We start from the raw sequence: 69,745 nt of genomic DNA, 5'->3' as shown, positions 1-69,745 counted from the left end.
CGACGCTCGATCTTCATCGCAATACTATACGCGATTTGCGAAAGGGCACCTTCGCCGAGTTGACGGCTCTGAAGGAGCTGAATCTCGCTCACAACAACATCGCGGAAGCTAAATTCGCCGATCTTCCGTCGTCCGTGAACTCCTTGCATCTCGATTATAACGAGATCGACGTGCTCGAGGAAGGCAGTTTTGTTCAAGCCCCGATATTCACTCTGTCATTGACCGGAAACAGAATCTCTAGCATAACGCGCGGCGCTTTCAATCTGCCCACTCTTCGGGATCTGTATTTGAACAAGAATCTCTTGACGACCATAGAAGGCGATAGCTACGAGGGTCTGAGTCGTTTAAGGCGTCTCTGGCTTTCGGAAAATAAAATATCCGAGATTCGCAAGGGCGCCTGCAAAAATCTGGGCAGTCTTTACATCCTGGATATATCCAAGAATCCGTTCCAAAAGTTGGAAAACGGCGCTTTTCACGGTCTCAATACCGGCTTTGGAACCAGCTTATATATTTACGAGAATAATTTGAGAGAGATGCAAGGCGGTGTTTTTGATGATATTTAATAAAACTGATATCCTTTAAGCCACAGGACTCCTACACATATCCACTAATGTTCTCGAAAAATATATATATCGAAAATTAATCGGCATACGTTATTTTTAATTTGCAAACATTTATAAGAAATTGTATCGCACATATGAAATAAAATATATATTCACACTGAATTTATCAATATGCATTTTTATTTCCTTTGGAAACAGTGGACGTTGTAAAATTGCCAATAAAAAATACGAAATTTGTAAGAGATGTTATTTAAATATATTAAAATGTAGATTCGTCAAATTTTATCTCAAAAAACATCTTTCGATTTTTTACGCAAATCATTAAATGAGTGAAAGCGTTTTATCACGATATTTTAACACACCTTCTTCATGCACATAATTTTCAGGCCAAGGATTTTATATTCCGCAAGAACAAATTTCAAATAAATTTTTGACACATCATTACTTTCACCCATATTTATCCTCAACTTGTAATTATTTTATTATACGATTTCCGCGCTCTCTTTCGAGAAATTGAAATGATCACGAAGAGGAATTATAAATTATCAAGCCGAGTTAACACCGAGTTATTACGGACGATCGTATGCCATTTTTTTTTTTAATTTTATTTTCTTTTAATCAATTGAGCGGCAGCTTCTTCGTGCGATCGGTCGACGAAATCTTAAACCGCATCTAATATCTACCCGAGAACGGACGGACGGAGAGCAATTTTCGCAAAAGTGCCTGACAATTCGCTTTCACCGAACGTGCCCATAAATCCGCGCAAAATCACACAGTAATAGTAATAATAATAATAATAATAATACAACCCGTCCGGTGTACAAGATGAAACCTGCAGCTTGCAACCAGCTGGCCTTGACTTTCACGCTAGAACCTTTCGACTTCCAACTCCATCGGGTTTCTGAGACCCGTTTGAAGGTCGGCACATTGTTTAGAAATTTTCCCGATTATTTTTTTTTTCTATCTCTCCGATCGAGACTATAACGGTAAACTCTGTAACGGTCGTAGTGTTGTGTAAGCAAATTGAGTAATCGAACGTCGTCATCTTTGTGACGGAGAAGCGAGGACCGGAAAGCGATTTTATTTCATTTACATCGTGATCGATATCGACCAACGGTTGATGCATCATGCGCGTATGACGTGTATAAAATATCAATCAGTCGTCTTATAAAATAATTGGATAAGCATCTCAAACATAATATAAAAAAAAAAATTGGATCAAAGATGATCATCGCGTATAATATAATGATTTCCGTTATTTCGATATTGAATCAGAGGGAATTGAAATCGAATAATTTCAATGAGTTGAGATTACGACTAGCTAATTTCACTGGAATAATCTCATTTCATACCGCGTCGATTATGACAGTGTGACAAAACAAACCGCGTTTCCGCTACGGAAACCGGAAAACGCTAGTCGGCGCAATTACGTAACACACTTACTCCCTTATCGTTAATCTAATTAATTCGAGTTGAGACTTGTGTACATTAGATGCGCTCGTAGTGCACAGCGAGAGAGATCTTCCCTTTCTTAAATAGGCAAGCTCTTTTTCAGGATAGCGGCGGCACGATCTGACGAGTCGATTTGTTTAATTAAATCTTGTATGGGGGAGTTTAAATTAGACCTTCTCGAGCAGATAGAGCTCGCGTCCTTATTACTTGCCAGCTATCGCGCCTCTCTCCCTGATAACCGCGCGAAGCTAATTGGCGGGAGTTTAATGACTCTCCGCGGCTTTCATTCTCGTCAATTTCATCGGCTTGAAAATTCATGGAATAATAAGTAAAAATTATATATATATATATATATATGTGTTTAATGATAATATTAAAAATTAGATATATACGGAGAGACTACGTCATAACGGAAAACTTGGCTAAATTGAAATCAAATTTTAAATTCACTGGAGAGAGATATGTGGTAAGCGCGTGATGCCAGGTACGCCCTATATATATATCGCGTCCGAGCTTTCTGCTCGAAAGAACCGCCGGTCAAGAAACACGGTCTTGCACCAAGTCACGCGCAGTAAACAACGAGGCGGATCATGTATAATATCTATACACGATTGAGGGTACCTTGGATTATTGAATCCCACTAAAGCGTGAAATGATCGAGTTTCTAGCTTAATCGGTATAGCTTCAATTCGTATAATAAAACGAAATAATTTGCATTTTATTCATTTACTCAAAATTAACTCAGCATTTATCTTCTCAATCGATTTATGGAAGAGTCTTATATTCCTAACTCTAATCACATAAAATATATTAAACAGTGACAATCTATCTATTAAAGAATAATAATTAAATCTTTGTACAATTTTTAAGCAGTATGATTTTACAGCGAACGAGATCTGCGGAAGAAGCAAGGTTCTCATACATACCAGGTGCTTCTCGTTCCGTAGCGAAGGTCCCGAGCAATTTCGTGGCATTGACACTGAATACTGAGTGTCTGCCACTTCCGGTTTCGCCAACGGTATCTCGTAGGGTTATCGAACGAACGCCTGCTAGAATCATTATAAGTCGGAATATCAAGCGTTATTCCGTTTTTGCAGCTTACTGAATTTTATAATCGAAGTTGCCGACTTTCGGTTGTCAATTTAAGGGTAATAGCTTTTTGACACGGGGATTGATTTTTAGATAAAATATTGTTAAGTAATACGAATATATCGTTATGTCTAATTATACAGTTCTCTATCCAAATACGAGAATGAAAATGGTTTTACTAATAAAGTTTTACGAATTCCGCTGAATAAATATCTGCGCTACAATTTGTATAGAATATGCAATGTGTAAAGATAATTTAAAAAAAATTAAAGATAACGTTTTTTTTCTATAACAAATTAATGTTATTTTTGAAAATTTCATTGCTTCATAAGTTCTATTAATATTTCTTCATTTTTGCCAGTCCATTAATCTCATCAAAATTCCTGATTAAATTAAAGTTCAATAATGAGAATATCGCGCAAAGATGCTAAAATTCTACGACCTTCAATAGCACGGTTCTGCAAAGCAGAAACCGTAGAGGCAGAAATTCCAAGGTGAATGTCGGCCAATGGATACTGTATCGAAGAGAAAAAGGGGTTGCCACCGGATCTCTTAAGTATGCCTTAAGTAGAGCAAAGGTACCTTGACTCACGCGAGAGAAAGGTCTCGATGTCCAGGGTTCGTTGGCCTTTGCAATCGCTAATGGACAATAATATGTAACAGTCAGAAAGCAGTGCGCTCGTTAAATGCATTAAATTTGTATTGATCATTTTAAATCTTACGCGTATGCAACGCATCCTGGAATCAACGATGTAACACGTTGTACTCGCTTCTCGTTTTATCTACTGTTCCGTAAAATCTGTTTTGATAGTAATAATTTTGAAGAATTTAACTCTCTACAAAATGATATTGAAATATAGATAATTTTAATTTGTTTTCTTAATATAGATAAATTATTTTAATTTTTTATTGCCAATCAAATAAATAGGTTAATTAATTATTAATTTAAGTATAACGAATGCACTTTATAAAGAGAAAAAATTTGGTCAAATAATAATAATCATAAATATCGGCGTTTTACGATATTGAATATGGCTAGTTATTTAATATTCAATTAATATACTTTCTAATCTTCAGTGAAAAGAGACGATCTCCCAAATAGGCGACGATGTCGCGTGCTATTAATTATATAATATATAGCATACCTAGATCTTCTATTATGTAAAGCGGAGATAAGCAACGCAATATGATATATGATGCTCTTATCTTGATATATTAATTTAATTTGAAAATGGAAAGGCTAAAGATTTAAACGACAATTTCTGTCAAGGCAGACTCTCGATACTTGATTTTTTCGAACTACTCATACGTTTCGTAACAGTTGCTTTTAAACCGGTTGATCCGTTGCAGCAGAGTATCTGCATAAATTCATCTTTCCTCCCCGTTCATTTTTCGCACGAAACCCATAACTGCTCGCGGAATATTTCGCTCATAGAAAGCGATCATTAAATGCTGAAAGAAATTGTACATAATTTCCTTCGAGAATCGCTTCGATATTTTTAATTGCCGCCGGCAAAGAGAGTCATTTCGCTCAACTGATACGAGATCAAAAAATTTTTAAGCTGCGTTTAATTGCTTCTTCTGCCTTCATTTAATCCCCAGTCAGCTGATTATACAATGTTGCTATGAAAATAAACTTGAATTAATCTCTCCGCGATATATCAGATATCTTATATTAAACTTATTACACAATCATTGCTACTTTATTAACTTATATGTATCATCGTATCATCGTAATGATATTTTTCCTGATTTCTTGGTTTAACAATAATACGTCAATGTATAGCAATGAAAGAAAATAGGAGGCTAAAACACTTATTCTGCGCTTACGAAATATTAACAGGACGGAACTAATCTTCAGCTTTTAATGCATTTTATGCGCATATTTCGGGTCAGTATACCAATTCGATAATTACCAAGACGTAGGTGTTCGCGCGTGACAATATAAATTGAGCGAATAACCTGACCGCAAAAAATATTCCGGCTTCATACTGGTATAACTTTAACGCTGTGATATACGACGATAATTTTCGAAAATATTTCTAATGTTAAAAATGTTTGCCAAAAAAAAAAAATAAAAAATATTGCGATTAGTCGTTCTAAGAAATAAAGCATTAAATTAGAAAGTAAATATTGAAATCAAAATTTATTGAGGAAATGATAGCTAAAAATCGATCACGTTAAATCGTGATGCTAAAGGTTATCGAAACCGTACTTTCGGATTTAATTGTCAATTAATCATGTTTTCGTGACAAGAGATTTCGCAATCCCGTACGAAGAACCGCGAAAGTGATACGGACGACCACAAAACTCGATTTCCGTCGAGAATGTATGCAAATATGTACGTTCGCTGGCGCTTAGCGGAAAAATGAATCCAACAGCGGCGCATAATCCCCGCATACATACATATGTATAAGTCTCCGGCGGCAAGTATGTACCTTCTTTAATTGGCGATGTGAATCGGTTCTCTGGCCTGATAATCATCTGGCCGCACGAGGAACATCTCGTGCGTGACACCGGCGAGTTGAACCGAAGCAACCGACCTAATCGCGAAAATTAATAGACGAAGAAACGCGATTTAACCGCTCGCGATGATCCAATTACATTGTCATGCGTGGCCCGCTTTCCAAGATGATTGTTTAATAATATACTCGCGAAGGATAATCACATTCGTATGTAATGTGTGCAAGCATCGAACGTCTTGCCTTGCGTTTTGCGTACGATGTAATTTAATTTAATCAAACGCGCGCTCTTATATAATTTTCTCGATGAATCCTGACAAGAAAATCTCGCTGATCGCGCGGGCGGTCTCGCGTTCTACGTTCGATTTTTCGCCAACATTATGTCAATTCATATGTCTGTGCCGCGAATTGATTATTCGGCTTCAAGGATTTGATTTAAACATCCTGAGACGCGTATTCCGTTACGCAGCAAGTAATGCACTTTAATCAGTGCATCATGATGCGCATGGAGAATTTCAGAATTGCATATTTTTTCGAATACGGTCAAGATACCAACATCTCCAATTATTTTATTAATATCGAGCCGTGAAAATCTAAGAGATATAAAAAAACGGGAATATAAGTTTCTATACATATATTCTTCTTAAAAAAATATCCGACTAATTCTTTAAATTCTTTCTTATATTAATAATTTTTATTTTTAAAGAATATATTATGTCTCACAAATACATCAAGGTATTATTAATATAAAATAAAGTATAGTCTTAAAACTATATATTTTAATATAAAATTACTTTTTATTAAACAAATATGTTATAAAATCAACTTGGAATGTACAATATGCTATCAAACTTGCTGAGTTTGTGCTGTGTGTGTGTGTGTTTAATTAGCTTGCTTAGTTTTACTTGTTTCATTTTTCTGTTAATACGGCTTTTACAAAATTATTTGGCGTTATTTTGCAATAATTTCTTTATCGCGAGAAAGAATTAATTAAAATAAAAAATTGATAAATTTAATACGAGAATAGAAAATAAACGACATACTTTTAGTTATAATTATAGGAAGAAGTGTATGTGTGTGTAATTAGTATTTTCAGCGATTTATCGGAATATATTACGCGACTTGTAACCTGTGGATTTTTATTCGGCATTGACCTGCAAGATGTAGAGAAAAAAGATAATGATAATATATGTAATTATACTAAATTGCATATACATGCATCTCTTTGCTTTCTCGAGTTAAGGACGTCAAGAAATATCGCAATGATTTCCGCATTCTGCGTAGATGCTCGCAAAACACAAGGTTTTCGAGGAACATTTTAATGCAAGAAACGCGGGAATGTTGCAAATGTGTTTCTTTGGAAATTAGGACATTATATTTATGACGCAAAGCGTCATGCTACATTGACAAAAATTGGAAAAAATTTACTGCGTAAAGGAAGAAAACACGCTCATAATAGATACCTATTTAAAGAAAAAAAAATATAAGAATCGCAAAAAGAGAATATAATAAATTCTATAATGATATTACGCAGAATTCATGTTTTTTTTTCTTTTTTCCAAAAAATATTTTTCTCTTTTTTAAGTCGGATTGTTATGATTTATCATATTCTGTTGTCTCAAGATTGTAGGAGTCTGTCGCGCTTTCTTCCTTCCTATGATGCCTATCGGAATCTTCTGCGACCATTTGTCTTCAGGCATTTTGAAAAAAACATTCAGACGACTAAAACTTTCTTTTCTCTATTCTCTCAATTATTGCTTTTTTCACACTTTTATTTTATTTAAAAATATTAATATAATAAATATAATACTTTATGGCAATCTATGGTATCTATCTTAGTCTGACTTTTTCCCCTCGACCTATCCGGCATAGATGACCCTACCGGTAACTACATTACCGCCAGCATAGCTCTTTAGGTTCATCAGAGTACTCAAATCTTCTCACCTAGCAAAAGCCTTCGTTAAAGTGGAGATACTTCCCATCGAGGAGATATATAAAATTTTTATTATAATTATTTTATTTAAATACACAGGTTATATCATTTTATAAAATATGATATAATTACAAAACGTAATATAATAAAAAATACGTAATAAACAATATAATATAATAAAGAATACAATTTATACAACAACAATATAGATTTTTATAAAATATAATAACACAAAAAATATAATGATAAAAATAACATTATAAAAAATAAAGATTATAGCTTTTATATAAAAATTTTTTGTCTCTAATTCTCTCCTGTTTAAATTATATAAATAAAAAATCAAATTACGCGATTAATTGTTTAATTCAAATTATACGTACACAATTAATAAATAATTAATATATAAATAACAAATTACTTACCATAGGGTTGCTTCACCGGTGCCCGATGCCTCTCCTAAGCCTCCTCCTCCTCTCAGGTTGATTCACACGCGCGATATTTTAAACGGCACTCCCGCACTTTTATTAAAGAATATTACTCCTGCATTTGTACACGCAATATTTTGAACGACACTCTCGCACTTTCGAATTTTGGCACGATTGAACCCCGTTTCATACGAGAATCACACTTCAAGTCGACAAGTCGGGAATTCACCGAGAAGCGGAAAAAGACGAAATCGATTGATGGGATCGATGCAAATGAGATTCGCTCAACTCTTATCCGTCTATGTCCACATCGAAGACCGACTCGAACTTTAATAGGAACGATTTCAAACAAACCATCAAATTTCTAACATCAGTCAGAAAGAGAATCAAATTCAAAGAGAATAAAAAGAACTCAGTTCTTAGATGCTAAAAATCTAAACAATTTAGGAAATGGGGTCAACTTCTTTTCTAGCGAGCGAAAATCGGACCTAATTAACCTAGTCAGATGTCCTTAATGCGATACACTAATGCTAATTGCTGGTAGACGGTACAAGAAAAGGGACCCATGAACGACGATTCCAAAACAATCGACCGAACTCTAACCGATTCGGGCCGAACTGTTCGTCGGAGCAGAGCGTGCCTCAACAACTGTTATTGAATCAAAACTCAATACAATAACAATAATAACAAATAACAAGGACACGTAGAAATGTAAACAATAGCGCGCTATGTTGTGTATAGTTCACACTCACAGTCGTCACGAAATATTTTATGTATTACAAGATAAATATCTGCGGAATAATTTGATTCTTAAGTATCGAATTAATCATTCTAGTAAACGATTAATTATTACTTTTCCTTAAACTGTATTTAGCCGATTATTGTGTCTATTACTTGTGTGTGTGTGTGTGTATGCGTGCTTTTAATCCGAAAATAACGAGCAATTATAAAGAGAATAAATTTAGAATAAATGTCTACGCGCACGCGAGGAATACCTTAGAAAAATATTTATCGTTTCAAAAGATTTACGAAACAACAATCGCAGAAAATAATGAATCGCACGAATTATTAAAGCATCACATAATTATAATCGAAAATGATTGCGTTGAATGCATATAATGGTCTGTTAAATACAGCAAAAAACGTGCGCCGAACAATGTTTGTCAACTGCGAAATATTTGATGTATTATATTTAAAAGATCTTTAAAAAAATATTAAATAAAATATATTTAAAATATAATAAATTTTTTTTCTTTTGTTCCTTCTGTTGCGACATGTTTAATCTTTTATTATCTTAGAATGTGCAAAAGATTCGTATACGTTCAGATGTACTATAAGGTATCAATTGAATCAATATTGTATCACTTTATTATTTGTCATGAAAAAGAAAAAAACATAGTACATAAAGAACATAATTCAATAAAACACTCAAAGCTTAAAATTAATTTGTCGATAAACGCAAACAATCTATAGGAATGTATTTTCGTAAGTAATTTAATCAAAACTAAAGTACATAATACACAGTGCCTTTTTTTGGGGTAGCTTTTACATTAAAAAAAAAATTGATCTTTATTTTTCTCTACCGTTTGGAAGGGTGAGATGGGGATATGAAGAAAATAAAGAAAAATGCAAAATTAATAACGAAACATAAAGACGAGATTATTGTACAGAAAAATGTCTAATAATTAATCATTCTTTAAAATAAAACCATGCTTGTTTACATAGAGTTTTCACAAGGAGATTTATATAGGAGAATCACAGATCACTAAACTATCTTTCTACTTTTCTCTCTCTATGAAAGAATATAACGATATAATCAATCGAGTCGATTTGGAAACTATTATTTATTGTCTGATCAACAGTTCGCGAGTTAAAATATATCTTAACATTTATATATAACAGTTATATCTTTATAAATGGTTTTTTATCTCATACTCTTAGCCAATAGAGAAGGCTAAATATACTGAAATCAATTACGCGTTGTCATTGAAATCGGATATTACTCCTCGATCATATAATCGTCAACTATCGAAATTATCGTCAATCGAAAACCTCGGAATCCGGGATAACTTAAAAAAAAAATTATTCGAACATTATTGTTATAATGATATACTTTGGATCAGGAAAATTTGATACAAGAAGATTGCAACATTAATGAGTATATATGCAACTATTTTCCTTGCATTTGTTTTATTCCTTAAAACCGCAACGATTGCAATCGTTTGACCAAAGTGTGCGTCGATGACGCGATTTTAGAATTCTTTTCTTCTTAATCTCTTATCTTAGACGGAATTTAAAATCTTGTTCCGTCCAACACACGCACGGAAGTGCAGTCGGCTGCATCCTTTAGCACGCGCAGTCACAGGCGCAACGACGCACGCGTTTCTCGCGACGATGAAGGAAGACTTCGTCTGGCACGGAGCGCACAGAACGTGGTTGCACATCTGTGAATAATTGGATATTCTTTTATTATTAATTTTGGAGTTTAGTTATTGTAATATGTACATCCGTTTATAATTCTCTCTCTCTCTCTTTAACACGTATTTTACACTTTCTAATCAAATTGTTCATAATAAATTTTCTCCAAAATAGATTTTTGCGATTATTAATGGATTAATAATAGTAATCAAAAATCCAAATCTAAATAAATTTTTACTTACAATGCGGGCGAGTTTCCTCCTCCTGCATTGGCTGTTGTTGTGGTTGTTGTTGTTGTTGCGGCTGCTGTTGTTGTTCCTGCTGCTGCTGCTGCTGAATCATCATATGTACCTCCTGGTGGGGCTCTTGTTGCCGTTGCTCGGATTGTTGGTCCGTAGACTGGCCATCGGATACTTCAGCACGTGCTTCTACCGGTACCTCCATGGATTCGACTGGTCTTAACGCAAATCTCGAAACCGGAAAAGCACGACCCTCTACGACCTATGATTCCAGAAATTGTTTTCTCTTAATTGCTTATTTTTGTCAAGTTCTTATTAAGAATGATTGTATAAAATTATCCAATGCTTCGGTAAAGAAACAAGAAAAAGATTCCAGTTTAGTTTTAAATATATAATAGTCAAATAATTCTCATATGTATTATTAATTATATTAATTATTTAAAATTTATTATCTTTATACTTTAGAAATTAATTAAAACACATAATTTTATTTTTTAATAAAGAATGTCTTAAAATTGAATAAATATATTCTGGTGATCGTGTAATCGATTTTTTAAAATAAGAAGTATAATATATATAGATTAATAAAATTCATATAGAATTGTATTAAATAGTCGAAGAATCCGGTACCATATGCAGTTATTTGATAATTAAACAATAAAATATATATATACTTGTATACTGTGTCGTTAATGTGTTTATTATTTTACCTGGTGAATTATATTGCGAATCTCCACAGGTACGGGGAAGTTTCTTTCGACTTCGTCACCCTCATCCTCTGGGCCTGGGAAAGGTTTCGCTTCCTGCTGCTCGTCGCCGCCATCCGGGCGTTGGCGACCTTCAATGTTTCCATGCTCGATCAAATTTCTCACTTCCATCGGAAGTGGGAACGGTCCTAATGGTATTGGTCTCGCGTTTTCGGGGAACGGCTTGAGTTCCTATTAGCATTACAATGTAAGTTTATATATGTAATGAACACGTTCTAACGTTTACTTGTCATACAATTTTCCAGAGAATTTACTGTAAAGATTTTATATCGCTAATTTTATATCCAAATTCTTGCATAACTTTATCGTTACCTAAGACGTATGTGAAATTATGATTTTTACGTTCTTTCGAAACGTTTTACGATTTAACATAAACAAATAAGCAAACTTACCTCACGACGTGCTCCATCTGGCACCTGGACCGGGAACGGTCTGGCTTCTCCAGTGATGTGCTGGATGATATTCTTGATCTCCAACGGTACCTGTTGAATTATTCTTCTGATTTCGAAGGGAATGCCTTGGAATGGTGAGCGTGGCTTCTCAGGCGCGACCTGAGGCGGGGCGGGTGGTCTCTGTTCGGTCTGCGGGATCATCACGGGCGACGTTTGATGTATCCTGTTATCTTGGACCTGTGCCTCGGCTTGCGGAGGAGGCGGGGGCATCATAACCGGACCTTGCTGCTCCTGGTTGTAAGTATTGGGAATTTGCTCGGGCTGCTGCTGATACATCACCGAGATCTGCGGTTCCTGACGAGGCTCCGGAGCAATTGGTCGCATTCCTCTCAGCGGATCCATCGGGAAGTGACGCAGTTCGATAGGGATCTGACGCATCTCGACCTGCATCATCAATATAAAATAATTGATCATTGCGCTGAATAAATTATTAATAAATGAATTATATCTATGACAGCGCCAAGTTTATTTATATCGCTCGACGGGCAAAACTCACCTGTGGTCCCATCGGATTGTTTTGAGGTGCCATCATGGGCATCTGCGGACCCATTCGAGGCGGTCTCATCTCCATTGTCAGTTGAGGAAGATTACGGAGCTCAGGTGGAAGTACACCCGGTGGGATGTGATTTAATCCTCGTGGGTCGCTGAGTGGCAATTGCTGCATATCGGGAACTTGATACTGGGTGTGTATCTGATACTGATGGTAACCCGGATTCGGTTCCTGGGACTGAAGAGGAATTTGCACGGTGCCTAGAGGCACGATGATCGGAGTGAGCATTTCCTGCTCCTGTTGTCTGCAAAAACAGAAACATTAATAATAAAGACGTTATCGCTGCGCTCTATTATTTATATTATTTACAGTAACTCATATAAAAATATTTAATTCTTCGTTTCCGTTGTTTCTTTATTATTTTTTTTTTTTGTTATTTGATAAGTGTAAAAATGCTTTTTTGCAATGCAAAGTTATTCCATCTACCTACCAATTTTGCGACGAATAATATTGTCTCTTGGTACTTTATTATTAATTAGATCATGACTTAATATCATTCACTCATTTAACACCTCGACTTATATATTCTCCTCTACTTTTACTTACTCGTGGTGTGGACTGCCTGATTCGCAAAGAATAGCAACCCGTTCGCCGCTCAGTCTTTGGAAACGTTGCGGATCAGTACTGTTATTTAAACCGTTGTCGTTAGTTCCGTCCGTCACCTCATCGGCCCGTCGTCTTTCAACCACGCATGAAACTCTGCTGCGAGCTTGCTGAATTAGCGTCTGGAAGATCACAATCACAATTCAAGGAACGGCTCGAATGTCAGTATCTTTGCAAAAAAAAATGGATGCTACAAAAATTTTTATAGAACTATAATGTAAAATTTTTATTATATGATAATTATTATTAATATATTTGTGAAGCACGTGTGTGAAAAATATGGCTAAATTTGTGTAAGAATTATAAGATGATATATTTACGCCTGCAATATCGTCGAGATCCAACTGAAGAGGAAGCTTAATGTGCACGGGAGGGAATTCATCGTCATCGTAATCGTCATCATCATCGCTGCTGTCGCTGTCAGATTTTGAACTGTTCTCTCCATCTCCTTGGACTTTCATGTCCTTAGTATCGGAATCAACTTCCTTCTTCGTTGGTGCAGCGAGATTTTGCAGAGAATCCTTCGATTCGACAGACTCCTGTAAAAAAAAGTAATCTTCTTTAAATCCTTTGAAGCTTTCGTAAAAAATAATTTTTTGGAGAGTACAACTTGTACCGTTTATTTGAATGCACATTATCGCATGTCTTTGCTATAAAAAAAATTAATTTCACAAATAAATATATTATTTTATATTTAATTAAATTATATTTATAAATTAAATTATAATTCTTTTTATATTTATATCGACAACATATCTGTGTTTAGATATCTGTATTTAAATATATAATGCCAATAATTAAATCTAATTACAAAATACATGGAAGACAATATATATATAAGTATCACAGACGTTGAAAAAGTTTGTATTTATATCGGCGATGTATCAATACACTCCAGATTATAACTCTAATATTAGTAATCTATTAAAAGTCAAACAAAATTATTCTCCTTCGATAAAAGAAAATAGATCACTCTGCAACTTTTTATTTTTTGTGAGAGAAACTTAAAAAATACTGATGAAAAAAGATGAGTATTCCTCGAGGCTTCGAAAGCTGGACAAATATCGCCGCGGCAATCATCATTCGTTGATGCAACCCGTCTTCCTGGTCGCGACATCGGGTCACCAGTGAAAGTAAATTCGCTTTATATTATTGTACTGTGACTTCACCAACGATGGAAATCGCACGCAAAGAGGAAAACGTTTGAATATAAACGAAACAGTAAAGTCTTATTTTGATTTCGTATGTTTCTTTTCACGAGAGATATCATACATACATTTGAATAAAAATTAATATTATATATATAAAATTAGAAAAATATATATTTTTTAAAAATCACAAACTGATTAAAATAATAATAAATATTGTGGTAGAGAAACGGGATACTCTTTGTACAAATAAACTCAGAGCTATCGTAGTTAGAGATACGCTGACTTTCTCCGATAATAATTTCATGCAAACCACTTCTCTTGTTTAAATCTTATAATATCTTTCACGATAATAAGATTATAATAACTGCAATAATGTAAATTAATATCTATTTTGTAAAAACGCATTTTTCTTCTTGTCGACTGCGTTTCTGGGTCTTGTGCAATTACTGGATTTTGTGCAAGAGACTTGCCAATCCAAGCGTGCCATTTCGTCCTGTGTTCTCATCGCATCCGGTAAAATGTCTGCTAAATTAGGGATTACCGCGAACGCGGCGTTAATATGTTGAAATGCTTCTCCCCACGAATATCACGGCTGTTAGGTGTCTTTCCTTCCTAACGCATAGGCCGATTGGTAATGAATGATTATAGTTCTGTGCAAGAAACGCGCATTGCAACAACTGTACAATTGTGGATCATAACTAACATTTGGTATGTCTGCCAACGCAATGAAATGTATCGCAACAATGCAGCGGTTATTTTTATGACACAATCTTCTTACTACGATCTTTCCGGAAATCTTATGGAATTGTAAACAGCTAAAAGTATCATTTTTAATATAATTAAAATTAATTTTTAATTTAATTCTCTTCTGATTATCATTTTTAAATAATATTATTTTAAAAGTTGTTATCAAATATATCGAAGAATTGTAAGAATATTGAAACAAATAATATAATCTCTTTTATATGCACGTATACGTTTTTTATGTTCAATATAATAATTGCTAAAGTCATCAAGTCATCACACGCCAGTATACTTAAAAGATTTAACCGGCAATAATCTGGACGCGAAGAAACGGGAACACGACTAAGCACTTTCCACTCGGGGAAATTGTGCCCAGGATGTAGAAAGGATTCCACGACCGGACGAGAGCGACAGACAACCCAATCGTCTAGTTAGAATGGGAATAAAACTCGATAAACTGCGGGAACGTGCGTTATACATAACTTGGGCAAAGAGATAGCGCCTCGTGTATGCATGTCCTGCGAAATAAATTGCGATACTAATTTCGCGTATAACGATGAGAACGCGATGAAGGAGGCTGACGCACCGTTCATCTCACAGCTTTATTAGAGAACGTATCGCCTCTTAGTAAGTAATTACAATTTCCCGGGCATGCTTTAACAACCTCAAACAAGACGAGAAAGACGTTCTATAAATCTCTACAAGATGTCTGAAAAGTTTCTAGAAAATATAATAAAGAAAAAATGATTAAAATTTATCAGATAGACAATTAAAATATTATCATACACGAAACTCGTTAATTTATTTCCAATTAAATATAATACTTTCTCGTTTCATAATAATTAATTTTCCATTTAAATTCAGTTTAGTTCAATTTTAGAGAGAGAAAAGATCTGCTGATCTACATCGCTTCTCGCACGTTGTGCTCAAAGCGCATAAAATTTCATGTCGAAGTAGATACGATACATATCTTCACATATTGCTAGCTGCAACCTCTCGTTTAAAGCGAATATTTCTCTATAACATGTACAATAATAATTATTTGGTCAATTAAATCGACAATTGTGATTATTAACCGTATCCGTTAATCGTCAGAGATATGCTAAATTTCTTCCATAGCTTTTCACACACATACGCGTGTATGAAATGCAACACGTTGCATTTACAACACGCGATACGTGTCACTCTTTTCTAGGCTTGCTGTATTACAGAATAATTATCCTGTGTATATCGCGATGTGCAACCATCGTGGCACGAAATCCCGCAGAAAAAGGGAAACGAGAACTATGTTTCCACCCGTTCAGGATTCACGAAGCGTGCGACATGGAAGAAATTGCCATTGTAATTTGCCGCAGCGATGACTCCATCGTAAGGCGAATGGCTTTCTTTAGAAAACGCACCGGCTACCTTCGATCTATCAATTAGCGAAACATTATAGTTACTTTATCGTCTTTAAGACACGGTGCTGGATGCGTGTAGTGGTATTGCGAAACGATGCGACGCGAATTGTTGCAATTTTCAATCGCGACGTCTCATCAAGAGAGACATTTGTAAACTAAATTTATTATTATTGATGTATTTTGTAAATTGATTTATTATTGATACGGAAAGATAGGCAGAAATATGAGATAGCTTTGTCTGTTCATTAATAAAATTATAGACAATTTATATATTATCTTTATTAGTTTTATTAACTTTATTAATATTTATTGTTATCTGTATCATGTTTATGCATCTTTAATTTTATATTTATTATTTATAGAGTAAAATATATTTAAAATTAATTTAAGGAGACTAGATCGTCTATTCTTGGCTTGAGAGAAATTTTTATTAATTAAGACACTTGGATTTTCAAAATTAAACAGCTCCTTGACTGTTTTAAAATTAAAATTAAAAATTTTGTCCTTCATTAAAAGAAATGCGTACATTGATTCTATAATAATATACATATAAAAATATATGTGTGATATATATATATGAAATTGTAACTCTTATACATGGAGTAAATAGCGTAACCACTTGAATTCACTTAGCATAAAAGATATTGTACAAGAAGTCTTGCGTGCGAGCTAAATATATTCAAGTGTCCGTGCCATTTCCTTCACAAGTTAATAATCATAATGCGCAGCGTTCTGTCTGAGACGCAGAACAGAATCTATTCAATGGACAGAAAAAAAAAACTCGTCTAGATACATTCGTTTATATCACCGATCGACGATTCTCACGTATAAAAAAGGAAGAGTCGGCCACGAGGGCAGAGCATTACATATAAGTAGATGAGTGAGTCAGAATTCTATTTTCTACCGATGACGATGACGATGAGTATCTTGAGTTGACTTGAAGAAAGAAACTGACAAACGAAATAATATTATAATAACAGTCAATTCGACGAGAGAAAATCTGTTCAGAGAGCGTTCACCTCGCGCAACTGGCAACCCACTTTCGTCGCAATACGTTTTCCAAGTCTCGTTGCTCTCGTCGAGATGGTAAAACTGAGCAGCATCCTGAAGATACGGCAACCATGTCGTCCATGAATTCAACAAAAAAAAAAAAAATTATAATTTTCTCGAGTTGTGTCATTTTTATTTCTAATTTTGAATCGTACGTTTTCATGTATAATTAATGGCATTTGAAAATATGATTCTCACTTTACTGATATATAAGTATTAAATAAAGATATCTTTATTTAACAAAGAATTGATTTATATAATAATTATACTTGTGTAATTTACTGGTTTTCATACTATTGTATATGTTAGATAAATATGCATTTAAAATTCTAAGTCTTCTTAAAAATTCTTAAGTAGAATTTTTCAATAAAAATTGAAAAAATCATAGAATTAAACTGGAAATATTAATTTACGTTTTTGAAGACAAATGATCTTTGTGGAGATATTGTGCATTACGATCCAACATCATAGTCAACTTAACTTCCGTTTATAGCAAAACAGAAAATGGTTATAAAATCCGGGAATAATTTGCGAGGAACATGCACATGCAATTATTAATTTGCACTTATGATTCACCGCAAATTAAGAGGATCGTGTTCAAGGATGATCCTTGAAACCACGTTGCTTCTAAAATATGGACAAAACATCTATTTAAAGCCTCGAGGAAGTTTCTTTTTCGTTGTCAGTATGAAATTGTCGGTGATTAATGTCAAGGTGATTAAGGCAATGAGAGAACACAATTATATTCTTTAAATGAATTCTCATAAAATTCTCGATAAGCAATTGTATGCTTGATAATAAGTTGGTTTTCTCAGAATTGACATCTTTTAGATGCGGTAGTAAATTTTGAGATAATAATTTTTACCTCAATAAAATCAGTTTCAATAATAAATAATTTTAATTATTATATTTTGCAAATCTTTATATTCTAATTTTGTAAAACTTTCTTTTGCCCTTTTTATCGAAAAATTCTCTGGTCCTCCGGATCTCTAGATCTTGACGTCGATGAAACGATGTTCACGGGAGCTATGGTTCGTCTGTAACCGATCTCGCCGGATTTCATCGACCCCACGATGACCGATTTTCACCTTTGCACGACCGTTACACGAGTACAAAGTGCTTTTACATTCTCGCGGTGTACTTATACCGATCTTACTTTCTATCGGTCGCCATAAGGGGACCGGAAACGGCCGCCATGTAATAACGAGCGATCATACACGACGACATTCATCGACACGGGAAATAATCGATCTATCGGATTTCACTATTGAACATAGAAACAGCGCGCCCTATTTTTCGTTCGTGCTATTTCAATTCAATTAAGATGAAATAACTCCCTCGCGCAATGATTTATTATCGAGAATTACAGAGATACTCCGAGTTGGCATTATCGCGAAAACATTGATTATCTAGGCACTGGCAAGGCTCGTGAAAAAAATCTAATTTGAGAGAGTCGGTTTCTCGCGAACGAGAGAAATTGATTAACGACAAAGGAGAAAATACGTTGCGCGATTGAGCGCGCCGCTTCCGCAATTGTTTAATGAGCACTCGAGTCTTGTCTAACGAAAGCCAAATGATGGGCGACAGAATGTGCTGCGAGTTTACTTCAAAAGAAAATGACGCGAGTACAAGTTTGATTTATATTTGTATGTAATAAATATGTAATAAAATAAATAACATGTTTCTTGTAAAGCAGAGATAAACGAAATATTCGTGAATTAAAAATTCTTATAACAAGAAAAACAAGTCGAATATTTAACGAGAGAATTACTTACTTAAGCTGCAATTAACTATCTAATATTTATAGATTTACAAATACAAAAATCAAGAAGAAATTAATCGAGTTTTATCAATAAATGAAAAGAGAATGCTGATCTACACTTCGTCATCGATTAATCGAAGTTGTAAAAGCGAACGATCGCGATGATCGATTACGAATTTGCAAACCCAAGTGGCTCGCTCCTCGATCTACGATCGCAATCGCATACGAGGAACGCAAGAAGCCGAATTACGTAATTCCTCGGTTGCGGTTCTCCTTGAACGCGCCTGGCTCCTGGCACCGCTTCGCACCAGTTTCATCGCATTTCGTTTTCTTTGCGCTTTAACTCACGGACGAGATCGGAACGTGTCTCTTCAAAAGTCCGTCCTTTTTTACACGACGAACGTGCCTCTACGAAAGTCCATCCTTTTTTTACACTTTACCGCCAGAATTAATCGCCGTTGTCTACGTGCCGGCACGTTCCCACCGCTTTTTTCCGCGCTCGCGGCGATGAGAGATCGCGTCGCGAATTTATGATGGGAATGATGGTGCGTGAAAAAAAAAATCGCAATTTTTATATGCGCGTCATGCGTCAAACGTCAGTCAACTAGACACTAGGAAGAGATACGTGTATAATCTTATTTGGATCTACGCGCCTATTATACTCTCGCGACGCGATCATGAGCGAAAGTACGGTTGCGATTTAGGAAGAATACCAGATAGAGCGCTCGTCGAGATAAACGAGAGATTCGAAGTAAAAGTTACCTGCGAATCGTGTGTATCTATCTGAGATATCTGAACTTTCATATTCGTTAATATGTATTTATAAACTTGAATTTTAGAAACACTATAAAAAAAAATCATAAATATTATCTTCTTAATAGTATTAAATCTAATAGCACACGCACACAACGATCTAACGGGATCTAATGATCCCAATATCGTATTTGATGAATAAATCTCAAGACTTTAAACTCTCTCAGGAATCTCTCAGGAATCGGGAAACAAGCTTAATTAATATACGCATAAGTCTTTAGATGTTCCAGCTGTTGAATATATTAACATTGCTTTAGCATGAATAATCTTTTCTGAACGATTCGTCAATACCATTATTGTCACGTGCGGTTACGATAATCGCTTTGTCTTCTATTAAACCTTGAATCTCGGTTTAAGCAGAAACCAATCAAGCGAAACATGAATTCGAGAGATTCGGTTTATTGAGATTTCGTTTTATAGTGTTTGCTATAATATACGCGAGTATGTGTACGTGTATACTTCAATCAGATGTTTAAATTAGCATTTTTAATGTTTAAATAGATTTGACATTTGTGAATTATATGAAAATTACATCTCTTATGTACCAATTTTCGCAATTCTGTTGTTAATGAATACAGCGAGATCGTGGCATCGTAATCGCCGAAATGAATGCTGTGCTATTATCTTCTAAGCTTCCATCATTTCCCTACTTTAGTAGACAGTAAGATACAAATTGAGTAGCATACATGAACGTTGCGGGAGTCAATTAGATGTCTCTTGTAAAATTTCGAACTCTTAACCGACAGAAAGAGAAAGAGAGAGACATATTCCAATTTCCTGGTTTCGATTGCATTTCCATTCTATTGCATTCTTGTTTTACGTAAGGTGCTCGTTCTCAATTTCTCCGTGCTCGAGACGAGCGAGTCAATGCGACATCGTGTCATCGCGTGCAGATATAATAAAAGTCAAGCGATAATAATGCAATGCGTTTCCCATCGAAGCCTCGCTATTTCCGTCGATTTAATGAACGTGCATAACGTTGCCCAATCGATCGAGAAGTATTTTGCGACTTTTTCACAAATTTCGACGCACGGCAATATAAAAATATTTTTATTATCTGGTACAATCCGTTCAATAAGCAATTCGCATGCCAATTCAAGCATATATCTACAAGACTCTCGTGCACCTCTTTCTCTCTCTCTTGCTCTCTCGCTCTTTTGACAAGATGCATAAAAAAATACGCTTGTAAATCGCTCTACGCTTTCTAAATTTGTGATATTTTATGCTTAATTCACTCATTAGCATCTGACCGTTTGTAAATTTCAGCGGACATCTCGGCGAAACGCATGCAACTTTCGACTCGTTGGACGAGTCGATTGCTAAATGTGAAATTTGGCAAGTGTTCGTATAAATGCAATAAAGAGTCAAACAAAAGCATTCGGAAAAAAAAACAGGAATATTGACAAGAAACAATTATTGAGTAATTCTCCGAAAAATATATTTTGCCATTATGCAATAACTAAAAAGAAACAAGAAAATTTATATTGTGTTTAGAATTTAATTTTTTACGTTAAATTGTTCCATATGCAGAGGTACGAAAATTGCCACTTATAGATATATGTATATTGACATCAATATTAAAATAAATATAAGTGTTAACATCAAATATAAAATATTAATTAAAATCAATATATTATTATATTGATATAAATTGAAAATATTAAATATATTAATTAAAATAAATGTGTGTATAATTTACAGTAAACGCAACATTAACAAAATATTATGCATAGTATATATAAGTCGCAATTGATAATTATTTCACGTAATTGTTACTCGCAAGTCATGCACGCGATATCGTGGATAATTTTGCAATTATGTACTTCCTGAAAAAAAATCGTACACCGCAATTATTCGTTACACTTACTTACTTTGTTTTTGTGATATAAACTAACAATTTATCTTTATTAACTTTTCGGAGATATTTTTTCTTGACAGATAAAATTTCTTTACGGACTCTTACTGCAATAATCGATTTGTCGATTCATTCTAATTGTCGATTCTAAATATTTACAAAGTTGTAAAGTCGTATTTTGCGGTCGGAGCGGCTGAAAGAATCTTTGACTAATCTTGGCAGATCTCAGTAATCATTATGCTGGTACTAAAAATAAGCAAATACCACAAAGATGGGCGTGACCCACGATAAATCGGACACGATCCTTTCTTTCCAACGAGCGCCATGAAGCGATGCCACTCGGTGATATATAACGGTGAATATCCTTCGACCTTTAGCACAATTATTCAAAAAGCGCGATTAATCAATACTTCACCTTAGCAAGGAAATTCAAAGCTTAACTGTCAAGACATCCAAATTCCGAATATTGTGTGTGTTAAAAAAAAATTGAAAGGGAAGGTAGAATCTGTGAATGAACATTTGTTGGTTCGTTATGTACAGACTCATTATATCCCCGAAATGTCAGATCCCATGTGTCACATTTTATTTGTTCCAACGTATTAGTTATCGCATCAGTTAAAGTTTTGCGCGCATTGAACGCGTATTCTGCGTCGCAACTTACGAAAGCAAATTTACGTTTTTTTTTTTTTTTACCAGGCGCGAAAACGGGCGTTAATTGCATTAACGGCATCGTACTAACGTTTCTCACTTTCAATCGTAAAGAACGCACTTGGCAACTCCTCCGTCGATCAATTCCTTTTACGATTCGTCAAACGCCGTCGCGTTCGACGTGAAAATTTAGAGAAATCTCCGCGAAAATCACTACCGTGAATGTAACGAGTTGAAAGCTGCGACGTCGGCTGCGTTTTTGCACCGAACGGAGAGTTTAATAATTAAATGAGAAATCTGCAGCCATCACGATCAAATCCATAACGACTCTAAGCAAATTATGATCGTTGGACGCTCGATAATCGCGTTTACAGCTGTATTTTCAAAATAAATGCCGATAACGACGTTCAGAAAATTTCGATGAAAATTTTGTTTTACTCTGTTCTTTCTTCATAATTACATTCGTTTGAACACACTTACCTTGGGCTCCATGCAATCAAATCACTGTGATCGCCACGAGTCAAATTGACCGATCAAATCTACATAACAAAATCAGTGCTAATTTTCGTTATCATTACGAGAAATTTCAAGCGTTGTGGAAAGAAGTATTTGATGTATAAGATGTGGAATTACATTTATCTTTTTGCATCAAATATATACCTCTGAGTGTCCTTTTTTTCGCATATAACAACGTTATATAAAAACAATTACATTTACATTTGTATCTCATTTTTTTCTCGTAGACAAATCAAATATTTAACGATAATTTAATTGACTCCTGCGTTAATCTTTTGTATTCTTACCTGCACCAAAGCTTCCGGCTGCAGATGTTTGAGGAATTCGCCTTGTGGCTGATACGTGCCGAAAGTCTGTTGTTGTTGCTTCAGCTCGGCCTGCATCGCCGCGATCGATTCTGGCGTGCAGGAGGCTCTAGCCTGAACCCAGGATGCCGCCAGGATAAAGCTACCAAGCACCACGGACATCGTGATCAGGGTAACGGCGGCGATCCTGGCGATCTGAACCGCCGTGCTCTTCATCGGCGGTCTCATGTACGCCTGTAAAAAAATGTAACATTTTACGAAAAAGGGTTTAATCTCTTTTTTTATTATTAAAGAATCAGCGGCAAATAAATCCACTGCTTTTAACGTTAACGTTTTAAAAGCGACAATCGCGAAGAGAACGTCAAAGGAGAGTGCGAAACGACAAAAGGCCTCGACTCGGTTGGTTAACCAGCGTGAAGTCCCATGTACTATTGTATGTGTGCGCATTGAGAAGAATATACCAGCATCGTTCTGTGACAAAAGTACGATAGAAACGTATGCATTCGTACGCATACGTTTGTACGTATATATGTACATACAGGCAGTTTCGAGAACGTGAACACGAACATATCGCGCTTTACCGCGATTTCCCGCGCCTAGTTACAACGATAGAGGGAGGGAGAAAGGTGATTATGTAAATTCTTGTATGTGTGTTTATTCATTTTCAGCCGATTCAATTAGATATCGTGGAAATGCAAACCTCGATTTTCCTTGGCGAGTTCTCCAAGTTACGTCAGATTTTACACGGGAAATATATATCGTATTATATATAGATTCTCTTTAATTTACGTACTGCACATTTTAAGAATATTATTTATATATTTTCACACCTCATTAAAAATTCTATCGATTTATCTCTGTTGATTTCTATATCTATCATAATCCTATCCATCAGAATATAAATTAAATATTTTATACAATAAATACGCATATATCCATATATTTAAATAATAACATCCGTTACCAGTCATTAAACGAATCCGCGCCTCGCAATCGAGTGGGTTAACGACAGCTGGGTTAACGACAAAATAAATTACTACGTCGTCATTTAACTCCTTTGAGAGAAGGAATAAACCCGATAAAATACATCTAACGCGTGATAACTGTACCTTGACATTATTATAGTGTGGTGCGAACCCCGTTTTGACGCCTGACGCCTTTGTAGATCATGTTCGCCGCTATTTTACGCGAAACTCGTCGATTATATGTGTGACTTGTGTGATCTCTATTTTATTATAATTATATGCTATATCATATATTTGTCGAGATGTCGATCGAGATGAACGTCGCGTCTCCCATATTGATTTCGAAATAAAAAGCACACTTCTAACAATCCATCCGCTTTTTTAGAGTAAGATGGATCAAATATCTTTACGTTAATTCATCACACCGGCATAATTTTTGGATATTTTTCTGTATGAAAATTTCTCTACGGAAGATGTGTGTGAGACTTGCATCACGGACTGTACTTGTACATACAATTCGTAATGACCTCGATGCGGATGGACGACTCGGGTGAGAGGCTTCCAAGAGATAGTAGGCCATCCGAGGCTGGCTTTATGCCGTGCTATCTATCTGACGAAAGTAAACAGATACTGTTGCCAGGCATTGGAGGCGAAAAAACTTTATTATTTATTCTTCGAGACGAATATCTCGGTTTGTCCTCCGCTCGTAAGTCATTGACACTCGTTGAGTTCGTGAAGAACGTTCCGGAACAATGGTTAATCGCGTCGCGAACTGATTCGAATTGCGGTAGAGAAAACGATCGTGATTTTATACTATTTAAGCGAAATCACTCATAAACCATAATTTATAGAAATTGTATTGTATGATACGGTCAATCAAATTTTGTATATTTAATTAATAGAAAATGTGGTTTGTCGATGCTCTGATAAATTGTGAAACACGCGTTTGAAGATGACAATCAACCTTAAAGACTGTAATTCCTACGTCATGTGATCGACATAGTATAATTTTATGAGACAACGTTTTGCACTTTCTCTCTAATATATATACCTGTGCACGATGCAGGCTGCATGCTTGAAATTAACGAATGGAAGTAATGTTTTTAGTCATTTATTAACCTCCTTAAATTGTTGAGCGCGTGCTCGTAAATGTGCCTTTTGTTTCGATAAATATGATATGTATTTTGCATGAACAACACGAGTATGAAAAAAACTACATATTGCATTGTACCATATATTCTGACACACATTTCTAAACTATATTAATTAAATATTACACATATTTTAATGTCCAACTTTCTTTGCAAGATTATTCTTTTTCATTTTTCTCAATATCTTTATCTATAATGTATGCGCGCTAATTTCTTAAAAAAATATATTATCATTGTCATTTAAAAAAAAATTTTTATATTTTATAATTTAACAAGAAATTCTGATTTTTCACATATCCTGTTGCTTAATTTGGGAAACATAATTGAATTATTAAAACTCGCGAATAAACGAAAGTCGATAAACTCTTATCGAAAGAAACGATTAAGAATCACGGAAAAGAATTCGATTTGTATCTCATATACTTTCCTGAAATTCCTGTTCAAGTTCGTCTTACGTAAGCGCAGACTGCTTCCATTATATGTACACGCGCGAATAAATGAACGCCAATAATGCGTGAAAGAGAGAGAGAGAGAGAAACGAAAATGCGGAGGCGTTCAGGGACAAATATCTTTTTGTTCAAACACTTTACAAGCTAAACCGAGAAGTGCGAAAAACATTATAAAATGTATAACCATTACGTTGCATTGCAAAATATTATATAATATGTGCACAGCTATCTTGTCCATCTATGCATCTTAAAAGATAAGACGTAAAACTTGAGTACGCCGTATGATTAAAAAGAATTTCTTACGCGCGATCGAGACTTATCTTAGCATGTATAATATTATTTAATAAAAAAATATAATATCGCCAGGAGCCGGTAATACGCATGGCAGAGCAATCATTGTTGCTGATGGCATAGGCGGAAATGGTCTTCTGGTTTGTGGAGGTGAAGGGGCTTGAACTCATAAAAAATAAGATAATACGATTTCCTTATAGCGAATTAGTGCATATTACTAATGATAATTATTGTACGCTTATGTTGGCTTTTGTCGATATTGTTGTAGGTCCGCTTCGCGCGTTGAAATCTCCGGAAAGTTCGACGCGCAAGTTAAACCTCAGTAAATGAATGGTTGATTACTCAATAGTGAAACGAAACGCGAAACGTGTTATTTGGACCCTGTGATATAATAATCCTGCGCTTGATGCAAAAAACAACTAAAAAATTATTCAAGAAGATAGTTATTCACGCGAAAACGTTATAAGAGAAACGTCTCATATAAATGTTTTTGATCTTTCTTTAGTATTTATTATATATATGTATAGTTCCGATTTTATTTTCATAATGTTTGCATTTATTTAAGTCACATACGATTTTTTATAAGAATTGACACATTAATAATATTATTAAATTATTTCTTATATAATAATCAAAGTTCAAAACAACTCTTGTCAAACATCGATTTTTTGTGCTTACAATTTTGCAAAATTCGCCGGCGAGTATTACATATTTGCATGCATATGCGTGTATATATTTTAGAGAAAGACAGAAAGAGAATGGAATGGCCAACAAATTCGGCATTCAAGGACCCTGCGAGTCGATAAACATAGCACACGATGTCATCGCGACGATGGAACGAGTTTCGAAAGCTTTGTTTCCCTTTCACATATTTTCAAGGTTTAATTTTCCTCCTTTTATGTATTCAAGCGGTGTTTTATATTGTAAACGACCGTTTTTTTTCTTAGCACGAATATGTAACTCTTTCGGACGGAAAAGACTTCTCTCTTTACCCGATTAAAAAATTGACAGAAAGCAAACTGTCTTTTTACATTCTTTATTCCATCGCCTATTATTTTGTACTGTAATTTTCTATTTTGTAACAGTAGATTTTTTATCATCGTGCAATAATGTGACTATTAGTAAGTAAAAATCCGTGATACAATTGTATAATTAATTGTTTGAGATACGATAGCAAAAATCATTCATATTAAATAAAAAAATATTGGACAAAAATATTTCTTTCGCGTAGAATAAAGTAAAATTCAATTTTGTGTAAAACATCTTTCAAAAAAACACACTGCTGAAATTATTAAACTCTTTTACTATCTGGAATAAAATGTTAATCTGATCATTGAAATTGTAATTTTTCATAATTTTTGTAACATGCACATATATTCGTTCAAGTACGATGAAAAATAGAAAGTTAGATATTTTTAGGAAGGAAATATACGCTGCATTTAATGTTTTTTTCTCAAACTTTTTCGTTGGTCAATTAAGCGTTAATTTTTAACGACGAAGCACATTAATGTTTTTTTCCATGGCAGAAGTGCACGCGGTCTCTCGGAGTGTAATACATATTTAAGTCTTTTCGTCGTAAAATTAAGATTCGCACGTTGTTTTGCTTACTATAATAACCGTAATTAAATCTTCTTTATTTTTCTGGTATAACGCGTGCTATTCATTTCGAGTATCATTTCTGTTTAATAACTGCATTCCTCTCTCAATTTTCTTGAAGAAAAAAATGTATGCGTTTTTCGATATTATACACGTTAAAATATATTTCGCAGAAATATAAAATAATAAAGAAATAAAACAAAATTTTCTCTTGTGTCGGCGAATAAAAAAGGATATTCGTTTTAAACGCGTGGATTTCGACTGCTAATGAAGTGTATTTGATATATTCTAGACTGTGTTTCTCTTAATTCTCTCACCATTAATTATCGTCGGCTATTTTTAATCTGTCTTAATCTAAAAGATAGATGATCGAATGAACAAACAATAATAATGAACAATCGCGCAAATGTACAATCGCTGTTGTGATTGCGAGTTCCGCGCACACATAATTATGTTACAAAACAACTTTCGCGGAAGTGGTGTATAACTTATCTGCGCGCTTTTTGCGAATACATTTTGGTAATTAAAAAAAGCTTATGATTTCAATAGATTAACTTAAGATCATTAAACTAATGTTCTCCGATTATGTAATTACACGTGCAGATCATTTTGCATCAAAACTTGCAACTGCAAAAGCTGCGGTATAAATTATCGAGAAATAAAAAGAAGACTGATAATACATTACAAGAAAATATTAGAATTAGTTAAGCAAAGAAATTACAAGGAAAATATTCGATGTCTATCGATGTTGCCTTAGACGTTATTTTTCTAAGCAATGATAATTTCTAAAGTTGCACGCCATTTGTTATGCTTCATGCTGTATTATATGTAAGCTGTGTCCAATATGTCATTAATGCATTTTCAAGGAAAAATCACGTAACTCGTTGAATATCCTTTTTTTCTGTACCGGCTGTACGTCCTTCGGAGATCCTTCAATACGTCTCTATATGTTACGTCTCTATGTTTTATCGTCCCGATCAATTGAGCCTCGCATGTAATCTTTGCAGAGACACAGTTGAGCGCGCAATGACAATTGTACGATCGTACTATCCGATATTAACCTTTGATTTGCAAACAATTAAATTTCACTCGACCATCTGAAGCGCGAGTCGAACAGCGTTTGCAAGTGCGTTACAATATGCGATATCGCAACGTCAGCGATAACAATGGATGAGACATTATGTTTACATTATTAATTGTTCACATTCAACTCATCGATTTGAATGAAGCTAAATTTATAGATGTCACACGACGTGCCCTCTTATGACGTCTCGCTTCGAGTTTAATGACGCGGATATACTTCGTTAACATATTCATTTTCAGAGAAGCAACGATAATGACGACAATAGTGAATGTTTCATAAATATTCATTCTTGACATGGAATATTCCTATTTTCCGATAACATGGTAGATTCGCATAAAAATTGTCAAAATAAAAAATATACTACTTTCTACCCGTTAAATTTCTAATATCATTTCGAATTTGCTATATGAAACCGTTCCTTTCGCATCCAAGGAAATTAATGACATCCGCGAGAATACGGACCTCAAACGAGAAATCGATTGATTGCCATTATTATCAGTAACGACAGAGACGTAATTATGTAAAGGCAAGTCGCGTGGATCGTTCGAGCTGACAAACAAAGAGTATATCATGAGAAGTACTGCAATTTCTTCGTTGTAATTCTCTTTCTCATTATAGCGGCAATGTTCAATTATACCATATAGTGCCAATTTTCGAACTGCTATTATCTCCACATTACAGTCGCTATTACTTGCCATTTTTCTATTCAGGGAAATAACCGCACGTGTACAAAATTATTTGCCGTTCTAGACGTCGTAATTGCAACTTGATGATTTCATATGAAGGCCATCAGGTTTTGCTTTATTATATATTTTGTATCTATACGTAGCAAGCCACATTAGTAAACTATCTTTTTAATTGCAGTTATATTTAATCGAAATTCTATAGTAGAGATAAAAAAAGATAGAGATGAATGTCGCCTATTATTACTGTATCTAAATGTGCTGAAAAATTATATATATATATATAATTTTGTGTATGCGTATGTGTATAGTTTTAAATGCAAAAAATTAAACAATTTGTGACTTTAAATGTTTTGTTCTTTTTTTTACTCAAGCTACATTTTCATATTTACTTTTGCTTTTTTATAAGATACCAATGGGAGCAATAAAATTTGCACAAGTGTAAAAATGTGATAATCATTTTCGTCATTCATAAAGTTTCAGCTTCGTAAGTTTTCGTAGACTGTTTAAAAATCCGTTTATAAAGTTCACAAAAAATATAGAAGATAACATATGGTTTTAATTCAAATGAAACTTCATTTAAGTTCTCGTTGACTTTAAGATTTTTTTTTAGATTTCTAATTTGAGAATTATAAAATAAAATTTTTTAGAGATATTGTGAAAATTGGGAATAATGAACTCGTTTCTTTTGCTAAAGAAAAATTGATTCTAAATTGGCCGAAGAATAAACGGATGAGAAGTGATTTCTAATCCGTGGACGAAAGCTTACCGGTGGCGGTTCGGCGGAGGAATAGACCTCGCTGGGAGCATAGTGGCTATGAGTCTGCGGCATCTTCTCCGAGACGACGGCGACGGTCGCCAAGGAGTCCGGTTGATCCTTCTCCATTGTATTTTCGGTTCGACTTAATCCACGTAGCACAAAACGACCGGTCAGACGATCCGGAACGTCAATATCTCTCTTTTTTCTTCCTCTTCTTGAACCGATTGACTATCCTTTTTTCTCTCTCTCCCGGTGATGGACAATTATTTAAAAACTCTCTACGCTCCGATCTGTCACCCGGTGTCGATGGCTCGACGGGTCGACGAGCAGTGAGCGTCGAGGAAGCGCTGACACCGCTAGCTTAGAGATGCCCCCACCTCTAAACCGGCGTGCACTACCTTCGGCTACCACGTTACCTTTTGGTACCAAGGTGTACCTCCTCCGCGCTTGTCGGTCGTCGATGGTAGTGTTCTTGTTGCCGGACTTTCTAAACACCATGTGTGTGCGAGCACACGAGCGTGAGTGAACGTGAACGGTTCGCTGCTATACACTTGCGGCACGCTACGCTGCTGTGGATAGCAACACCGCGATGGTTTTGCATTCTTTTGCCTCGTTGTTTCTTGAGATTTACAATAAAAATTGAAGAATCAGTAATTGAACGTACATACATTTTTCAATTTCTTATTTCTACGTTTATTTACATTTTTTTATTCGATATTTATTCGGATATCATAATCGGTGCGCATGTAATATGAATTTTTTACAAATAATTGATTGGCACAAATGCTGTTGGGACGAGCGCTTTTTAACGAGGGACACAGCAACCGATCGCGTGCGATGTATAGAAATGACGTTATCGGCTCCCCTGCAGTTCGCAGGAAGTGACAGCCGGAGAAGGCAAAGAAGTTTATATTACAACGGTAATATATGGTAGATGATCGTATGTCTATGTGGCAGTGAACAGAGAGTTGGCGGGGGTAACATCGAGAAAGCACCTTCGTTCATAATAATATTTAATTGCGGTGGGAGCAACGTTTTTACAGAAGATATGAATATTTATTAGTACAAAATAACAAATATTCACATTTTTTGAAAAAAGGATACTAGACAAATAATGCTCGCGACATAGAATGGCTTTGATGAACATAATTTAGATTATTGCAGAACTTGTTTAACAGTATCTCTTAACCGGATTAAAATGTTAGATATATTCTTAAGAGAAAATAGTATATAAAAGAATATAAATGGCATATTAATTTAAAAAAAACAAAGTTTTGTATCTCAAAAATATATAATGAGAGCTATATTTTCTTGAATTAATTTCAAGTAGACTCTAATCACAAACAGATATCAAACATCTAAATTTAACAATCAAAAATTCAATGACAAAATCTTTTTAACATATCGCGGTATTCTTTGTGAGATTAGTTTCAGATTACTTTTTGATTGCACAAACAAATCGATTGCGTTTTCGTGGATAAATCTTCCTCGTAAACGAGCGTTCATTATTGAAGAAAAGAGAGAAGCGCGCGCGAGACATTTGTAAGTAGATTGGTAAATATTCGTACGAGCTGTGTGTGACGAACGGATCGCGGAGAAAGTAGGAAATGTACGTCCTCCCGAGTAGACATGAGGCCGCAGATAGTAAATCGTCGCTTGTTCGTCGCATATGGTAAAGCGCGAAAAAAAAACATGTGTTGTTATGCGTTATGTAGATAGATATACAACAGATATGTATTCGAAGGGTGTGGTCCCGCTGTAGTTGAAAAACCGGAGGTAGATTCCAGCACATTGTAACAAATTTAAATACATGCATTGATTGCGTGATGTGTGTGGAATAGTTTATCTTTACAGATTAATTTTTTTCCGATTCGATTATATTTGCTTCGAAATTCACTACACTCGGCTAATTATCCATTTTAACCGGGACGGTCGTGTAATTAGGCGCATGGAAAAGCGATGAATTTAATTACAATCTTGCCGCTTATATTCTCGCCAATTATGTACACGCAACAATTATCGTTTATCAGCGGTAGAAGACATTTTAGTCGTACCAACATTTTGCACGCGAATTTAAAAACAATGTTGCGCGCAGATTTTATTCCCAGAAAGAAAATTTGCGATGCAAATAAGTACGGTTAGTTCGATAAACCTCTTGCATCTCTCTCAGATATACAAGCTTTCACTTAATATTTTCAAACAAAAACATTATTTCTATAACTAGATCGTTACTGTGCTAAATCACACACACATACACATGTACACACGTTTTCAAATTGCAACATTATATACAGTACATCATTTTCCAATTACTTTTACAGTATTACAAATATATATACAGGGTGTCTGTCCATAAATGTCCAAAAAAATACATTGTAGTTAATTACGTACTTTTTCTTAAAGACAACTATTTTTTTTTATACCAACTGATTTATCTCATTATTCTGTACATAAAAGTATCACGATAAGATTATCGAAAACAATAACTCGAAAAATACTTAATAAAAAAATACTTTATTATAGTGTTTTACAAAGGTCTAGACAAGGGGTTTAAAAATATGCAACAAAAAATAGGGAATTCCGTTTAAAAAAAACGATGGTGACCTTTATAACTTGAAAAGGTTACGAGCCAAAAAAATTTTTTTACATGTGCTTCATTACGAACTAAAAACTGTGCTAATTTCTCTTATTAAACTTTCTTGTAACTTCAATCAGTTGTGAGATATTTGCTCGGACATTTAGGGACGGACACCCGATATATATAAAATATGTACAATAAAATCTTCCTCTCTTAATCATTTCTCGTGAATGCGAAAAATTACTTATTTATTAAATAATTAAAAAAAAAATAGATTCGTTATATCGGATACATGATTTCTTTTCGCTAGCTAAACAATATAATGTATCAACGGCATTTCATGGCCGTTTATAACAACGCTAAATGAATGCCTTCTCGCGCGCAATCTTTCCTACATTCGTTGTCGCCATCATGGAGAAAATAGACGTTCCCACGCAACGGTCGTCTTTCTCGGTGATAAAAGGCGAGATAAGCCACCGGTAGACGCATCGCGAGAGAGAGAAGAGCCGCAGAAAAATATGTTTTCTCCGTGCGCGCGTGGGGAATCGTGTATGTTAGTGCATAAACCGCATAATCATACTCGTTTAGGATCTTTTGATCCTCTTCGTGTAATGTATCACGAATAGATGGTCGCGCGACAACCATTCGCGGAGACTCGCTTTCTCTGACAGTAATGTAAACACCATGCCATTTTCAGTGCACTATGCGCCCTGCATGTCTTGTATCAAAATTTATGGAATAAATCTTTCAAAATGTATATTTTTTTCCATATAAAAAATTTCGATGACTAAAATTGCAAGTTAGTTGTTCAACAAAATAATTCTATCACCAATGTTTTCTCGATTTTTTGCGAAAATTGAGAATGCAAATTTCTTCATATTCTATTATCTCATAAACACAATAAGAATTTTATATAAATTTTCGTATAAATAACTTTAAAGAATGCATAAAATATTCTAAACTTGAATGAAATGATAAAAAATACATTTTTGCTTGAATTGAAATAGTAAATTCAGATTGGCATTTTTTATTTGTTTTTAAATAAAAATTTAAAAAATTAAATTAAAAATATTTTTGTTAATTGTTTTGAACAAAAATTACTAGACCGAGGAGTGACTAAGATAAATCGTATTTTATAACTACACTCCTGAATAGAGAAAACTGCTTCTATATATCTCTTACAACACAACATCTTTGACGATCGATCTACATATGTTGTAAATACTCCTAATTCTTTATAAATTTTTATTGTTCATCAACTTCGATCATAAAGTGCAGTATGTATAATATTTTAACACTTAACTTGTTTTCCTATAAAAGCAATATCAGAAAATTGTATAGCACAGTATAAAAAAACCGCCTGGATTTATAATTAAAAAAATTATATTATGCATTAACATGCATTTGCAATTTTCATATATTGGAATAAATCATCGCTTTATTATAACCGCATAACGCAATTTTTTCTCCTGTGGGATGCCAATATGCATCCACGATTGTCATATTTTTAGACATCGGCAGAGATTGTACACCGTTTTGGGTCCATTCATAAACACATGTACATTCAGAGAACACGAGCAATTGTGGATGCACAGGGTTCCATTTGATAGCTAAAGATAATAAAATGCATCAATACATCGTTTTCAAAAGGATTAACTTGGCTTTTAATTTTACATACCTGTAATGGGGTTTTCGAGTAACAGGTAATCAAGATAGTCCGTACAGATATTCCATATCCACAATGTGGTAGGATAAAGCTCATGCTTCAGGGCCAAGTATTGTCCACATGTGCTAAATTCAAATAGTTTTACTTTTGCTATTGAGAAATTGTCATTATCATCTTTCTTCCCAATTTCTATAAATATTGGCCTTTCGTGTATTTCACATACTGAAATTACAATAAAATCAGATTCCTTTAAAATATTTCTTGTAATAGCATGTATCTCTTTGATTTAATAAACATTGATTCGTTGATATCTTTCATTTACCAATGCATTCCTCGCATGAAGCAAAGCGTTTATTAGAAGTTTTTTCCAAATCAGTGCATTCCTTGTACACTCTTGTTAAGTAATTAGATTCCCTGATCACAGGATCCAGATATAATTGCGACAATGGTTTCCATGTGATATAGTTAAGAAGGATAATCTGTGTATACGAATTTCAATTAGCTGTAAATATTAATGTAACAGAAACGAGCTAATAAAATACAACGTGAGAGAAATTACCATTTCGTTAAATCCGATTACAGCTAATAATTGTCCACTGGGAGACCATTCAATATTTTCGATTCCTTTAAGCTCCTTGTGCGTCTCCAATGGAAGAAACGTACCCACGGGTTTCTCCCATACAGTGGAATAAATGAGCAGTTTCGGTTCGGCGGGAGAGGAACACCATATACATAACAATTCATCGTTCGGCGACCAGCGGATCCCGTCGATGCTACGTAAACGCTCGCAGATAAGTTTCTAGAACAATTCAACAATTTGATTATTACACGCCAGACGAGTGTACGATTTCTATGATCGCCAAAATAAAATTTATGAATCAGCGGAAAAATCATACTAATCCGAGGCAGTGAATGAATTCAAGAAACAAATCTCGCGCATGCGTAACAGCGCAAGCGCTAGCAGACGCTGTTACGCTTCAGTTACATATATACATAACATATATGTCTACGCGTATATATCACGTTATAAGAAAATATATTAAATTCCTCGCGAAAATAAAGTAAAAAATATGAAATTATATATGTTTAATATTTTTATTCCTTTTCGTAATAGCGTGTATTAGCACTTGCGTTGTTACGCATGCGCGAGATTTGTCTCAATTCTCAACGCCAGTCCGAGCTCCGAGCACGTGCGCTCACGACACTTGGACGATGACAACGCGTTACGTCTCCTGTTCGTGCAATCGCGTGCCACATTGTGCCGATTGGGGCAGCAACGGCCTCGTCTGCTTCGGAACGTGCAACGCGATCGCGATATACGAGCCATGCACGCACATCGGTCGCGTCACGCACACGTTGCATCGGCATCACGACCGTGTCAACACGATACACTGGATAAGGCCAGGAAACGGGGCGCCGGAGACGGAATTCCTGTCCGGCTCCGTGGACGGTACCGCGATCATCTGGAGCGAGGATCGTCAAGACGGCTTTCGAGTTACCTCGCTGTTGGACGTGGGAGATGCCGTCACCTTTGCCGACTCTCTCCAATTATCTGAAGTTTCCTTGTCCACTGCTTTCCCGAGGCTGTTGATATGCACGGGTTCTATCAACGGCGACTTAAAGTTATGGTCGAGAAAGGAAAACGCAGATGTCGAAGTTATTCAGACTATTTCCTACGGAAGGAAATTACCATTACACTGTCGCCTGATGTACTTGCCGAACGCTAAATGTCCCCTCTTGGCTGTAGCATTGGAGGATGCTTCCATCGTTTTGTACACCAAAGACTCTGATGTATCAGAATCAAATTTTATAAAAGTCCAGAGTTTATTCGGACACCAAGATTGGGTAAGATGTATCGATTTTCATCACGATGGCGAAGGAAATCTTTTCCTTGCGACAGGATCGCAAGATAATATGATACGATTATGGAAAATTACTGGGGCTGTCACGGAATCGTCGACCGATGAACTTGAACAAAAAAGAGATACCTTTACGATAAACGATAGAGAATATAATATTACTCTGGAATCTGTTCTTTCTGGTCATGAAGGTTGGATTTATGGAGTGCACTGGCAGCCTATAGAAGGAAACAATCACCAAACAATGAGATTACTGTCCTCCTCACTTGACAAGTCTATGATTATCTGGGAACTAGACGAATTCAGTGGAATTTGGACAGAGAAAGTACGTGTCGGAGAAGTCGGTGGCAATTCCCTGGGTTTCTATGGTTGTAAATTTGGTCCAGATGGATTACGTATATTGGGGCATGGTTATCAAGGTTCTTTTCACATCTGGAAGTATTCCCAAGAAATTGCAAATTGGATTCCACAATCTACACCCAGTGGCCATTTTTCCGAAGTAGTTGACTTATGCTGGGAACCAAAAGGAAGGTTTGTATCGATTAATTGGATTCACATTACAGTATTTAAGAAATTAAATTCTGACTAGTTTTGTAGGAAAATTTAATTGCAATGTAAATGTGTATAGAATTGGACTGATGTATGTGTGTAAAGTTCTTTTTTTTCGTGGATTATTACATTTCAATCTATAAATATGTGAAAAATTAGAATTTTGGATCAATCTAATGAAAAGAGATTGACAATAGAAGGAATAATTTTAAATTATACTTCACAGATTTCTCATCACAGCCAGCACAGATCAAACTACGAAAGTTCATGCACCGTGGAAGGATGATCTTAAAGAATTATGGCATGAGATTGCACGTCCTCAGATACATGGATATGACATGACATGTCTAGTTATGTTAGCACCATACATGTACGCTTCTGGAGCAGAAGAAAAAGTGGTACGCATTTTCGCAGCTACGTCAACGTTTAAAAATCGCCTGAGACCGCTAGCAAATGTCGAAGACTTCAAATCTACAACGGCCCATGGTGCTACTGTACCTTCTCTTGGATTAACGAATAAAGCAACGTTTGACGAAAAAAATGGTCAGTGCGAAAACGAAGGAGATCTAACAACACAGGATATATATGAACCACCTACAGAAGAGGAACTAGCACAAAATACACTCTGGCCGGAATTGCAAAAGCTTTATGGACACGGTTATGAAATATTCTGCATGGCGGCGAGACACGATGGACAATTGCTAGCTACAGCATGCAGATCAACCACTATAGAACACTCGGCAATCATATTATGGAGCACCGACACATGGTCGCAAGTTCAGAAATTAGTTTCTCATCAATTGACGGTGACACAAATGGAGTTCTCTCCGAACGATAGATATTTGCTGTCTGTCTCCAGAGATAGAAAATGGTCGTTATTCAAAAACGAAGGCGAAAGTTATGTGTTAATCGCAGTTAGCTCGAAGAAAGATAGTCCGCATTCGCGAATAATTTGGTGCTGTGCTTGGATGAGCGATTCGAGTTATTTCGCAACTGGCTCCAGAGACGGAAAAATCGGTATATGGTCCGCAAAGACGATGGAGGACATAACTAAAAATGTTATACCAGAGATGATTCTAGACACACAAAACCAATCGGTTACAGCGCTATGTTTTGCACCAAACTGCATAGAAGGATCTTGCGTTTTGGCTATTGGATACGAAACAGGACATATAGAAATTCGAAGAATCACTATTAATTTGGAGAAGACATGGTCGGAATTATTGAAATATGATACTTCTCAGGCTCATCATTTAACTGTAAAAAAACTTATGTTTCGACCTAATAATGAACATTCTCACGATACATTGCAATTAGCAAGTTGTAGTTCTGATCATTCAGTTAAGATATATGATATAAATCTATCATCGTAGCGTTAAAGACATGATTTTTACAACATACAAATAAATTTCTACTCCAATATCGCGTTATTCTTGTATAAAATTATACACAATCTTATGGAAAGCTACGATTGTATAAATATCTACAAAATTCTAAAATCAATTCTAACTTTCTACTCACTCGACTTATCTTCCAATTATCAGTTTTGTAAATCTCCACATTATCCTGACCTTCCTCTGTAACTATCACAGCCAATTTCTTACCATCCGGATTAAAATGTAACTTATCGAAAGCAGAGGTCTTTAGATTTTGTATATGTGACACCGTCTGATCTTCCAAGTTCCAGATAGATATTTGAATCTTTAAATATAACACTTTTTAATATTCAAGGATACAAAATTAAATTTTTTTTTTTTTTTAGAGTAAAGCGTAAATTTTATCAAAAATTATGCTTACATTAAAATCTGCTATTGTAAAAATGCATTTACTATCTGGGGACCAAGCAACACTCTGCAAACCCGCACTACCTTCGGTGAGCTTACATTTCCATTGCGGATAATTCACCGAAAATACTTGTACGATAGCCTTTTTTATATTCGCGCATAAAATATATTCGCTATTTAAAGACCATTCCATATGCTGTAATAGAGAGATAAAACTACGTGAATTATCAATGACAACATTTAAATAAGTTAAAATTTTCATTCGATCATTCTTTACGACTGATAAAACTAACCTGTATCACATCCGCAAATATAAACGATTGACGGGTCTCGAGAGTCCTTGCATCCATTATTTGCAAATTCGTCTGAAATGCAACTGCCAAATATGCTCCGTTACTCGAAAAATGACATAAACGATTGTTTATGCGAAAAATCTTGTCCTCTTCGGCGTTGGCGGTCATGATGGAAGATTTGAAAACCTGTGGTTTTCTCGACAACTCCAGTCTCGCCAATCATGACACTTTGAAATCTCCAATCAATAAACTTCTCTCACGATCAAACGTGATAAATGCCTTTTTTCGCAGGAAAATCCGCAAAAGACGAGGCAGCTGATTGGCTGCGTCATGTTGTTACGTCAAATGACGCGGGACGCGCCATATCTTGCGCGCGTAATAACCTTTTTTGTTTATGGTAGCGGGAAATATTTACATACGCGTGCATACATATGTATGCTCGTCCATGGTTACGACAACTGTCAAAAGCGACAGGCATAAAACGAATCGACGTCGGAAGTGAAGCGATGCGTGCGGTGTGCAAAGCAAGATTGGGTCCAAAATAAGATTTATACACGAGCGTCTTTGACATTGCGCCCGTTGACAACGCCACGATAATTCGCTTGCGCAATGACGAGTCTTCGCGCTTTGGCGCTCGTCCTAGTCACGGAATCCTCGTAAGGGTTCTCGCTTCGCGACGAAGTGATCTCCTCTTTTTTTTTTCGACACTGCGATGCCGTTGCGTTTCAGCGGCGGGAAGAATAATGCGTTGTCATTGATGACGGTCGGAAGGGACGCATCCTCGTGCACGGCATCGACCCGGTGAATAGAAATGGGCAAGCAAAACGGCTCGTGTTGGTGGTGCGTGAAGGCCGTCAAGTGGATACCAGTGATATTCATTCTGACGATCGTCGCGTGGTCCTATTATGCTTACGTCGTACAATTGTGCTATTGTGAGTATTCCAGAATACTTAATTTTACGTCGTTCGCTCGATGTCGATCGATTTACCGGCGTAAAAGTCGAGAAATGATCTTTCTAACCTCAAATTTTTTTTTTTTTTTTTTCTTTTTCCTCGAAGTATAGCTCGATAACGGTGTATCTATCTTCTCATGACATCTTGTATGATTCTCGAACACGAGTGTATAATTGTAAAAGTGATTAGTTGTTAGTAGAAATGATAACGTAAAAAATTAAAATAGAAGTAAAATAAAATTTAATTTATTTACATATGTATTTCTTTACATATTTTATTTATTTACATTTATTTACACAGCTATGCCACAAATGTCTATTTTTAGATTTGTGGCGTAATTGTAAAATGAAGCTTTCATTCTTTTAGAAGCTTTTTATTATATTATGATATTATGTCTGTTTCAGATACAATAGACAACTATGTTCAAAAAGGTTTGTATATATCATGTATTATTTTATTTACGTGTTAATGATTGTCGCATTGTATTATTTAGCTGTTTTATCTTTTTTTGTAATTATAAATATTATTATTAGTATCATTGTTTTACATGTTTATATGATATATTGAATATTTTATCCTAATTCTGAAGCCATATCAATCAATCTCCTGTATACACACAATACTTTTATTGTTTATGTATGTTAACAGCTTTCTACCTGCTTTTCTTCCACATCCTAATTCTGATGTTTTTATGGTCATATTGGCAGACTGTGTATACAAACTTAATGCTGGTGCCAGATAAGGTATTTTTTCTAATTTATATCAATAATTTATATCAATTAAATAGCTGTTTAATGTATTATATAATATGGCAAGAATAATCTGTATATATTTTTTCTTTTTTATAAACGTTACAGTTTAGAATACCTGATGTCGAGATGGAAAAATTACAGCAGGCAGAAACGGAAGAAGCACAGAGACAAATTTTGGAAAGATTTGCACAAGATCTTCCGGTTACTAATCGCACCATAAAAGGAGGTAACAATTTTATTTTATACATATAAGAATTTCACATTATATTAATGGCATCATATATTTTCTTTAGCTATGCGATTCTGCGAGAAATGTCAGTTAATAAAGCCTGATAGGGCACACCATTGCAGTGTGTGTGGCACTTGTGTTCTAAAAATGGATCACCACTGTCCATGGGTGAACAATTGCGTAGGCTTTCATAATTACAAATTTTTCATGTTGTTTCTCGCATATGCACTTCTCTATTGTATGTTTATTACCGCCACATCTTTACAATACTTTATACAATTTTGGAAAGTGAGTACTGTTCTTTTCCTTTTGTAATAAATTCATATGAAAACGATATATTTAGATTACATGATGGAATGTTTACATCAATAATTTTATCTTGCAATTTGTGATGAAGTTTAATCTTTTTCTTATAGGGAGAGTTAGATGGAATGGGTAGATTTCATCTATTATTCCTTTTTTTTGTTGCGTTGATGTTTGCAGTCAGCCTTAATTCCCTTTTCTTCTACCATTGCTATCTTGTTGTGCATAATAGGTCAACACTAGGTAATTATTGGGTATTATGTCTTAATGCTATATAATATGTGAATCTTGTCTGAGATATTAATTAACAATATTTACAGAGGCCTTCAGAACACCCATGTTTCGAACAGGGAAAGACAAGGATGGATTTAGTCTGGGAAAATACAATAATTTTCAGGAAGTATTTGGTGATAATCCACGGCTCTGGTTTCTTCCCATATTTAGTAGGTATGTATGTTTAGTTTAATATTTTCTATGCGACGGAATTGCGTGATTTACAAAGTGGGAACCAGTTGCACAATACGTAATAATTGAATTATTGTATCAATTTGTATGCTTCTAGTATACTGCCTATGATAATCTTTACCATAAAAAAGCAACTATGCAGTTTATGGCATACTTAAACGAAATTTGAAATGCGGTAACATATAAGTACTGCAGGGCCTTGAGTAAAGTGTGAGCAATTTTAATTTTTTTAAAGTTTATTTTCCTTCAAAAGCAAAACGATTGCATGTTTTGTGTAATACCATTTTTTTTTTATTTTTCTCTATATAAATATATATTTTTGTCTAAATACATGTAGAATGCTCCAATTATGTGGCAATATTATCATTTCTATATATATGATATTATTTAAATTTAATCTTCCTTCAAATAAAATCAGCTTAGGAAGATTTACACATTGTTGAAATATAGAAGAATATATGTGTTAAAAACTACTTTAATACATCTTTTTGTGATTAACAGTTATAAGGAAGAAGTCTATGCGATTTATATTTTATACTTATGATCAAAGCAGGATGTGCACACACAAATAGATACTTACATAAGTTGAAATTTTGACTGTTCTTTATCTTATCCCGTGTGTGTATAAACTCTTTTTCCTGTTTTTTTTTTTCCGCAAACGCAGTTTTCTAGAAATGTGAAAGCTGTTGTTTTGGTGCACCATTGACTAGTATGCAACTATCGCACATTTCAAATTGTTTCAAATTTGAGCACTATATTTGCACCGATTACGGCCGATAAGAGATATAGTAGATTCAGTCACTTTAAATTTTCACTTTTATATTGGAGTGGTTGCATTGGATGTGTTCTAGTTTGGGAAATGGTGTCGTCTATCCAGTAAGATCGCAACACCAGGGCACACCCAATACTTATGACTCCATGGGCAGTACTCAGAACAGGTCAGCATCATGAAAACTTTAAATACAAATGCAATGATAATTATCTCGACTTATCTTTACTGTGGAACTCGTTTATCTCTGCTATAAAGATATGATTGACACATATACATAAATATTTTTAAATTTGTTGCTAAATCTTGAAGGAAAAATACTACCTATAAATTATTTTTGTGTGAATTATATTTTATTCAAAAAAAGCACTCTCACTCTCTTAGTGTTTATATTTTTATATTTTTGTTTATATGTTTAGTGTTTATATTTTATATTTATTTTTTTCTATGGAGTTCCAGAGTAATGACATGATTTATAAGCTTTCAGACTGCATGCAACGCATTTGTATATTGATATTTTTGTTTGACGCTGCCTATAATTTCTACAGCTATTTCCCCAATCTTTTCTTAATATATCTTAAGCTTTTCTATAATATCTGCAAAGTCTGTGGAATCTTTATTTATTCTGCTTCTGAGAAGATATTCTTTGCAAGTTACGTTTCGCAGAATTGACAGTTTATAGTTTGCATATTTTTGTAACAAAATATGATTTGATTTTACAAAACATGATTTTCATTGATTTTATGTTTTTATATTTTATATTTTTTACTGAAATATATTTTTAAAAAAATTAAGAAAGTAATGTAAGGGATATTACTGCAAAACAAACAAAAAAGTTGTAGTATTTTCTAAAAATATATCTCGGTTATACATATTTTATTTATATAAATATTTACTTATTACAGACCGTGTGTATTGAAAAGCTTAACCATGACGTCTTTTTAAATTATACATAGAAACAATTCAGAGATATATTGATTTTTTGTTTTAAAGTTGCATGTTTTATATGTCACATTATAAATTTCAATTCAAGACGAATTCGCATAAAACTTTTACAATTATTACGTGAGGTATTGTGCATCTGGTTCTTACAGACAGTAACTTGTAATACAAAAATGGTGTAACTATGTACAATAATTTTCTTTTTATGGAAGAAGTATCTTTCTCCTCTCTTTATCGAAATTAAGATTAAATTAAACAAATAAGCGAAAACAGATAAATGAAATCATAAAACAAATGAATCAAAATGATAACATGTAAAATAGTTACATCATAAGGGTAGTGGACATGGGATGACATCAAGTAGAAGGTAGGGTATGGCTTGCAGTTTTGGAGATGGGGTAAACTTTCCCGAGCGGCTGTGCAATGAGGATACACATACTCTGTTGGGCACCCACGGGACCCAACAATGGGGTGATGAAACCGAGTTTGATTCCCCACTTCCCTACGTAAATCAGGTACTTTACAGGCTCGATTCTTAGATCGAGTCAATAATCTTGCTCAAAACAGCTAGAGCATATCAAAATGACAATTTATATAGCAATCATTATAAGTTCCTTATACTTGTGCATAAATATTTCGTTATTTAATACATGTCTACATGTAGCTGTAAGATTAAAATGCAGTGTATCTTACAACTCATAATTTTAATTTTCATAGATTCTAACGAATTTGAAATCGGTTTTTTTTTTTTGAGCGGAAATATCGAGGTGTCGATAATTTCCGAACGATTACTTTCGCGAAGCTTACATTTTATTATCTCTATACAAATAGATAATAAAATTGTGTTTTCTAGTAGAAATTTTAATTTGTAGCTTAGTATGTAACCAAGAAACATACTGTGTGTTAAAAATTGAAAAATTATATATATTATAAACGAGATGATATTCCTCGATATTTTTCATTGTTGAGGAAAAGAATTGACTCCAAATTGATTAAAGAATTTTTCTCTTAGAATTAAGATCATGAGTTGTGGAATATTTTATTTATTCGGAGGACTTGGCACATGTTCTTGCGTTATAGTAAATAAATCGATGTATATTTAGAAAAAATTTTGCATTGTGATAAAATCGAATTCATATTACATCATACAATGAATGCATATTATTTTTAAATGCTATTTGTTTATTAATAGACAATGATATATAGATTCCAATACTGATTCCAAATACTATTATTTTCTTGTTGAAAGAAACGAACATTTGTATAGGATAAAGTAGGAAAAATATACTTTAAACATCTGTAAAAAAAGCCAGTTTTTTTTTCTATGAAAATAAGGTTCTATTTATCATCATTCTCTATCCAGAAAAAATGTTCCTATCCCATATTTTACAACGCACATATCAACAAATATTATGAAAAATACAATATTAAGAAATACAAAAAGTTTGTGTATAATTTACACAGTATTGTTTATAAAATCATATGATTATAGAAATACTATTAATATACACTGATTAAATACATTGATCAAATGTGTAACGTTTTCTGCGTTTGACACGCATTACACGAAATTTTATTATATTTAAGTATATACAGATCAGATTATATATAAAATATACATCATGCACTACGAAAAAAAATTACAGTAAGTTTCCACTTTTAATACTAATAAATACTAAACGTTATTCTTTTGCCGAGTGCTCCTGCTTCCACGACAAACTAATTCAACATTTACAAGCTATTTGTCTTGCTTTTATTTCCCCTTTTAATAATTTTGTATTTAAATTGCTAAGAAAGATAACTCATTTTTTAAATGATCTGTAATATTAACTCTCGTTACAAGACAATTTTCGTTTTGTCATTTTAGTATGTATTTAGAAATATATAAAAATAATAAGTAATATTTGCAATCGTATATTTTTTTTTGTTTAAAATAAATAGATTGATATATTTTCCTATATTTTTTTCGAAAGTGTAGTAAATGTTCCAAATTTTTTTATAAATGAAAAAAATGGCAACTGAATTTTATTTACAGCATATATATTATAATTACGTATGATATATATAGGTAAATATAACATAATATATCCCCTTTGATATAATTTACTGAATTTTTGATTGACCACAGGTCCACCATTGATCAAATGACTTTGGTACAGGAAGCTACAATTTTGGCTCTTGGCGCTGGGTAATATTATCCATAATCCCCTGATGATATATCACAGCTAATTTTATGCCTGCATGTATATGTATATACATATAAGGTTTTTGAAGATTCGGGCATTCTTTCTTTCTTTTCATCCTATAATCTTAAATCTCTATTTAATCTTAATATATACTTTATCTGGGTGTGAGGAATGCAATTTAACACTGCTTACATTTCTATAATGATGATATTTATGTAACAACATTTGGGAAAGCTATAGCTTTTGTTTTTGATTTTTTGTGCAATATGTGATTCGATGGCTTTTATTATATATTTTATTTCTATTGTAATACATAAGATCTCCATGTTCTACATTGCTATCATATTTCACAAAATCGTAGTAATTCTCTTAATATAATGTATTAAAATATTTTACAGCACTGCTGTGATAGGTCCTTCTGTTGATGTCGACCAACCACTGGTGAATACCACAGAATCTGTCTGAATAGCATCGTTTGTACCACAAATTGGCATGTATGTTTTCATGCAATTGCTAGTTTGCTTTATGATATCGAGTATAATTCGGAATATAATATTAATTTATTTTTGGTGTGCTTTTTTATATTTTCTAAAAAAATTTTTTAATTATTGGCATTGTGCGTTGATATTTTTTTGTTTTTGCAAATTGGAGATTCACACTGAAATGTTAGCCTAGTAAATGCAAGTATTTTTTAACATTATGGATTGTGTCTTTTGCACACCAAAAGATTTGAATATTAACTGTATTATATATATATTGTAATATATATTATATATGGATCGTTGTTAAAAATATTGTTACAATTACTTGTAATTTTAATTATAGTATATATCAAATAATTAGACTATCCTCTATAGTAATACATTAATATCTCTCATACTATACATTTATAATTGCTTGAGTGTGTAGATTACTTGTACCATAAACGATGAGACGAGTCACTGCAGTATAATCCAGAGGGTACTGCATTTGCAATGACTATCTTTGTCAAGATATAGACATATACGTATATGGGTGTGTTGAACAAAACAAGATTTACAAATAAAGATTCGTCCATACTTATGAAAAATAGGATGATTCCAATACTCTTTTCTTTTGTTAGAGTTTTATGTAAATTATGTTTGACTTATTAATAATTTTTGACATAAAATAATATAATTTTTAATTGTTTTTTAAAAAGGAATATATATATACAATGTAAAAAAATTATCAATAGAATACATATTATATTAACTGAAAAGATTTATCTGAATAAAATATGTGCTAATGATACAAAAAGTATCTTTAGATACATAGATATGAGCATAAAGTTTATTATAATCTTTTATTGTGTAGCAAGAATCATCCTATTAATTTTTACAGAATAAATACTTAATATTATTTTATTTTATTTCACATGATATAAAATCTATGATTATTATATACATATATACGTGTATATATATATATATATAAATGCCATCAGTTTTTGAAATTTATAAAATTGGTTGCAGTGTATAATATTGTTATACAGAATAATGGAAATGCCTGTACTTATATTTCTAAACACTTTTGATTATTTATGACTCACACATTAATTTGCAAAGAAAACAAAATACTATTTTTACAAAAATACTTAAAGAAAAAATAAATTATGCTATTAATACATGTGGTGTACTTTACTACATGCTATGAATTTCAGGTATAAAAGATTGTATATATACGTCTTATATTAGACTGCCATATTTTTGCTTATATGTGTTAAGATATTATTTATGTTTATACTTGTGCAAGGTATAAGAGCAATATATATGCATTGTCAATCTCACATGTACATAATAAATATCAAAAGCCAAAATAAACATATAAACATTAATTTACATATATATGAGCTATGCAATAATAATGTTTATTTAGATATATTAATTCTACATCTCTTATGTGGTTTATTGAAAATTATTCATTAATCACCGCTAACTATAGCAATCTGTTGATTGTTTTAAAATGTAGTTTATATGTTTACATAAAATTGGTATGTAGATGTTTATTTCATTATAATTCATATGTAATACACAGACGTAATATGAAAATATATTTCTCATTTAAAAGATTATAAATAAAAAAAATCATTTATACATTTATATATACATAACATATATATACATGAATATCTATTTACAGATTGTAACCATATTTCTTAATCCAATTTAATCCTTCTGTTGTTAATGATTTTGGCCGATATTCCAAACCAATATACCCAGTGTAGCCTGTTCTTTCCAATAAAGAAAAGACATATTTATAATCAATCTCTCCTGGAGTATCTGGCTCATGTCTATCAGGAACTTGAGCTATTTGAATGTGGCCTATAAGAATGATAATAATACTATACTTTATGAAAATAACAGTATAAATATATTAACATTATTTTTTGTTTATTACATCTAAAAATTAATATAATATTACAAAGAAACTAACCCACATAAGGCAAAAAATCCTGAATGCATTTTGTAATATTACCACAGCAATGTTGTAAATGGAAAATATCCATTTGTAGCTTAAAGTGTACACTGTTTATCTTCTTAACTAAATTTAAACCTGTAGTGACAAAAACAAAAGAATTACTCTATAAGTCTAGTATAAGAAAAAAAGTAATGATAATTACATAAACAGTGAATTTGGTCTCGCACCTTTCTGAAAATTATTCATGTAATAATTTGGAACACTGTAATTATTAATTGGTTCAATGAGAACGACAATGTCTTCCGATTTACATTTTTCAATGGCATATAACAGGTTTTTTTCATAAACTGTATCGTTAGCAGCAGTTGGCGATTCCACTTTTCCTGACATTACATGAATCCTAAGGAGAGAATCTTGAGAATAGAATTTGTTGTCATCATTATATAGCATAAATTATTTATCCACATAAGCATTAATTCTCAATTGTATTTGTACCTTTATAGCTTATTATATATAGTTTACACTCACATTTTACAATCCAAAGCCTTTGCATATTCTATCGTTTTCTCAACACTTTTCTTAAAGTTTTCTTCTTCACCTGGAATTGCAGCAAAGCCCAATTCTCCTTTCGTAACATCACCTGTGTGACAGTTCAAGAGTTAGAATTTAAAAAATTAATAATATTACTTTTATAATGTAGCGTGTGAATACTAAATACAATACATACCTGTGAATACATTCAAAAGTATTTGATCGACATCTGCTTTCTTTTTAGCTGCGACGATCTGTTGAATGGAAAAGTCAAATGGAAATCCACTTTCAACTGCTTTAAATCCTGCTTGTTTAGCCAGCTGATATCTGTCAATAATACTGGGGGCCTCCGTAAACATAAAAGATAGGTTACTAGCAAACTTTAAAGCCATGGCAGTAGTTGCTATACGAAACGTGACCTATTACAAAATGAACTTTCATTCAATTATATACCGTATTTACTGATGTATTATATAATAATTCTTATCTCTATGATAAGAAAAAAATCTATAGCAATTATCGCTTAGCTATTAGATAATTTCGAAGATTGCCACACATATATATATTCACATCTGCTGATCATAGAAAATAAATATACTTATGAGTCATAAAATAAATATATGTTTATTTCTCGGAAAATGTTCTTATTATCACATTTTTTATACACATATATACACACATATTTGCCAACAAAATACATAAAAGATCGATATGCGGAAACCAAGTATATAATACGACGTGCTGTATCACGCTTTTGATTTCACTTTCAAAAAAGATAGAGATTTCAAAAAATATATGTTTTATATATTTGATATGATTTTTATTATATTGAAGAATATTAAACGATGTATTACAAAGTCATTTAATCATCTCGTCCATCAGCTGTTTCTTTGAATAAATTACATATAATTACTAAAAGGAATGCAGAAGGGGAGGGGAGAAAAAGGAGAATGCGGATTGAACGAGATTATTCCCTGTTAATTATAGATTTATTCTTTACAATTTTTATTTTTGCATTTTTTCAATTTTTTTCTTCTTTTTCTCTACAGGTCTGAATGATATAAATAATATATGTGTCCAAATCAGTGATGCTGGCTTTGTCAACTTGTCCGCCTTACGTCGAAATTCAAGATCCTCTTTTCCATTATCGGTAGCTAATAATGTTACGTCATGTTATGAAATTAAGTTTTGTGTTTATTGCATATTAACGAAACCTTTTTCACGAAACATGTTTGTCATTATATGAAGTATGTTGTTGTAATGATGCAATTCCCTCGACGCATTTACTGCGTCGTCGGTCTGATGACAAAAAATAAAAGTTGTGAAACTTTTACATCATTGCGATAAACCACAAATCTAATTGGATTTAAATATTCATAAGACTATGTGCAGTTTTCATATAAAAATACAATGCATATACTTTATAGCATATATATTGTATATAAAATGTATACACCAAAAGTCATCTTTTGGTTTTTTTTTTGAACATACACAAATGATAGTGATATTTTGCTTGTATTTTATAAATTACTAAATGTGTTTCTTGTAAATATAGTTTCTTTATTTTCACAAATTTATTTATACATAAAATATTAAATAATATTTTCATATACAAAAAATAATATATATTTGTATATATATTAATTTTTTTAAATAGCATATAGACTTATATATATTCACATAAAAAATATCATATTTAAAAATTAGATCACATTATATTCTATTCTCATACAAATTCTTAATTATACACTGCTTGCTCCTGCTTTTGATAGTCTTTTCTACATATATACTTATGGTTTGATTGAGTCGATCAATGCGTACAATGTAGATGCAAAAAAATCGAAATCTTTCTTTTATATAATTTTAGTATTTAAGATATTATTACAATATACATTAAAATTTCTTTAATACATTTACAATGCGATTATATAGGAGTGTTCTCGCATCCCTGCCCCACAAATAATCAATATGGTTGAATTTTTCGTACGGTACCTTTTTAACTTCTATAACGTTTGGTAATCTATTTACCAATTTTTGAACATCCTGAAACAATAACGAAACGTGAAACTTTCACAAAAATTAAATTCTAATTTTAATTCACTCTCTCTAACTGCGCATTTTAATCCCAGAACTCTTCGAGAATGTACTTGTTCTATATTATTAAATATTTTGTAATGCAAAAGACTTAAAATAAACATTCTAAGATATTAGTTAATCAGTGAAGAAATTCAAATATTTCAAATATTTCTTTCCATTCCAGAAGAATTTACAATTTTTGAAATCAAAAAACGTATGCGTGTAACATACACAAAATAGAAACAAATAAAATGCAATCTTAATATATAATTTAATGGTAAGATTATATAGAACTTACAGAATAATGTGTGAGAAAGTCATTGTCACTATAAAAAATTGCCACAGGTACTTTGATCCTTTCAAGATTATATTTGGGTGGTTGAGTGGATCCATAAAGGTTTAGGTTCATTTTAACACCATGATCATATTTCTGAAAAGAGCCTAAAAAACAAACAATTTATAAATTATATACAGGATGTCTCAGCATAAATGTAATTGTTTCTTTTACTTCCTAAAGTAGATCGCCAAAAAATGTACGTATCAAAAAGGTGGTGCGTTTAGCGAAAACTCGTGAAAGATATTACGATATATCATTTTTACGCGTACTATGTTATCTTACTTACCGGACATTATTAATTGACCAAAATGAACGATTTGTTTTATCGCAGCGCCCGCTGGAAAGTGTCCAAATATCAGGGGTAACATGGATTTATCGAGCTGATCGCTACCGAATCCGGCGATCAGGTAAAACCAACAGTTGCAGATGCCCTTCGTCACCGCGCAAGGAGCGTTGCGTACAAGGGTGCTAACCATATGTGCTTGCCACCTGCTATTGCGGGGGAACCATTGGAGAAAGTTGAAAAAGTAGGAGCCCCACTGAAACACGCTTATAAGATGAGTAATAAGGACACAATCTCGCGGAAAAGAAGTTAGAAAATTACATTACCTCCAATAGACCGTTAAAATGTACGAGACACTTGAAGAGTGGACTTCTCTGATTCGATAAGAACGCTATAGGTGCCAAACTTATCATCCCTTTGATCTTAGAGTTATATTCAGGTCTCTCGCTCATCATAACGTAAAACGTGGTTGTACCCTGACTGTGACCGATATAATACAATTCGGAATGACCAGTCTTTTCTAAGATATAATCTATCGTTGCTGGTAAATCGTAATATCCGATCTCGTGCCAACTATAAGAGAAATGTATATTTTTCGTATAATAATTTTCTATATTTTCTATAATTTCTTATATTTAGATCGCTTAAAAAGTTGCTTAATTACCTAAAATCCCAAAACTCTTTGTCTTTAATCGAGTAATGTTTATGGTGTTTGGAGTAGGTATTTCCACGAGCGTTCGGAAGCCAAACGTCGAATCCATTGTCGCAAAGAACATAAGCTACGACATGAAAAGTTACATAAAAGAGATAATATTTATATCATTATACTAATAAATAATTTTCACGCCTAAGATTCTCCTTGTTGATCGTTAAATTTGTTGAAATCATGGAAAAATATTCTAGTGTGAGTGAGCAACTAAAATATAAATAATAAAAAAATGCAAGATAAAAAAAAAGAAAAAGAAAAAGAAAATAAAAATAAATAAAAAGATAAAAAAAGAATTAATAAGAAGTAATTACCAAGAGCCTTGTGAGGTCCCAGTAGCACCCAATCTGCAGAACTGGATATAAGTCCGTGGCTTACAATAACTGGTATTTTCGAATTTGCACCGGAATATTCAAGGGCTTCCGTCAGAACATGATGACAATCGGGGGATGTTGACAAATTAGAATCTTTGCTGCTGTTATCAATTACGGCCGTATCAGTATTTGTAATAGAGTCAGCTTTTATTGACACTTGATCCCTGGGTGAGAGTACACGATGCGCATTCAAACAGTAACCATCTTCTGTCCAAACGCGATGGATTTCGGGTATGTAACCGTGAATTTTGATCAGTTCAGGCTGCAATTGTATAAAATGATTATCGATGAATGATTTTATATTTCCATTAATTCATTAAATCATATAACTTTAATCGATCTAAAATTGTATAAATATAAATGACGAAATTTTATTCAACTCGATGCGCATATATAAATTATTTTTTTAGCTATTTTCAAATTATTTCTCGAACTTTATCCTCACGCTCACATAACAAAATTTTTTAATTTGAATGGTCAAATGCTTAACATATATTTGCAATGATAATTCGTGAAAATTATTTCTAAAATAACAGAATTATATATAAATATATTTTAAAAGTTTATATTTTCTAATATAGTTTTAATAAACTGGTATTTTCGAATTTGCACCGGAATATTCAAGGGCTTCCGTCAGAACATGATGACAATCGGGGGATGTTGACAAATTAGAATCTTTGCTGCTGTTATCAATTACGGCCGTATCAGTATTTGTAATAGAGTCAGCTTTTATTGACACTTGATCCCTGGGTGAGAGTACACGATGCGCATTCAAACAGTAACCATCTTCTGTCCAAACGCGATGGATTTCGGGTATGTAACCGTGAATTTTGATCAGTTCAGGCTGCAATTGTATAAAATGATTATCGATGAATGATTTTATATTTCCATTAATTCATTAAATCATATAACTTTAATCGATCTAAAATTGTATAAATATAAATGACGAAATTTTATTCAACTCGATGCGCATATATAAATTATTTTTTTAGCTATTTTCAAATTATTTCTCGAACTTTATCCTCACGCTCACATAACAAAATTTTTTAATTTGAATGGTCAAATGCTTAACATATATTTGCAATGATAATTCGTGAAAATTATTTCTAAAATAACAGAATTATATATAAATATATTTTAAAAGTTTATATTTTCTAATATAGTTTTAATAAAATATAAAATATAATTTTAATAAAATATTTTTTTTTAAATATATGAAAGCTATCACAAAAAATTTATTTTATAATTGATTTACATTAAAATTGAAATATTTGCAATAAATAATATTATTCATGCTACTTTATATGTATATATGCATATGAATAAAACATTATTTTTTATTTTGCTCCCAATTGTGATGTTTTATGGGTTGTAAAAGAAGCATACAGCATTTGCTAAACTTTAAAGATAGTTCCGTTTGGTTGGAGAAGTCGAGAGTTAAGACTCATAAAGATTAAATAACCGAACGCTATGAAGAATTAAATACGATTTACAAAACTAAAACACACTTGACATTGATTCGAGATTTGTGACATACAACTGTCGAGTATTTTACAGTGAAATTTAATTTAGTCCGCGATGTGTCTTAAAAAGTTTATTCAATTAGCTGATGAAATATCGCGCTAAACGTGACGTTTTCTATTCCGGAAACGAAATTTCATGTCGGCTCGAAAGCGAGGATCATACTTAAACGATTGCTCAAGGTTAAGCAAGTCTGTTATGAAACATTGCATGTAATTGTACGTACAATCTGTTATGAAACAACGTGTAATTGTATACATATTGTAAACTAGAGCGGCAAAAATTATCGCAAAATCGCGTTATTAAGTTTACAACAGAATGCTGTTAAAGCTCACTTTAAATGCTCTCTAATTCGCAACGGAGTTCTCGATAGAATTCTATTTTATATGCTATATATTTTGATGTATATATGTGGATCTGTTTGTTCTGATTCAAATTTATTATAAATATATATGTTGATTTTTGATATTTTTGATATTTGATTATTATAAATAAATTAATATTTGAAATAAAAAGTCTAAACGTTATAAATTATAAAAAGTTCAATCAATTTTAAACAAAATTAGAGTTGCGGAATATTAGTCAAGAAAGGATAACTAGTTACTGTTTCAAGTAATAAATTTAGTTTCACAATATTTTGAAAGCGATCAGTTAATTTATTAATTAAAAATTTTTGAGAACTCAGAAAGAAATAAAATAACTTAAAGATTTATTAAATCATATTTTGCGCTAAAAAAATTCTTTGCCATGAATATATACAATTATTGAGAAATTTATTTCTCATGATTCTTCAATCAATATCGTTAATTGCAATTTAGCCAATTGTACGCTTAACTTGCCGAACTCATGCAGACGTATAATATAGCTTTGACAATTGATGAGTTAACGTGTGACATGTCAGTCACTAATCTATCACTAATATTCTCGGAAATAATGTAAGTTTGATAGTGGCGCGTTTACTCCGATGTTAAGATCGAAGCATGATGCTGATAATGTTGATGTCAATGCGTATCTTACCGTTGTCATGTGGGCCTCATCCTGACTCGCTTCTTTGTCCATGCCACCGTCGCGATATCAGCACCACGACATAAAATTTGCGGGCCTCTCGCAGAACAATTTTTTTTTTTATGGAAACATGCGTAATCGTTTGTTCTTCCACCTTTCGTATTTTCTCTTCTCACTTTTTTTTTTCTTCGAGACGCAACTCACGTGCGATTTCCGAGAAAGCGATCCGCGAAATCGTGCGCCGCGGAAGGAACGGAGTCGTCTGCGCGTTTGAAAAAGAAACACGCAGTGAAAGGCGCGTCTTCCTCCACTCTGAAGAGTTCGTGCCGCAATTAGTGATGGATATTATCAACGTTGTGTCGGAACGAGAATCCTCATGCTGCGGAGAAGGCGTTGCTTTTTGATTATACTGATGCGCGCGCATACGTACGAATTCAACGAATTCTGGAGCTCTTGTTTTGTAGAAGGCACGTGAGGAAAAAAACGTGCGCCAACTGTCAGCATGAGTACAGAGTCTACAGAGTGAATGCAAATAATCTACACAGTATATATATATATACGCGCTGACAGGGCTGTACTCAAGATAAGGGGATGTGAAAGCGGGGACGAGAAGATTAGAGATTCTTCAGGGAAAAGATCTATAATGCATTGATGAGGCTAACTGAAAGTATATTATTTTAGTAACATTTTAATAGCTTCTCTTTAATTGTATATATATATATATATATATATATATATATATATATATCATACATACATACATACATTGACGCAATTTCACCGATTTAATTTATTTCCTTCACAACTTCCGATCCTGGGGTGACGAATATGTTCTACGCGCTATTCACAAAAGTGTATACCGGCCGTATGTCTATTGGACACGTCAGTCATCCATGACGAAGTTAACAAGCAATAAATTTTGTATTATCTGTCCCGCTAAACGTGAACAAAAAAAAACTATTATATGAAAAGAAATTATAAAAAAGAAGAAATTAATTATATATGAAAAATGCGTTGGTAAAAAAAGATAATAACCAAATAAATTCTTTTTTTAGATGACACATATAATTATTGTATTCATCAGAATATAAATTGGGGTAATATTGTACAGCACCAAAAGCAATAAATCACATATTCAAAAAAACTCACTTATTCATAAAAAGTTTAAAAAATATAAAATCACGAATTAAATTTTTTAAATTTATGTTATCACGATTTCAGGTTATGTCAGCAAGCTTTGTCACCAAAACACAAGCTTAATGCGGACACAGATGACACTGGATTTGTTACCAAGTTTTGAGCGAATTTGATGCCAATTTGGCAACAATTTGTTATCAAATTGCTTACTGGGTATGTATATTGTTTTTATAGTAAATAATGTTTAAGTTATTAGTATGAAAGATTCAAAAATTTTTCTCTTTCTATCTCTATTTTAGATTATATAAAATTACCTGAAGAGAATACAAATTTTAATTAGGCCACATATATAATAATAAAATGTAATACAAAAATGCGGATGTATGACAAAATGTACAATAATTCGTGATTATAATCTCGTTATTTAGGACCGAAACATACGTACATTTCTTATATGTTTACCTTTCAGAAATTGTTTCATAAACCTTCGAAATATTGTGACTTGAGCATTGTTAAGTAAGATTTTGATAAGATTATAAAAACCTGTTCGCTTGAGAATTGGAAAAATGATACAATCGCTTATCATAAAAAATCGTGCTCGTAACCGTGAAAATAATCTTCATTTATTGTATTTACGATTATTTATTAAACCATAAAGTATAAAAAAAAATAACCGAAAGAAATGTAATCTGTGCGAGAAAGATTCCCAACATGAGAGTTAAACATTAAAGTACACGTGTGTGAAATGCTATTGGTTAAAATATAGATACATTAGTTGAAAGAGATATAGTAACAACATAGCGTAGCCAATCGGATTCGCTATCTCGTCTTTTTCTATTTAGGAACAATTGCCTTGCCCGTCATTGCATCGTCTCTGCCAATAAAAGACTTGAATTCATAGTAAAATAGTGATTAATTGATCCAGAATAGATCAAAATCCGTTCACTTGAAAACGCTATAAATTACATAACATTATTACGTTACATTTTTACATTTTTCACACACTGTAGTTATTTTCTCAATTCTCCTACAGCGAATCGCCCGGTAATTTTTGACCCATTGTTTCGACGCGTTGGCGATCCGCGGTTTGGCGCGCATGCGCTTGCGTATACGCGACGCTCGAAGCCGGATCTCGCGCCACCTCCCCTCCTTCGCGGATACCGTTTGTCGCAATGATGTGTTGCCGTGGAATTTTTTCCCATGTGGGAGCCTTCGTGCGCATGCGTAAGCTGACGTCACAGCTAGACGTCAGCTATATCCACGGATGTATCTAGCTGCAACATTAAGGCCGGTATTCATAGTCAGTTCTTATTTCAAGACCGTCTTAAGTAATGTTTTAAGATGTTAATACGGCTCTGTGATTGGTTTAGGACATCTTAAGATTGTGCTTAAGATGGTCTTAAATATAAGAACTGACTATGAATACCGGCCTATGTGTATAAGGGCTATCGCACACAAATTAACATAGCTGCATATGCATAGCATAAGACCGTCTGGATCAATGAGCATCGAAATAAAATCGCCATATTGATTTATGTAGCATACTCATTGGTCCAGACGGTTTTATGCTATGCATATGCAGCTATGCCAATTTGTGTGTGAGGGCCTTAAGGGTGCAAATCCATGCAGCAGATTAGGCCGAATTCACACATTGGCAGAAAAGCAGAAAGCAGAAAAGCAGAAGCCAATCAGAACTCGTGTTAGAAAAGCAGAAGCCAATCAAAAATCGCGCTGAAAATATGCAGTACATTACGACACAAGACCACACTAAAGCCCGTATCAGACTACGCATTGAAAATTAAAGATTGAAGATTAAAATTTGACCAATCAGGATAAAAGAAACTAAAATTTCCTTGTCCTGATTGGTCAAATTTCAATCTTGAATCTTGAATCTCGTTCTTCAATGCGTAGTCTGATACGGGCATAAGGGTTCCCTTGCAGTTTTCTCGCGTTTTTTTAATAGTGAAATGATAATGCGTTGTAATCTCGTCTTCTTATTACCATTTATATATTCTATTTCCTTGATAGAAACTTTCTTTTCTTTTTGCAACTTCTTTTACATTTCTTTTCTCGCTGAGGGGGGTCTAAAGCCCGTATCAGACTACGCATTGAAAATTGAAGATTGAAGATTAAAGATTGGAATTTGACTAATCAAGAACAAAAGGAACTAAAATTTTTTTATCCTGATTGGTCAAATTTCAATCTTGAATCTTGAATCTTAATCTTCAATGCATAGTCTGATACGGGCTTTATATTTGATCAAATTATATACGTTAAGGTGCCTTTACATGGCAGCATTAAGCATTAATGCTGCCATGTAATGGCACCTTAATGCTGCCATGTAAAGGCACCTTTAAGGTACCTTTAGTGAGGATTCGTAGTATTTGCTTAATGCGCATGCGCGACTTTATTCCCACTACAGGCGCATCACTAGTTTGTCGTCAAGCGGGGCCGCCATGATTGTTTCGGCGGTGTGTGCGATTCTGCGGCCGAGGGGATTCAAAAACACTTCCATTTCCTGAGGCGCCGTACACGGGTCTACGTCCTGCGCGTATCACGCTGCGCGGCTGCAATGGCGGTGTAGAAATCTCGTAGGGTGCGGGTCTCGTTTTCTTCACGGTGCGAGTAAGTAGCCGGATCTCTCTCGCTGAATCTTTTCGCGTGCCATCTCGAGGTCAGCGACGGCGTCATCGGCGTCCTCGCGTACGCGATAATGCGGTGTCATCGCGACGCGCTCGCGATCAGTTCGTCTCGATCCCTACTCGCGCCCGTTCGTACTTTCGAGAATTTCGCTCTCTCTTCCATATTGAACGAATTCGTCAATTTCGCCCGCGCATCTCGCTCGCTCGTGCTGTAAAAGAATTCGCGACACATCGACGAAAATTTATCGCGCATGCGACGCGGTACGATAAGTATTGTACGATCGCGCGGAATCGGAGAGTATCAGGTTAGGACGGCGACGTAAAATCGAGGCGCGTGTTTGCAAAACTTATTTTCTCATCTCGACTCTTTCGCACGAGGCACGAGGTGCGATCGACAAAACTGCGGCTTGCAATTGCGATAGGTTAGGTTAATGTGATTCGATTGCAATTACGGTATTGGTAGTAGAAGCGATGCAAACTTCCGTTAGAATGCTAATCTCTTCCTTTCCCGCCTATAACGATAAGTTCTTAATATAACTTCCTTGTTCTGCTTTTATTAAATGTATCAATCATCGAAATTAATTAATGTGAGTCTGCGAAAAATAACATCATAAATTGCTCGTGTCGTTGCAATTACATCGTAATGTAATCGATTACGATTTAATATTATCGATATTAATATATTATTTTTAAAGTTATTTTTTTCTTTTACATTATGTCTAGCAAACAATGTTTTTATATAATATTGAAATAAATTTCTGGTAAATTATTTAAAAAATGTATCGCTCAAAATAAAGCTTTATTTGTGAGCGATCAAGATTTAATATTGTAATTTACTCTTATTACAGATTGTGCGCTTTGTGTTGCTATCTGAATGGACAATAAGGTGGATGTTTCGGAAGTTGAAGATATTTCAATGATTGGAACATCTGGAATTTTTCACCTGCCTGACGTCCCAGAGATATCGGAGGTATTAGAATCGACTGGCCTTAGCCCCTTAACTTCTTCCTTGGATCAAGCTCTTACGCTGCAAGAAGATAAAACTCTCTCATCTGAAGTTAACATGGGCATTGAAGATACATGGTATATGTTTGCCTTTATAATTTTAGAATAATTTGTGTCAATATTTGTGTCAAGAATCTAATTATTTTAAATGTCTTTACAGGACTGAAGCAAACAGTTCAACATCAGATTATGCAATTCCTCTTCCTCCGCCACCTGGATTAAATGATTTCTCGGATGTTGGTGCTGATCCAATTGATTCTGGGACTGGCATAGAACACGGTCCATTTCTGCCACCTGGCACACCAGCGCTTAACAATCTTTTTGCAGAGGCTGGAGATTCTCATGATGACTCGCCAATGGGTGAGTGTATGTAATGTAATGTTTGAGATATAAAAATCATACATAACATATATTTATTCTTTCTTTAATACATATATTTTCAGAAGTAGTCCTGCCTGCAGGTGTGTGTGGTCTTCGTAACTTGGGTAATACCTGTTTTATGGCAGCTGGGTTGCAATGTTTGACCGCGACTCCACCTGTCCTACGACATTTCTTGGATTTACAGCAGAGAGGAGAAAAACTGCCTCCGCCTGGATCATTAATGGCACACTTTAGTGTACTCCTTGGGAAAATGTGGTCTGGAAGATATAGTGTACTCAGACCGACAGAATTTAAGCAGACTTTAGGTGCTTACCATTCACAATTTAAGGATTATAGACAGGTAAGTGTGCAATTGTTTGCATATTCAATCGTTTATCAATTATTTTCCAGTATGAAATTGTGTTGTATGTATTTAACAGCATGATTGTCAAGAATTTCTGGCGCTTCTATTGGATTCCCTCCATGAGCAAATGAATACAGCAAAGTGTGCCAAGAACTGTCAAGTTCCGTTGTCTACAACCACTGCCAATTCTTTTAACTCTATAGAAAATTCAAACGGAAAGACCCTTTCCCCTGTCACTGCCACGGCTGATCCTAATTCAGAACTTTTGGAAATGTATGAATGCTTATCACCGGAATGTCCAAATAGTCCCAATGTAACTATGGCTGGCTCACCAAGAGGTAAGAGATTACATGATGTATGTAGAACTGTACTGCCCTTGAGAGATTGTATCTTGAATATCATTTTTTAATATTTTATAAGACTTTGATTCGTCGATGGGAGAGCTCGATAGTATCACGAATTCACCGAGAGATTCACCGTTACATGGAGAGGAGGACGAGGAAACGCTAGATTCAGATGAAATCATCGAGGGGAGATCGAGTACTTTTATTCACAATAAAGTGAACGAAGAAGGCACAAATGAAGCCACTCCGACGCGCTCTTTGAGATTAGACACATTGATCGAACTATCAAAAACGGTGCCGCAGTATGGTGGCTTATACGATATTCACAAAGAAGCTAAAACTAGTAACGCTAATTTCTTAGTAACGCAACAAGAGTGTAATAATGAGATCCATTACGACTCACAGAAATTTCCAAAGGACAATGTCCGCAGGATGCCGTTAGACAATTCTAATCTTGTGGAGAATCACGACTTTGATAATAAAAGTGTCAGTATCAAACGCATAAAAGAAGTGAACGTTCAGAAGGTCAACGGTAGTCTCGATCACGCGTCCAACAGTTCCGATATCGAATATGATAGCGGTCTGGAGAAGTGTAACGTGAAACGCATGAGATTAGACGATCAGGAGAAGAATCATAAGCATGACAGTCTCGGTAACGAGAATATTCAGTGTTCACGGATTCCACAAAATTATGGTACTGGTGCTATCGCTGCGCAAGAAGAGATCGAGGCAGATAAGCACTGGGTGAAGCATTTGCGATCCAATAAAAGTATCATCGTTGACACTTTCCAAGGCCAGTTTAAGAGCACGGTAAGAATATCGCAAATAATATCATTTGTTTATATGGGAGACTATGCGTTGGGGAGATACCGCAAATCATCGGTACTTGCTGTAAAAAGTCTCCTATATTAAATTGTAGTAAATTTTCCATCCTGCCTTAAAAAAGATAAAAGGCAGGCTTCATTTTACTACTACAATCACGATTATATATAGTATTACAGTTTTCTGCAAGTATATATATATATATTATTTTAATTAAAACATTTTTTTTTGTTTAGATTATTCCAAAAAGTGCCAAAATTAATGAATATATTTTTAGTGATTGATTCTTTGATTAATTTAGGATCAACTTGATCGAAAAATCTAATTAAAAAGATATTTGATGATTTTAAAATGCTCTATCTGCGATGTGCCGAATATTTACGTTTTGAATATATTTACAGGTCGTATGCTCGGTTTGTAACCACGTTTCTGTTACATATGAACCTTTTATGTATCTATCGGTACCCTTACCTCATGCGATGGAGAGACAATTGAATGTCACATATGTTCCTGCAAATGGTGATCAACCCATGAGATGCGTCGTTTCCTTAAACAAGCAATCGCGAATTGGGAAATTAAAAGAAGAATTATTAAAAACGCTCGGCAAGGAGAATATCTCGGTGACGAACATTGCACTTGCAGAGGTTCTAGAGAATCACATAGCGAAGATTCTGGTAGGTACGAAAAAATGTTTTTTTTACATTTTTAATATAAACTTATTTTAAAGCAGTTTTTGCTTTTGTAATAGTGATCATTTCTAGTCATATATTTATTTTGAAAATGTATATAATGAGAATTGTGTCATACTGTGAATTACAGCAATTGCGAATAAATTAGTTAAATATATACTAAATTTAGATTTACATTTAATTATATTTGATTTATATAAAGGTCTTCAGTAGCGTTGCTATTATCTTTTACAGGAATTTAACATTAACCACACTAAAAATATTGATTCTGAATAAGATTGATCCCTAAATAAAAATTTAGGATTTAATTATTGCTTCGAATTCTATGCGAGTCAAGACATAATGCACGTTGTTAGAAAATAATTCTGGAGAGTTAAGAAGGTGGTATATTCGAATAGGATCGATTATCGCCGATACCATTCTCCTAGAGAAACTCTATGGAAGAACATTCTCGTAGCGTGAAGATATAGTTACGGGGCTACATTCCGTCGCACAGATTCTTTTCTTTATTCTTTCTTTCTTTCTTTCTTTCGTCACTTCTCTTGCTCTGTTATAATTTTGCCAACGCTATCGGTCTTTTACCGTTGTTGCTTTCTTACTATATATTATTTTCCCCTTGCACCATAGGTATCGGGAATTACTTGCTTGCTGTAGCTTATCGTACTTAGGCGGGAACATCACTCACTGTTGGATTCTACATCAAGGTTTTAAATTTAAGGATGACAATACACTCTTGAGACACATCAATGATACGAATCGATCGATATACGCCTTTGAACTCACGGAACCTCCCGATGCGTATACTTCAGTGTCTGATGGCGGCGGGGATCGTCCAATGGAGATGGATTCTTCCCAGAAATGTACGATAACGGGCGAGGAGGTACCATGCATGATCTGTCTTGAGGAATTAGATGGCGATTTGAAGAGGCACAGTGGGAATAGCTGTAACTTTATTATTTGCGACCCTTGCATTGAGGTAAGTCTATTATCTTATATTCAAAGTAAAATAAAGTCAAAATATATCTAACTAAATGATGAGATCACTTATATTAATATATTTGTTTACTGCCATTTGTGGATTGTTATAACTCTTTTTTTCGTTCAATTAAAATACAATAATTAGCGTTGAATATATCTGCTATATCTTTGCTTTTTATCATGATCGATTGCAATTGTAATCACCCCAATGATGAAAAAACTGGCAGTTTCAATCTAATGGAGGGGATGTACAAACGAGGCATACGTTGCCATACTTCATCCCGGGAAGGTCTGAGATAAGATCGTTAAACGTTCTAGACGGACGGTATCGCAATGATACGTATGAGAACCAGAAATAGCTTTACGTTTTCCAAAATGTCAGGGACGCTTTTTTAACAGCAGAGGCGACTGGAAACGAAAAGTTGGAATCTCATACGATCCGCTTTTTTAGTATAATCCAAAAGCCCGGTATAATTCATACCTGGAACTCAATTCAGACTAATCTGATGCTGCCACTTATCTGAGGGGTTTTATTTCATGTTGTTATTTATTAGATGTCTCATGGGGATTTTAGCAAAAATAAAAGTTTACAATTTCACCGAATTGAAACCGGTTTTTAAGCAAAACTTGCATTACTTAATTACAGAATTACTTCAAGAATCAAACAGAGCCACAAACGTGTCCGATGTGTTCCACATATGTGACGGCTTCATCATTTACGAAGATAGATCAAACGGGCCGGCCAAGACCTATCGTACGTATTCTGAACGTACCTTTGGTGTTAAGGCACGACACGACGAACGAGACGACGAACAATCGCAAAGGCACGAAGCTCTTCGGTTATCCGCACTTGATACGACTCCCATCGAGAGTGAACGCGCGGGATCTATACGATATCGTCAAAAGAAATGTGCCGCACGAAGGACGCTACACAATTCATTTCGTTGATGGACAGGTGAGATATCTTCATTTCGTGTAAAATATACAAGATATGTACTTAATTTTTCTTTATGGCAAAGTACAAATTAAAAAAAAAATTATTTGCTTATTAATATGATGATTGATCGGTTATATAATTAGAATGCATAATTAGATACATTATTTGGAATATGAAGAATATAGCAGTTAAATAATTAGATAGTATGACATGGTTGTTGATATTCAAGTGTTCTTCAATATGAGAATCGATAGTATAAGTCTAAATTATTAAATATATTGCCATATCTCGAATTATAAGAAAGACAAACATTTGTTGCAGGGTCATCATTGTTCACGATGTATGTATACCGCGCATTGTACAGGATGTAGCGTACCTGAAACGGGGATGGTCGCACTGCAAAATGGTGATACGCTTGCGGTTCGTTATACCGAGTATGTTCCTAAGATCCTGCATCCTATTGATCACGTTAGCGTCAGTAAACAACGACCGCATCATCCGCTATCTCTTTACGATTGCCTTCAAGCGTTTAGTCAGAGGTAATTTGTTTCTATGAGTTATTACTTTTATAACTATGCTAATTTAGGCTTTTCTTGAGTGAGCAAGATAAATATTATGGTAATGATATCTTGCATACATTACTGTTAATTGAACTGTTACAAAATATTTTATTTAATACTTTGACTGTCTGTTTTTTAGAGATGCAATAGTGTAAATTATCATACTTAGTGAAAAATGCAAGTATAAATAAATGAAAATTTTTTGTTAACATATTTTCGATATGGAGAAACGCGAAAAGTCGTCATTACTATAGCATCTAATCAATGTTTCGATTTTTTGCCACTATTAGTAAATTCACTGAGTGCTGCAAACTGCTTAACACTTCTCTCATATCGAAAAAGTTAACGATAATATTAAAAAGTTCTAAAAGTTAACAACATTATTAAAATTCTTCAGAAAATGAGTCTTAGAAGCAGAATACAAAATAAAAAGCAGAAAAGTTCTATAAACAAATAGAATTAATCCATATCTTGCAATGAAAGTGTTAAATTCAATAATTACAAAATACGCAATATTAAAAACAATTTTAAATATTAGAATATATGATCGGTATGTGTGTTGTATTTTGTCGTGTTTAATATATCATATTTTTGATGATTTTAGCGAAACTTTAGATGAACATAACCCTTGGTTCTGTCCAAAATGTGGATGTAACCAATGTGCCACAAAAACGCTTACGGTACATCGATATCCCAAGTTCCTTATTGTATATCTTAAACGGTATGTATAAGACTCATCATGTATTTACGCAAATGCTCTATATATACATAGGTAGATTAAAAATATCTACTATTATAGATAGTTTAAGCATTGTTTTTAATTGATTGTAGATTCGTGTTTTATGAATGCGCGAGCATGAAGCTGGACGACAAGGTTACATTCCCTTTGGTGGGTCTAAGCGTGGGACGCCACCTTTATGATCTCTATGCCTGCGTGTGCCACTTTGGAGGTGTGTAAGATCTCAAATTATGTCTAAAAATGGTAGTGATTTTCAATTGAATTAGTGGCTTTCAATTTAATTTAATGGTTTTGGAATTTAATTTAGTGGTTTTTAATTGAATTAATGGTTTTCAATATAATCTAGAAAGAATTTTATTCTGCATAAATGTCAGAATTGTGTGTGTGGGAGGATTTTATCTAAAAATATTTTTAAGTAATTTTCTTTGTAAAATAAAGATTTAATTTATATATGCATTTAAATGTACGAAGTTTACGAACATTCAAACAATATGATCGAAATTTCAGGCGTTTCCGCGGGCCATTATACGGCGTATGCGAAGAATCCTCGCACGGATGTGTGGTATTATTACAATGATGAGATTACGAGCAAACAAAAGCCTCAAGATGAAGACTTCAGCAACGCATATATACTGTTTTATAGTCGACAAGGGACCAACTTGAAACCGTGCAATATATAACAAGTGGTGTATTTAACTTGATAGCCGATAGAACACGTCGATCAAATGGAGGAGGGACAATCGGGGATAGTGGCAAAGAAAAGGATGAAGTGTAACGGAAGGGGAAATTAATATTTTGTGTTCTTCCATGTGTTTTTCATCACGAACGTTTACTCGTGTATTTCTCATACGTTTGCAATTTTTCCCTTTATATATTTTGCGCTTCTATTTTCCCTGTGTATCTCCCTCTCTTCTGCCTTTGCTAAAGTTGTATTTAGCGCAACGGACCGCGTCTCTGATACGCTGCGTGTTAATTTGCGCTGGATTATATAAAATATCGATAGCCGTTGCCTGTGAGTTTCTTTCGTGATGATTATGCAATTATTGTGTAATGAGGAGAGAATGTGTCTGTCGATGACATTCTGCACTAGTGCAGCTTAGGCCTGACCTGTTTTATGAATTCAAAGAGAGAACTGAACATATTTGTATTGCATATATTGTAAACGTATGTCGAATTTGTACAGTAGACGGTTAAATGTAGAACTCAAGAATTCTAAACACGTAATTTATTAGTGAATAAAGGTGAACGTCATACACTTGAAATCAGACTTAAATTACGGCTCGCAACGGCGGAATGTTACGCCTCGCCTTGCTCCCTCCTTTTATTCGAACCGGAGAAACGAGAGGATTTTGCTCATGAATAGCAAAGTGTTGCGTTTATCTGATATTCCTTCGTTATCGTTAAGTGAGAAAACATGGAGGGTTATAAAGCGAGATAAAATATTAAACACATTTTATGAAACGCAATTACGTTTATGGATTATTTATTAAATTAGTTATATATTGCAATTTTATTACAAGATACACTTTAATCGCAGTTCAATATGCGCTCGTATCAGCGCAGCATCGATATAATACTGATGTTTCACGCGCGGATTGCTATATAAATTGTTTTAATAACTATGTTGTAACGTTATTATATATATGTATGTGTGTATGCGCAACCAGAAATGGTTTTCAAAGTTTTATTCATTGTAAAACCAACTTGCGGGAGGGGAGGTTTTCGACGTCTTTTTTTTTCTTTTTTTCTTTTTTTCTTTTTTTCTTTTTTTCTTTTTTTTCTTTTTTTTCTGGTATAAAAGAACTCTATTACCATCGTCTTACAGCAATTTTTTCGAATCATAAGACGCGAATCTAGCAGACCTGGCCTTCTAAACTCTATAACGAATTTTCTTGGATGTATTAATGGCACCCTAAGGTAATCACACATTTTTATCGAAATACATATAGTAACATCCATAATTTCTTTATTCTATGCAAAGTAATGTACAGCAGACGACAGTTAAATGCACTTGCAACAAAAGAACTACAACTAGCGTTCTAGTATGATGTCTAATCTAAACAATAATAAAGATATAAATTTGTCGCTTTGTATATATATGCGTGCAGAAATATAGCGATTAGCAATTTAAACAAAATTGATATAGTAAGTAAATATAGTCAGATATAAATTATATGCGCGTATCTAGAAAACAATTTTTTAATAGTATGTATTTTTCTTAATCGGCCATTCTTACGAGTGCATCTGCTCTACTCAATACGCGCACTTTGCTGTACATTTAATAATAACTTGTTTATTCTTTTATATTTATGTTATGTTTACGTTATATATAGCGTTTCGTTATGTTTCTCGTTTTTCTATTATAGCCATCTCTGTCCTTTGTTTCCCTATCACTCGCTATTCTCACGCACTCAACTTTATGACACGCGTAATGTTTTCATCTTCTCTAGATAAATATTTTCAGAATGAATGTATCGTATTTAGATAAAAAATTGAAATAATTCCAAGTTTTGATACTACAGATATGCAAGAGAATACAATACACTCTACGTCAATCGTCGCTTTTTAATCGTTACGAATAAATATAGAGATAATTTTTTTAAACATTGCAAAAATCAAAGTCCAAAATTCTTGCCGGAAATATATCGATTTCTGATTGAGTTTATTCGTGTGCATTAGAATTGCTTGCAAATCAAGGAAACAGCAATTATGTTTGTAACGTAATACGTATTTAATAGTTTGACACTTGATATTTGATATGTATTGATAACAATATGCATATTTTATTTTCATTAATTATCGCATATTCTAAAAATGTGGATTGTCTTCCAAATGATTATGAAGATAATTCATTTCATTTGAATAATAATGCATAAAAAACAATTTTCATTAATTTATTTATTAGGATTACTTTATATAATCGCGTATGTTGCGTGATAAGAATTGTTCTGCAAATTTCTGAATTTTTCTATTCTTTTAAATTAACGATTAATTTAAAAACTTTACAATCTTTTTTCAATGTTTTATATCCACTCTTTCAATTTTTTACTTGGATTAATATTTTATCCATACATAAAATTAAATAATTTAATACGTTAATGTGTGACAATTACATACATGTTACACTACATTTATTCGAGTACACATTTATCACTTGTTTATTAATTAAAAAAATGTGTGTGAGAATAGACAAAAATTATAATATATAAATTAATTCGCGATATAAATTAAAAATTTGATTATAAATATAATATATAAATTTTAATCATAATCTAATATATCTTTTATCTCGTTACATTTTGTTTTGAAATAATGTTGCTGTTTTCTTTTCAAATATGATATAGTCATAATACGGAAATGTCTGTGCGATACGTCCATTATGAAAATTAATACTTAGGGAAGATGAAGGCACTCTTGAACCGCCATTGATCTCTACGTATATTTTTTAATTTCATCTAAAGCTTCTTGATACTGGCTTTGGTACCCGCTCGATCCCTATGTTCAATTTATATACGTATGTCTCGTATTGTCGTTGTCGCGTAGCTACGTTCGTTAACGCAGTGAAACGGTAAACCAAACAATCGCGCCGGGATGTATAAGGCCACCAATCTCGCAATTCACCGTGCGGGTCTCTCCGTTGAGAACAAAGAGCGCCTGGTTGGACGGGCTTACCATATATCGACCAAATATACCGCTTTGTATTATAGGTCTATTCGGATTACCCCATTTGGTGAGGTGTGGTGGTGTTGCTTTTCCCACACCTGTTATCATTTCCACTTTGCCTGTAAAGTCATACGCGCGTGTTAGTTTCTATTTAATCAGTTTATAAAGGAGTAATCGGGTGAATAGTCTCTTGCATTGTCTAGAAAAAATTGAGAAACGAAATTTCATTTTTGAACGAAATTACATCTCACCGGTAGTCAAGTCTAGAAAGAGAATATCTTCTTTGTCTATCGATGAGGCATATATATCGTAACTATGGGTCGTCTGCGACGGATAGAAAGCGATATCGCTGATATTTAAAGTCGTTTTAACGTCGAATGCGAATTTTAGTCCATTTGCTGAAAAAATATAGATAATATACAAATTTTTTTTCCGTAATATATATTAATAATTATCAAATTTTCGCAAGATTTTGCTTTCTCATCTCTATTTTTTATCTGAATAAGAAAATATGTAAAATATATTACGCAATATCTCCTGCACTACAAGAGTGACACCGGTATCCTGCTTGTCGAGAGTGACCAGATATCTGGAATCAGGAGAGATTGCCGGTTTCCCCAGGATGTTCGGCTTGTGGGCGAGAACGCTATCAGTAAGATAGTCCAACAGCACTTGACCAGTCGGACGACCGGTGATCGGTTCTTCGCATCCCAATATCACGAAGCCGTC

The 69,745-nt window shown here is 33.8% G+C and overlaps 9 protein-coding genes across 24 annotated transcripts in view; 4 read left to right on the top strand and 5 right to left on the bottom strand.

The window, feature by feature from the left end:
- Positions 1 to 713, top strand: part of LOC115239709 (leucine-rich repeats and immunoglobulin-like domains protein 1) — a 4,087-nt gene extending 3,374 nt beyond the window's left edge. Inside the window, exon 3 of the mRNA XM_029814384.1 lies at positions 1 to 713. Coding sequence (XP_029670244.1) covers positions 1 to 563 — 563 coding nt within the window. The 3' untranslated portion in view covers positions 564 to 713.
- An 8,553-nt stretch (positions 714 to 9,266) lies between these two features.
- LOC115239695 (putative uncharacterized protein DDB_G0268364) lies at positions 9,267 to 30,302 on the bottom strand. Its single transcript, XM_029814356.1, has 9 exons — positions 30,186 to 30,302; positions 23,180 to 23,431; positions 13,274 to 13,492; positions 12,897 to 13,075; positions 12,297 to 12,594; positions 11,741 to 12,184; positions 11,292 to 11,519; positions 10,585 to 10,843; positions 9,267 to 10,368 (listed from the first exon to the last, which is right to left on the bottom strand). The coding sequence occupies exons 1-9, from the start codon at positions 30,300 to 30,302 to the stop codon at positions 10,271 to 10,273; spliced, it is 2,094 nt and encodes a 697-aa protein (XP_029670216.1). The 3' UTR covers positions 9,267 to 10,270.
- A 73-nt stretch (positions 30,303 to 30,375) lies between these two features.
- On the bottom strand, positions 30,376 to 39,198 carry LOC115239696 (WD repeat-containing protein WRAP73-like). Its single transcript, XM_029814357.1, has 7 exons — positions 38,906 to 39,198; positions 38,626 to 38,808; positions 38,350 to 38,529; positions 34,980 to 35,219; positions 34,743 to 34,899; positions 34,433 to 34,642; positions 30,376 to 34,364 (listed from the first exon to the last, which is right to left on the bottom strand). Exons 1-7 carry the CDS (start codon positions 39,071 to 39,073, stop codon positions 34,168 to 34,170), a joined length of 1,335 nt encoding a protein of 444 aa, XP_029670217.1. The 5' UTR covers positions 39,074 to 39,198; the 3' UTR covers positions 30,376 to 34,167.
- On the top strand, positions 35,251 to 38,331 carry LOC115239694 (probable elongator complex protein 2). Its single transcript, XM_029814355.1, has 2 exons — positions 35,251 to 36,810; positions 37,055 to 38,331. Exons 1-2 carry the CDS (start codon positions 35,633 to 35,635, stop codon positions 38,199 to 38,201), a joined length of 2,325 nt encoding a protein of 774 aa, XP_029670215.1. The 5' UTR covers positions 35,251 to 35,632; the 3' UTR covers positions 38,202 to 38,331.
- Positions 39,199 to 39,394: 196 nt separating the features above from the next.
- LOC115239698 (palmitoyltransferase ZDHHC2) lies at positions 39,395 to 47,149 on the top strand. 10 transcript variants are annotated; one of them, XM_029814361.1, is made up of 11 exons: positions 39,395 to 39,837; positions 40,263 to 40,289; positions 40,507 to 40,601; positions 40,716 to 40,836; positions 40,904 to 41,127; positions 41,256 to 41,385; positions 41,463 to 41,589; positions 42,459 to 42,545; positions 43,704 to 43,833; positions 45,447 to 45,506; positions 45,903 to 47,149. In XM_029814361.1, the coding sequence occupies exons 1-10, from the start codon at positions 39,717 to 39,719 to the stop codon at positions 45,456 to 45,458; spliced, it is 1,074 nt and encodes a 357-aa protein (XP_029670221.1). In that variant the 5' UTR covers positions 39,395 to 39,716; the 3' UTR covers positions 45,459 to 45,506; positions 45,903 to 47,149. The 10 variants fall into 10 exon arrangements, 9 of the variants coding, with proteins under 9 accessions (XP_029670221.1, XP_029670222.1, XP_029670219.1 ...); XR_003884666.1 differs by lacking the exons at positions 45,447 to 45,506; positions 45,903 to 47,149 and adding an exon at positions 41,705 to 41,817 and having other exon boundaries at positions 43,704 to 43,723; XM_029814362.1 differs by lacking the exon at positions 43,704 to 43,833.
- A 223-nt stretch (positions 47,150 to 47,372) lies between these two features.
- Positions 47,373 to 49,367, bottom strand: LOC115239700 (putative hydroxypyruvate isomerase). The gene is made up of 5 exons (XM_029814369.1): positions 48,671 to 49,367; positions 48,472 to 48,583; positions 48,171 to 48,343; positions 47,959 to 48,078; positions 47,373 to 47,846 (listed from the first exon to the last, which is right to left on the bottom strand). Exons 1-5 carry the CDS (start codon positions 48,864 to 48,866, stop codon positions 47,659 to 47,661), a joined length of 789 nt encoding a protein of 262 aa, XP_029670229.1. The 5' UTR covers positions 48,867 to 49,367; the 3' UTR covers positions 47,373 to 47,658.
- Positions 49,368 to 50,169: 802 nt separating this feature from the next.
- LOC115239697 (lipase 3-like) lies at positions 50,170 to 55,712 on the bottom strand. Its single transcript, XM_029814358.1, has 9 exons — positions 55,534 to 55,712; positions 54,789 to 55,437; positions 52,845 to 53,094; positions 52,191 to 52,262; positions 51,835 to 51,949; positions 51,497 to 51,743; positions 51,174 to 51,426; positions 50,849 to 50,991; positions 50,170 to 50,517 (listed from the first exon to the last, which is right to left on the bottom strand). The coding sequence occupies exons 2-9, from the start codon at positions 54,828 to 54,830 to the stop codon at positions 50,368 to 50,370; spliced, it is 1,272 nt and encodes a 423-aa protein (XP_029670218.1). The 5' UTR covers positions 54,831 to 55,437; positions 55,534 to 55,712; the 3' UTR covers positions 50,170 to 50,367.
- Positions 55,713 to 58,386: 2,674 nt separating this feature from the next.
- LOC115239625 lies at positions 58,387 to 67,696 on the top strand. Of its 5 annotated transcripts, none has more exons than XM_029814238.1 (13): positions 58,387 to 58,538; positions 59,404 to 59,638; positions 59,721 to 59,920; positions 60,007 to 60,281; positions 60,361 to 60,622; positions 60,705 to 61,438; positions 61,852 to 62,124; positions 62,858 to 63,115; positions 63,764 to 64,072; positions 64,376 to 64,593; positions 65,219 to 65,335; positions 65,446 to 65,564; positions 65,861 to 67,696. In XM_029814238.1, the coding sequence occupies exons 2-13, from the start codon at positions 59,430 to 59,432 to the stop codon at positions 66,031 to 66,033; spliced, it is 3,147 nt and encodes a 1,048-aa protein (XP_029670098.1). In that variant the 5' UTR covers positions 58,387 to 58,538; positions 59,404 to 59,429; the 3' UTR covers positions 66,034 to 67,696. The 5 variants fall into 5 exon arrangements, with proteins under 5 accessions (XP_029670098.1, XP_029670097.1, XP_029670094.1 ...); XM_029814237.1 differs by having other exon boundaries at positions 60,004 to 60,281; XM_029814234.1 differs by having other exon boundaries at positions 59,721 to 59,926.
- The window catches only part of LOC115239626 (follistatin-related protein 5-like), a 40,316-nt gene continuing 37,415 nt past the window's right edge, over positions 66,845 to 69,745 (bottom strand). For all 3 annotated transcript variants that reach the window (XM_029814240.1, XM_029814239.1, XM_029814241.1), the window contains exons 15-17: positions 69,544 to 69,744; positions 69,268 to 69,414; positions 66,845 to 69,135 (exon numbers count right to left, since the gene is read on the bottom strand). In XM_029814240.1, coding sequence (XP_029670100.1) covers positions 68,906 to 69,135; positions 69,268 to 69,414; positions 69,544 to 69,744 — 578 coding nt within the window. In that variant the 3' untranslated portion in view covers positions 66,845 to 68,905. The remainder of the gene's footprint in view (positions 69,136 to 69,267; positions 69,415 to 69,543; position 69,745) is intronic.

Source organism: Formica exsecta, unplaced genomic scaffold (genome assembly GCF_003651465.1).
Source record: "Formica exsecta isolate Colony F162 unplaced genomic scaffold, ASM365146v1 scaffold393, whole genome shotgun sequence".
In the NCBI taxonomy this organism is placed as follows: Eukaryota; Metazoa; Arthropoda; class Insecta; order Hymenoptera; family Formicidae; genus Formica; species Formica exsecta.
Note: the sequence above shows the minus strand (reverse complement) of the source record. Positions and strands in the feature narration are given on the sequence as shown.

What these genes read in the sequence shown, in the direction of transcription:
- LOC115239695 (XM_029814356.1), bottom strand. Translation starts at nt 30,302, where the DNA reads ATGGAGAAGGATCAACCGGACTCCTTGGCGACCGTCGCCGTCGTCTCG. An exon ending in CCTCCGCCGAACCGCCACCG is followed by an intron (nt 23,432 to 30,185) that starts GTAAGCTTTCGT and finishes ATTTTTTTACAG; the next exon opens with GCGTACATGAGACCGCCGAT. An exon ending in TTCGCAATATAATTCACCAG is followed by an intron (nt 10,844 to 11,291) that starts GTAAAATAATAA and finishes CTGGAATCATAG; the next exon opens with GTCGTAGAGGGTCGTGCTTT.
- LOC115239694 (XM_029814355.1), top strand. Translation starts at nt 35,633, where the DNA reads ATGACAACGCGTTACGTCTCCTGTTCGTGCAATCGCGTGCCACATTGT. An exon ending in TGCTGGGAACCAAAAGGAAG is followed by an intron (nt 36,811 to 37,054) that starts GTTTGTATCGAT and finishes TATACTTCACAG; the next exon opens with ATTTCTCATCACAGCCAGCA.
- LOC115239696 (XM_029814357.1), bottom strand. Translation starts at nt 39,073, where the DNA reads ATGACCGCCAACGCCGAAGAGGACAAGATTTTTCGCATAAACAATCGT. An exon ending in ATAATTGGAAGATAAGTCGA is followed by an intron (nt 35,220 to 38,349) that starts GTGAGTAGAAAG and finishes GAATTGTTCTAG; the next exon opens with AAACTTATCTGCGAGCGTTT. An exon ending in TAATCGGATTTAACGAAATG is followed by an intron (nt 34,900 to 34,979) that starts GTAATTTCTCTC and finishes TCGTATACACAG; the next exon opens with ATTATCCTTCTTAACTATAT.
- LOC115239698 (XM_029814359.1), top strand. Translation starts at nt 39,717, where the DNA reads ATGGGCAAGCAAAACGGCTCGTGTTGGTGGTGCGTGAAGGCCGTCAAG. An exon ending in ACTTTATACAATTTTGGAAA is followed by an intron (nt 41,128 to 41,255) that starts GTGAGTACTGTT and finishes TTTTTCTTATAG; the next exon opens with GGAGAGTTAGATGGAATGGG. An exon ending in CACTTCCCTACGTAAATCAG is followed by an intron (nt 43,834 to 45,902) that starts GTACTTTACAGG and finishes AATATTTTACAG; the next exon opens with CACTGCTGTGATAGGTCCTT.
- LOC115239700 (XM_029814369.1), bottom strand. Translation starts at nt 48,866, where the DNA reads ATGGCTTTAAAGTTTGCTAGTAACCTATCTTTTATGTTTACGGAGGCC. An exon ending in CATGAATAATTTTCAGAAAG is followed by an intron (nt 48,079 to 48,170) that starts GTGCGAGACCAA and finishes TTGTCACTACAG; the next exon opens with GTTTAAATTTAGTTAAGAAG. An exon ending in GGATTTTTTGCCTTATGTGG is followed by an intron (nt 47,847 to 47,958) that starts GTTAGTTTCTTT and finishes TCATTCTTATAG; the next exon opens with GCCACATTCAAATAGCTCAA.
- LOC115239697 (XM_029814358.1), bottom strand. Translation starts at nt 54,830, where the DNA reads ATGGACAAAGAAGCGAGTCAGGATGAGGCCCACATGACAACG. An exon ending in CGGTGCAAATTCGAAAATAC is followed by an intron (nt 52,263 to 52,844) that starts CAGTTTATTAAA and finishes ATTCGAAAATAC; the next exon opens with CAGTTATTGTAAGCCACGGA. An exon ending in ACTTTCTCACACATTATTCT is followed by an intron (nt 50,518 to 50,848) that starts GTAAGTTCTATA and finishes TTATTGTTTCAG; the next exon opens with GATGTTCAAAAATTGGTAAA.
- LOC115239625 (XM_029814234.1), top strand. Translation starts at nt 59,430, where the DNA reads ATGGACAATAAGGTGGATGTTTCGGAAGTTGAAGATATTTCAATGATT. An exon ending in TGACTCGCCAATGGGTGAGT is followed by an intron (nt 59,927 to 60,006) that starts GTATGTAATGTA and finishes TATTTTCAGAAG; the next exon opens with TAGTCCTGCCTGCAGGTGTG. An exon ending in CTGCGTGTGCCACTTTGGAG is followed by an intron (nt 65,565 to 65,860) that starts GTGTGTAAGATC and finishes TCGAAATTTCAG; the next exon opens with GCGTTTCCGCGGGCCATTAT.